At 45.8% G+C, this 72089-nt stretch overlaps 1 long non-coding RNA gene across 1 annotated transcript; it reads right to left on the bottom strand.

Annotated features, from left to right (window-relative positions):
• Positions 1–27734: 27734 nt before the first annotated feature.
• Positions 27735–40430, bottom strand: LOC115465257. Its single transcript, XR_003941372.1, has 3 exons — positions 40420–40430; positions 27866–27931; positions 27735–27757 (listed from the first exon to the last, which is right to left on the bottom strand). It is a non-coding gene; the product is annotated as an uncharacterized LOC115465257 (long non-coding RNA).
• Positions 40431–72089: the final 31659 nt, after the last annotated feature.

Here is a 72089-nt window from a genome sequence, read left to right on the forward strand (position 1 = left end):
TTAGGCAATCCATTCGCTTAGGGGACGGGTCTATAACGGCTGCTACAAATTAGATGCCCAAGATCTGCGTGCTAAGATAGTATTCAATAACGACATCTGGGTGCTCAAATTCTGTTATGAAATAGAACCTGAGTTGGCATTTGGCCACCAAATATTGAGGTGCCAATATTTACACCATGTAAAAAGCCCGTGTAAATGTTAGGAGCTAATCGTGCAATTTACAGTATTCTAGAAGTTTGTTGCTTATGTTGCTCTGCCCATCCCCTTCCCACATGCGCGCCCCCTTTGCTACAGCATTTAAGGCCTTATTGTATAACATTTATGCTCCTAAATTTACGCTACTAGAATTTATGTTCCTAAATTTACACTCCTAAATTTATGCTCCTAAGTAACGAGCCTAATCTGTTCTCCAAAATAGATTATGCTCCTAATTTAGAAGCATAACCTTTATAGAAAAAGGCCCTTAGGTCCTATAAGGTCCTAAAATTTATGCTCCCAATTTATGAGCAAATCCGGACAAACGGGCAGATTGCTAGCCTCCCCTCCCCTTACTTACTACTGCCCTGGTGGTCTAGTGACCTCTTCCGCCTTCGGGGCAGGAAAGAGCCCCCTCTTTCCTGCCCGGAGCGCTGCCCTGCATGCATCCTTCATGAGACCAACTCTCGGTGGCCATTTTGAATCGGCGCCGAGATGAGCAACAGGAAGGATGCATGCAGGGCAGCGCTCCGGGCAGGAAAGAGGGATTCTTTCCTACCCCGAAGAGGTCACTAGACCACCAGGGCAGTAGTAAGGTAAGGGGAGGGGGTGACGGGGAGGGAGAGTGACGGGGTATGTGACAGGGGGAGGGGAAAATGTGGCAGGGGCGGAGTGAGGACGTGACAGGGGGCAGGGCGGGGTGTGAAAGTGGGCGTGGTGGGTGTGTGGTGGGGGCGGGGGATGTGTCCTCCTTTTTGGGGGACAAAATATGGTAACCCTATCTCCATGGAAAGGTTCTGCTCCTTTCTGTCAGCCATGTGCACTTGTGTATCTCATAAAGCTAAATATCTTAGGCTATAAAATTCACAGTTTCAGCAAGGGAACAAGGACATGCCATTCAATTCACCTTTGCCCCTGCAAAATATTATCTTAAATGGATAGTAGGCACTCCTACTGTTTCTAAATAGAACATTTTTAAGGTTTTATGTCTTCCAGGGGCGGACTGACCATTCGGGCAACTGGACAGTGCTCGAGGGCCCAGAGGCTCTGCCCGGATGCCCGCTGCATCTCCCCGGTCCTACCAGGCCGCTGGTGATCTAGTGGCCTCTGCTAGGTGGAACATGTTCTTTCCTGCCCGCTCTGCTGTTGCTATTCTTCCTGCCCGGCACCGCTGTACTTTAAAAATGGCGGCAGAGACTCCCTGCAGAAGCCTCGCGAGACTGTCGAGACCTGTGAGACTACTGCAGAAAGTCTCAGCCGCCATTTTGAAAACGTGGTGACGCCGGCAGGTGGAGGAATAGCGGCAGCGCAGCGGGCAGGAAAGAACATGCTCCCCCTCCGCAGAGACCACTAGACCACCATGGCCCTTCAGACAGGACCGGGGCAGCGGGGGCGTTGGCTGCGGCGGTGGGAGGGTAGCCCCGCGGCGGTAGGGAGTGTGTCGGACAACGGCCGGGCGGGGGTCTCAGACCATCCTTAGTGCCCGGGAGCCCAGACCACTCTCAGTCCGCCCCTGCCTCCTTATCACAAATAGCTCTTGATCCAATCCCCTCCGTCCCACCTCCTCTCTCCTTTTGCAGATTTGTTGTTATGAGAGATCACTTCACCTCAGTTGAAATGTTCAGACAGGTCCAGCCCTGCTTTTGTTCGCGAATGAATGCTTTTCTCTTTCAGATTTTTCCGTTGATATTCTGAAAAAAAAAATGCCAAGCAAGCAATGAGATTAAAAACCAGAACTGGATCAGCAGATTTTCTCACTTGCCACCGGCCAACAGCGAAAGGAACGTGGAGACCTCACCCAGGTCTCTTACCCTTCTTCTCTGCCACCTGGAGCTCGCATAGAGTACATAAGTACATAAGTACATAAGTAGTGCCATACTGGGAAAGACCAAAGGTCCATCTAGCCCAGCATCCTGTCACCGACAGTGGCCAATCCAGGTCAAGGGCACCTGGCACGCTCCCCAAACGTAAAAACATTCCAGACAAGTTATACCTAAAAATGCGGAATTTTTCCAAGTCCATTTAATAGCGGTCTATGGACTTGTCCTTTAGGAATCTATCTAACCCCTTTTTAAACTCCGTCAAGCTAACCGCCCGTACCACGTTCTCCGGCAACGAATTCCAGAGTCTAATTACACGTTGGGTGAAGAAAAATTTTCTCCGATTCGTTTTAAATTTACCACACTGTAGCTTCAACTCATGCCCTCTAGTCCTAGTATTTTTGGATAGCGTGAACAGTCGCTTCACATCCACCCGATCCATTCCACTCATTATTTTATACACTTCTATCATATCTCCCCTCAGCCGTCTCTTCTCCAAGCTGAAAAGCCCTAGCCTTCTCAGCCTCTCTTCATAGGAAAGTCGTCCCATCCCCACTATCATTTTCGTCGCCCTTCGCTGTACCTTTTCCAATTCTACTATATCTTTTTTGAGATACGGAGACCAGTACTGAACACAATACTCCAGGTGCGGTCGCACCATGGAGCGATACAACGGCATTATAACATCCGCACACCTGGACTCCATACCCTTCCTAATAACACCCAACATTCTATTCGCTTTCCTAGCCGCAGCAGCACACTGAGCAGAAGGTTTCAGCGTATCATCGACGACGACACCCAGATCCCTTTCTTGATCCGTAACTCCTAACTGTGCACCACTGTGCACCACTTATAGCATGACTCTGACTCCGGGTGACAGACCAGAAGGAAATAATCTGTACCAGTTTCTCTTCTCCCACTGACAACTGATGAGCAAAAGAATGGGAATCAGTGCAGTGGAAGAGGGTGGGAGATGGAGAGAAGACCCCCCCCCCCCCCCCCCCCACGTGTCTGATGATGCTCTACAAATGTAGGATCAGGGAAAACTAGTTCTGGCCCCCAGGATCACTACAAAACCGAACTGTCTTTTATACACCGGTCTGCAAATATGAAACGTTCTCTTCCTCAAAATTGATTTTTTTTTAAAAATCATAAAACAAATAACTGCCTTATTGATTGATCTCGCGGCTATTTCGGAAATTAAATGTATCAACGTTGAGTAAAAACAAACCAAAAATGGTCCCCAGACCTGCCACTCGAATTTGAGAAAATGTACAAGTTGTAATTCGATTGATTTCTTTCTTTCTGAGGGCCTTTGATTTGCTATTTTTTTGTTTTCCCTTGCCTGAGCTAACAGATTTATAAAATCATCTACTCAAACAGTGAAACCATTTGGAAGAATTGGCTGGCATTTTATTTCTCTGATTCAGATTGAAGATTACCTTGATAATATTTTTCACTGGGCTCAGCGCTGTCTCATTAGCATAGAGCTTATTAACAGAGCTGAAATAGGTTTGAACTGGCAGCGTAATAGCCCACGTTTTCTGAAAGCTAACCCACCCCCACCCTCGGCAATAAAGCTAAGACGATGGGTTTTTTTTCTACAAGGCACACAGGGCTATTATAGCATTATTAGTACAATATTATATCTGTACACTGTAAAGGGTATCATTGCAAATGAGTGCCAGGCATTGTCAACCAAGGGAAACCTCCCTGATTCAGTCTTTTATTGTACGTGTTGAGACTAGGGCAGGAAGTCTGAGAGTACAAAAATCCTTAGAGGAACGGCATTCAGGATACAAAGAGGCCGGTGCGTAAAGCAGCTGTGAGCTTAGCCACAGGGTTACCGAGGGGGTTGGACACCGGTTGTATGCGCTGAGGAATGCAGAGAGGACTTGTACGCGGGTGTTCCTCATGGGGAAGACGTAGCCACAAAATATATTAAAATGTATGCTGATGAGGTCGTTTAGGTGTTCCGTGGTGTGCGGAGAGTACGCTGCCCACAAAAAAGAACAAAACGTTCAGACAAGCTTGAGTGGCCTTAGTCACATCTGGGAATGTTGTCACCTTCTGAACACACACACACATAGGCGCCGACTCCGTGGGTGCTGTGGGTGCTCAAGCACCCCCAATATTTTTATTATTATTATTACATTTGTACCCCGCGCTTTCACACACAATGCAGGCTCAATGCGACTTACATAGTAATTTGAAATACAAGGTTAATAGAATTTTAATAAAACAGTAGTAAAACAATGAAAGGTTGGGCTTAGTGTATGATAAGTTGAGCTGGATAATATATGACTAGGATAAAAGAGGGTAGACAGGATAGGATAGTGTAATTTGGGAGAAAGGGTAAGGAAGGATTCAATTAAGAAGAGATGGAAAGATAAGGATGGGAGGTTGGTATTTAAGTCAGAATAGAATTGGGAGTGGAGGTTGGCGAGATTAGGTTGGGGCATTTGGGTAGGCTTGCTTAAAGAGATGAGCTTTCCGCATTTTTCTAAAGTGCAAGAAGTCGTTTATTAATCGGATTGGTCTGGATATAGCATTCCAAAGCTGGCTGCCCAAAAAGGAGAAACTGGATGCGTAGTAGGTCTTGTATTTAATTCCTCTACAATTGGGAAGGTGTAGGTTAAGATAAGTTCGTGAAGAAATAGATCTGTTTCTAGCAGGGAGGTCGATCAATTCATTCATGTAGCCAGGGGATTCACAGTGGATGATCTTGTGGGTCATTGTGTTGATCTTAAAATGTATTCTTTCTTTGATGGGGAGCCAGTGAAGCTTTGCTCGAAGAAGTGATGCACTTTCGAATTTTGATTTGCCAAAAATAAGTCTGGCAGCCGTGTTTTAGGCAGTTTGGAGTCTCTTCAGTGTTTGGGTTTTGCATCCTAAAAAGACACCCGCCAGAACCAGAAGTTCCCTTCGCCAGCCCGACCTGCCCGGTGCCCGCCCTCTTCTCCCTCAACAGTCCTCCACTGGTCCGCCCTCGCCTTCCTGCATGCTGCCCAAAATTTTCAAAGTCATCTTACCTCATGGTCCCGGCGGCAGCAGTGAAAGGTGTGCAGGCTTGGCGCTTCAGCCTTCACTTCTCGCTCTCTCTCAGCTCTGGTCCCACCCTCATTTCCTGTTTCCGCAAGGGCGGGACCAGAGCTGAGAGAGAGAGAGAAGGGAAGGCTGAAGCGCCAAGCCTTCCATATATATTTTCCTTTAAATACTGTAGTGGTTTTTAATCCTGGCAGCAACGCAGAACAAACAATATAATTATATGGATTCAATGAGTGGATACATAAAGTAAGTGTCACCTTCTGAAAATTATAATGTATAAGAGAAGTTCCTAAACAGCCATGTAATTTTAGTACTCTGGTTGTTTGTATATTTTGGTATTTATTTACCGGTAGTTTTTTAGAGGGATTTTTTTTCTCTATATTTGCTTTTTTGGCAGTTAGCCACTGGAACGAATTGCCTATTGATCTAAGAAGGCAATCTGCTTATATGTTTTATTCAGTGCACTTTTTCTAGTGAAAAAGGTGCCGGTACTCAAATGCTAGGCCACCCTTCAGGGGTGGGGGTAACCACTGAGGGACCCTCCCCACAATAGCCAGCCCCCCTGCAACCAGTCACAGAACCTATGACAAGGCAGAATTGGTGTGTAGAGCCTGAACTCTTTCATTAAAACTTGGGGACCATGGGTCAATTTAAGCAGCCAATGGAAAAGGTGCCGGTACTCAGTACCCCCAAGTACCCCCTCAAAAAAAGCCTAGGTTTTATTGAAAACTGTTGAAAACCTACTTGTTTAATAAATTTTTAACGTGACTGTGTTATTTTTCTTGACCGTTAGTTGACCATCACGTGTAATATATTCCCGGAGTTAGTCCAGTTTACTCTTTCATGAGCCGGGGCTCACAAAACAGATTGTACTTCAGATGAGCCAGGTACAGGGTAGTTTCCCTGAAAATGCATGTGTAACTTTAAACAAGTTAGACCTGCTCTTTGTGTGTTTGCCCTTAGCATTTGATATTTGCCATTCGAAATCTGAGAAGAAGATCTTGGGTACTAAACTGCTCAGAGAAAAATAAACGTGAATGTGGAAAGATCACGCAAAGGGAAGGGGTGGATAACACAATATAGCAACGCTTGTAGACAATCTGAACAAGTCATGTAAAAAGGAGGAGAAGAAGAAGAAGAGAAAGACCACGAGTCCCAACATCCAAGGTTTCTTCAGTGACTAAAGAATCAGCCCTCAAACAGCCAGACTTTAATTCCTGTCTTACATGTACAGTAGGATCCTTCTGTGTACAAAGCTGTAGGTGATTAATTCCCAAAGGGGGGAACCAAGACAGAGAATCGAGCATGCCACGCAATGACGAGCAAATTAGCTTGTGAAGAACACAAAGATCGAAGGGGCTGATATGAATTCAGATTGGAAAACCAGAATACAAAGTGTGATGCCTCAACATGGTATGCTTTTTGTTATTATTATTATAGATCAGTTTTACACCTATTTTCTGGACTATCTTTAAGTGCTTCAATTTATATTGGATAACACCAACAAATAATGAATTACAGTAGCCCGTTGACTACTAGTTTATCGATTCACATCTTGGGCTTTAAAGTCTAAACAACGGTACAAGGTACAGAATTTTCTAATTACTAAAAAAGGGAAGCTTTTACTACCTTTGAAATATGTAGACTAAAAGAAATACTATATTCAAACGATATTCCCAACGATTGGATTTTTTCAGTTGGAATTTTGGACTTTGAGGGAGAAGGTCAATAATGGGGTAGTGGCCTATTTCTGGTGAACCATATAGCCCCTGATTATGAAGGATTCAGTTTTAATTTAAATGAATACATAAGTACATAAGCAATGCCACACTGGGAAAAGACCAAGGGTCCATCGAGCCCAGCATCCTGTCCACGACAGCGGCCAATCCAGGCCAAGGGCACCTGGCGAGCTTCCCAAACGTACAAACATTCTATACTTGTTATTCCTGGAATTGTGGATTTTTCCCAAGTCCATTTAGTAGCGGTTTATGGACTTGTCCTTTAGGAAACCATCTAACCCAGTCCAGCATGAACTAGAAAGTTGTAGCCCAGAGGCCGCTTGCTATAAAGAGCCAGATATCTTCAGAGAGGAAAGCACTCATGCCTAAGTCCTGAATGAGAGTGGCAAGCAGTGCCAGAACCATTTTAACAGGGTATGTGCCAAAACTGAGCATTGAAGAAAACTGCAAGATAGAGGATAAGAAGCAGAGAATGCCCTGCTTGTCAGAACCTTAAAAACGCTAAACGTAATAGGACTAGATTCAGATAAGAGCAGTGCCAGCTAGTCCAATGTCTCTTATAGTCTTGTCGAGAGTAATGAGTTATCCATAATATCAAAGGAAACATATCTAATTGGATCAAAATAATATTTTTCTCATATTTATAATACGTAAGAATTTAATTGAGCATAACTAGTGCAGATTTATTTATTTTCTTTATTTATTTATTCTGTAGAGTGACCTTTCCTAAAGAACTGTCGGATGGAATGTATTATTCCAGACTTGGATGTGCCCTCGAGTCGATCCGACTCCTGGCAACCACACAATGAGGGACATCCCCCTTTTATATCTCATTTATTGCAAGATCATTTATTAAAAGAACAAAAAACAAAAAGTACCAGGGGCCTTCAAAAAAAAAGGGGGGGAACGCCTTTAATCATAGATTTTGTTGAAAACAATCCTTGAATGGACCCGACACGGTCCGTGTTTCAGCGCACAGCGCCTGCATCAGGGATCACGTAGCGTAGCAGATAACGTACAACTGTATTGTAGATCTCAATACGTTTGCTGAAAAACGATGTGCTTCACTACTACTACTACTATTTAACATTTCTAGAGCACTACTAGGGTTACGCAGCGCTGTACAAAAACAAAGAAGGACAGTCCCTGCTCAAAGGAGCTTACAATCTAAAGGACAAGAAGGACAAAGGACAAGGAGTGCAGACAATCAAAAATTGGAACAGTCTAGATTACCTGGGAAGAGGTACAATGGTTAGGTTCCAAAAGCGACATTGAAGAGGTGGGCTTTGAGTAAGGATTTGAAGATGGATAGGGAGGGTGCTTGGCGTATGGGCTCGGGGAGTTTATTCCAGGCATAGGGTGAGGTGAGGAAGAAAGAGCGGAGCCTGGAGTTGGCGGTGGTGGAGAAGGGTCCTGAGAGGAGGGATTTGCCCTGTGATCGGAGGTTACGGGTAGGGGCGTAAGGGGAGATGAGAGTAGAGAGGTAGTGAGGGGCTGCAGATTGAGAGCATTTGTAGGTTAGTAGGAGAAGCTTGAATTGTAAGCGGTACCTGATCAGAAGCCAGTGAAGTGATTTGAGGAGAGGGGTGATATGAGCATATCGGTTTTGGTGGAAGATAAGACGCGCAGCCGAGTTCTGAACGGATTGAAGGGGGGATAGATGGTTAAGTGGGAGGCCATTGAGGAGTAGGTTGCAGTAGTCAAGGCGAGAGGTAATGAGAGCGTGGATGAGAGTTCGGGTGGTGTGTTCAGAGAGGAAAGGGCGAATTTTGCTTCTCCACTACTGCCAACTCCAGACTTCGCGCCTTCTGTCTCGCTGCACCCTACGCCTGGAAAAAACTTCCTGAGCCCCTACGTCTTGCCCCATCCTTGGCCAACTTTAAATCTAGACTGAAAGCCCACCTCTTTAACATTGCTTTTGACTCGTAACCACTTGTAACCACTCGCCTCCACCTACCCTCCTCTCCTCCTTCCTGTACACATTAATTGATTTGCTTACTTTATTTTTTGTCTATTAGATTGTAAGCTCTTTGAGCAGGGACTGTCTTTCTTCTATATTTGTGCAGCGCTGCGTACGCCTTGTAGCGCTATAGAAATGCTAAATAGTAGTAGTAGTAGATGTTGTAGAGAAAGAAGCGACAGGTTTTGGCTGTCTGCTGGATATGGGAAGAGAAGGAGGAGAGGGAGGAGTCGAAAATGACTCCAAGGTTGTGGGCAGATGAGACGGGGAGGATGAGGGTGCCATCGACTGAGATAGAGAGTGGAGGGAGAGGAGAGGTGGGTTTGGGTGGAAAGACAATGAGCTCAGTCTTGGCCATGTTCAGTTTCAGGTGGCAGTTGGACATCCAGGCAGCAATGTCGGATAAGCAGGCCGATACTTTGGCCTGGGTTTCCGCAGTGATGACTGGTGTGGAGAGATAAAGCTGAGTGTCGTCGGCATAAAGATGATATTGGAAACCATGAGATGAGATCAGTGAGCCCAGGGAGGAGGTGTAGATTGAGAAAAGAAGGGGTCCAAGGACCGATCCTTGAGGAACCCCAACAGAGAGCGGGATGGGGGTAGAGGAAGATCCATGAGAGTGTACTCTAAAAGGTACGGTGGGAGAGATAAGAGGATTACCAGGAGAGGACAGAGCCCTGGAACCCAAATGAGGATAGTGTATCAAGAAGTAGATTATGATTAACAGTATCAAAAGCGGTGGATAGATCAAGGAGGATGAGGATGGAGTAGTGACCTTTGGATTTGGCAAGGAGCAGGTCATTACAGACTTTAGTGAGTGCCATTTCTGTTGATTGTAGAGGGCAAAAACCGGATTGAAGCGGGTCGAGGATGGCATGAGAGGAGAGAAAATCAAGGCAGCGGCTGTGAAAGGCGCGTTCAAGTATCTTGGAGAGGAAGGGTAGGAGGGAGATGGGGCGGTAGTTGGAAGGACAGGTAGGGTCTAGTGAAGGTTTTTTGAGGAGTGGTGTGACAACAGCATGCTTGAAGGAGTCAGGGACAGTTGCAGTGGAGAGAGAGAGGTTGAGGATGTGGCAGATGGGGGGGGTGACAGTAGGAGAGATGGTGTTTAGTAAGTTGGTGGGGATGGGATCAGAGGAGCAGGTGGTGCATTTTGAGGAGGAGAGAAGTTGGGCTGTTTCCTCTTCGGTGATATCAGGAAACGAGCAGAAGGAGGCTTGGGTTGGTTTGGTTGAGGGAGTGGGTTAAAGAATGAAGAGGAGGAGGTGGCTTGGTAGCGAATTCGAGGTTGATCTTTTGCACCTTGTCGCGGAAGTAGTCATCCAGTGATTGAGGAGAGAGTGAAGGGGGGGGGGGGTGGGAGCGGAGGGCACTTTGAGGAGGGTGTTAAGGGTGGCGAAGAGACGACGAGGGTTGGAGCTGTAATATTCCTGTTTGGCAAGGAATAGGGAGGATTTCACCGCTGTGTTATCCCTTCTCATATGATTAAACACAGAATTACTCTCGTAGACGAACTCCTTGATTTGCAAGATCAGTGGAGTTCGTCTACGAGAGTAAGTCTGTGTTTAATCATATGAGAAGGGATAACACAGCGGTGAAGTACATCGTTTTTCAGCAAACGTATTGACATCTACAATACAGTTGTACATTATCTGCTACGCTACGTGAACCCTGACGCAGGTGCTGTGCGCCGAAACACAGACCGTGTCGGGTCCATTCAAGGATTGTTTTCAACAAAATATATGATTAAAGGCTTCCCTCCCCCTTTTTTGAAGGCCCCTGGTACTTTTTGTTTTTTGTTCTTTGGATTTTGTTTGTACTTTGCTCCCTCTCTTTGCTACTTTGAAGATCATTTATTAAGACATGGAAAAGACAACATATTTTTCCCCTTCTACCTTCAGTCCATAGATTTCATTATAAAAAGTAGTATGACAGATCTGGTTTCCTGTTTTCTTCCTAGGTTAAAAGACGTTTTCCTGCATGCATACTATTCTTGGCATATGATCGCTCCTTTCCTCACTGTGGACAGAGTGGCGTTCTATGACCTTCAGAGTTTTGATTGCTCCTTCCTAAGACGTTCAACACGAATAGTTAATTACCTAGCACAAAAGAATGATACATCATATGTTCCTTCACTGCTGTTTTTTTTTTGAAATGTAGTTGCCATAAGCTAAATTGAAACATATGCTATCGAGTAGATATACAGTAGAACTTGACGAGGGGGAGGGGATTCCATCACATATGTATATGAAAATGGACGCGTGCATATGTTCAGATTTCTCGGTTGATTATATGATGAATAAATATTATGTGTATATGTTCTATTCAACAACAAACCAAGCTGTTTTAATACATATTTAATTCATCAGGGATGGGGTTGCCATATGATCGAGCTCAAACCTGACAAGGGCGATCAGTTGTGAGTCTGTCCCATTAATCTATGGGCATCTACTCCTTCCTTGTTTGGAGACACTGAAACCACAAGCCCACAGTTTCTATGGGTCAAACCCAAAATTGAATTTGTTCGTCAGGGTTAAAACTAGGTCAAGTAGCAAACCTGGTGAAGGATGGCAAGCAATTCTGAAAATGTGAATGCTGGAAACTAGAAGGATAAGACAGTGGAAAGACCGCACAGCATGACATGTGACCATACTTTGCAAAGATGACATCAAGCAATACATAATACAATACATCCGTAATTGGTTTCCGGCAAGCAAGCTTCAACAAAGACCGTAATGGACATATCCTAACTAAGTTTCTCTCTAAGTTCCCCCAATGTATTCACCATACTTGAACCTCATTCTACCATATTATCACCTTGTATTTGTTCATACCGGAACTGGCAAACGCCGTTACGGTACTATGTAAGCCACATTGAGCCTGCAACTAGGTGGGAAAATATGGGATACAAATGTAACAAATAATAATAATAACAGCTGTGATGACATCACAATTGAGGTCTCAATGAGATGGTTAAAATAAAAAGAAACCAGTTTAAAGTGTTGACTTTTCAAATGCTGAAAGCAAATGCACATAGAGATAGACCAAATAGCTAGATATGGTTTAGAATGATGTCCACGTCTGTCAAATGTAGAGCTTTTCGTAAAACTGGAGCAGGACTGTACATCCTGGTCCTTCCACGTCCAGGGAGATTGCTGATTCTAGAAAGCTGCATATGGGGAAAATATCATTTATTTATTTTCTGCATATATATCCCACATTTTCCCACCTCTTTGGAGGCTCAATGTGGCTTACAAATACCGTAGTGGCGATCGCCATTTCCGGAATAAGAAATACAGAAGAATGTTCCAATCAGAGTATATAGAGTATACAGTAAATTAGAATAAAATCGGTAATCAATACATTTCAGGTGCTGAAATCAAGGGTAGTGAAAAGCGTTCAATAATGACAATGTGATAAAGTAACCAAAATAAGAATAATTCAATGTTAACTAATTCTGGTGCAGTTCTGATGTCCTGTTTTTTTTAAGAAGGGTCCTTTTGATAAGTCTCTCTGAACAGGTTAGTCTTTAATAGTTTCTGGAAGGCTGCCAAATCTTGTGTTGTTTTTATGGCATTCGGCAGTGCATTCCAACGTTGCGTACAAATGTAGGAGAAACTAGATGCCTATATTGATTTAAATTTAAGCCCTCTGCAATTGGGATAATGGAAATTCAAGAAAGTACGTGACAAACTTTTTGTATTCCTTGCTGGTAAATCATACTTTTCTCCTGCTACATAGACGTGGAAGCTGCTTTCAAAAATCACTCTTCCCTCATCAAATGGCCGTGATCAATGGTGGTACTGTTGGAAATAGGATACTGGGCTAGATGGATTGGTCTTACCCAGTATGGCTACTCTCATGTTCCTTGCATAGCATGCCCCCCCCACACACACACCTGCTATTCCCTGGGACAACCTTCTGCCTCTCAGGCTTACCCTTGACAACCGCCCACAATGGGCCCCCCAGTGGCCCCCCTGACAGCAAGCATAGCATCTCCCAATTGTAGCACCCTATGATAGAATTCCTTCAATGCCCCTGTTAGTTGTGGCCAAGAAATCCACACTCTAGGCAGACTCACCCCTGCTGCCATGTGAGGGCATGTGCCTACCATGTAGTCTTCCCTCCCCCTCACACTCACATTGGGTCAAATTCCCTTAAGAAGGTCTCATCTAGCTTCTCTCTACCACCCCCCATTCCAGCTCTGGCCTATCGTGAGTCACTGGGGTCTACTGGGTAGGTACAATGCCCACTCGCTTCCACTGCAGTGCTCCTCTAGGTTAAAAATGACCACTGGGACCACTAGTAGCCATACCATGATATTACCACTAGAGGTCCGATTTCCATAAATTATATTTTATATATAAGGGTGTTGGGTGTTTGAGCCAGTTGTGGGGTTGATATCACGGAGGTTCTATGGTTGGGAGGGTGCTCGCTGTTGGGGGTGTCAGAAAGGCCATTTGAAGGTGCTGTCATGGAGTGAGCCTAGAGGGGGCTGGAGATTGCCACAGGGAGTTTTGCTGGCATAAGGGGTAAAGACACATGGGGGAGGGGCTACTACTTTCAGGGTGGGTGGAGGGATTGGATGGCAGTGGGGATGATTATGGGACAGACAGTGGGAGAGTGGTTTTGGGGGCAGACATAAGGATTTACAGCTGCCTTCACAGCACTTAGAAGTGCCTCAGAGCAGGTGTAAATTACAACACCTTGCTTTTCCAAGATAGACATGGATTCCTTATGTAAAGTAGGGACTGAACATCTGCATTGTAGGCCCATTCATGCCACTCCATCTTCCTGCCCTCCCAATGCTCCTTTGCTATCCATATGTACTAAGTTTCCTCATGCAAGGCCAGCCCAGCCACTAGGCAGTCTAGACATCCATCTAGGGTGACAGCATTTGGGAGCAGCAGCATGGTTCCTGTACACATGAGAGCCTGCCCCTACTTTCCTTATCACTTCCAGGCCTATTGCTACTGCCATCCACCATCTCTCATGCTGGGTCAAAGATTACAGGAACGTCAATGTTGCATGGGACCTGTAAGCACAGACCTGTACTCAAGGAAGTCTGCCTCAGGGGTCAGGACACAATAGTGCTTCAGCTCTGTGTTTACAGGGCCTGTGCATCACTGAGGTTTCTTTAATTTTCTGGCCAGCCTCGGAAGTGGTAGGGGTACTTGTGACCTGGGTTGGAATTTTGCTACTAATTGGGTTTCTGTCAGGTACTTGTGACCTAGATTGGCCACTGTTGGAAACAGGATGCTGGGCTTGATGGACCTTCGCTCTGTCCCAGTACCGCAACACTTATGTACTTGGTATTCTGAATGGAATCTTGCTACTCTTGGGGTTCTACATGGAATGTTGCTACACTTTGAAATTCTGCATGGAATTATTCTTTAGAATTCTAGAATCTTGCTACTCGTTGGAGTTCTACATGGAATGTTGCTACTATTTGGGTTTCTGCCAGGTATTTGTGACCTGGATTGGCCACTGTTGGAAACAGGATGCTGGGCTTGATGGACCTTCGCTCTGTCCCAGTATGGCAACACTTACGTTCTAATGCAGCGTATATTCAGAATTCAAAAATTACTCAGTCTTTGATAATTCAATAAATCCAAAATTAGCATATTACTATATGACCCTGATATCCTCTTGTATTCCAACAATTCACTAGGGGCAAAGTCTACTTGATGGTGCTATTTCCATCCAGAAACAATAATGCATTGCCAGTGGCATTCCTAGGGGGGCTGACACCCGGGGCGGATCGCCTATGCACCCCGCCCCCCGGGTGCAGCGCCCCCCCGGAACAGCGCGACGCCCTCCCCCCGGCAAAAGAACCCCCGATCCCCCGACGAAAGAACCCCCCCGGGTGCACGCCAGGAAGTAACCTGTTCCGGGGCAAAGGGAGCATGAAAACGAAGAGCCGACAGGCGCGTGGCACCCCCACCAGCGGCGTGTACCCGGGGCGGACCGCCCCCACCGCCGCCCCCCCCCTTGGTACGCCACTGTGCATTGCCATGTGACCATGCAAAATACTTCCCAACTGCTATCACAAAAAGTTGTACAAATATTTAGAATCTCTGCATGGTGCCATGTTTTGCTTATTTGCATCTTCAGGAGATTCTAAAAATTAAAAACAAAACAAAACATAAAAATAACCTCCTCGATTAAAACTTCCGTATTATCATAACATCTACTACCTGTAATCCAAATATCAAAAGTTCTACACACAGAAGCTGCTTTAACTGGGTCATCCAAAGTTTAGGCTCCGTGGAGCTCCGCCACTGCCAGAAGACGCCAGGGCCTGCGCCGTAACATAGGACTTGCATCCATGAAATTTAAAGGGCACTCCATTCTACTTCTTTATTTACATAGAGGGGCATAATCGAACAAAAACGTCTATCTCCATGGGCGTTTATCTCCGAGAACGGGTCCGTGAAGGGGCGGACTGAACCGTATTTTCGAAAAAAATAGACGTCCATGTTTTATTTGACAATTTGTGAGCTGGGCGTTTTTGTTTTTCAGTGATAATGGAAAATGAAAGCGCCCAGCTCAAAAACGAATAAATCCAAGGCATTTGTTAGTGGGAGGGGCCAGGAGTCGTAGTGCACTGGTCCCCCTCACATGCCAGGACACCAACTGGGCACCCTAGGGGGCACTTTTACAAAAACAAAAAAAAAGGTAAAAGAGCTCCCAGGTGCATAGCACCCTTCCCTTGTGTGTTGAGCCCCCCCAAATCCCCCTCAAAACCCACTGCCCACAAGTCTACACCATTACTATAGCCCTAAGGGGTGAAGGGGGGCACCTACATGTGGGTACAGTGGGTTTGGGGGGCGGTTTGGAGGACTCCCATTTACCAGCACAAGTGTAACAGGTGGGGGGGATGGGCCTGGGTCCACCTGCCTGAAGTCCACTGCACCCCCTAATAACTGCTCCAGTGACCTGCATGCTGCTGCCAGGGAGGTGGGTATGACATTTGAGGGTGAACATAAAAAGTTGTGAAACGGCATATTTTTGTGGTGGGAGGGGTTTTGTGACCACTGGGGGAGTCAGGGGAGGTCATCCCCGATTCCCTCCAGTGGTCATCTGGTCATTTAGGGCACTTTTTGGGGCCTTATTCATGGAAAAACAGGGTCCAGGAAAAGTGCCCTAAATTCTCGCTAAAAACGCATATTTTTCTTCCATTATCGGCAAAAGGTGCCCATCTCTGATCGCCCGATAACCACGCCCCAGTTCCGCCTTCACCACACCTTCGACACGCCCCCATCAACTTTGTTCGCATCCGCGACGGAGTGCAGTTGAAAACGTCCAAATTCGGATTTCGATTAATACCGCTTTATTCGTTTTCGTGAGATAAACGTCTATCTCCCGATTTGGGTCGCAATATAGGCGTTTTTCTTTTTCAATTATAAGCTGGATAGTAACATAGTAGATGACGGCAGAAAAAGACCTGCACGGTCCATCCAGTCTGCCCAACAAGACAAACATATGTGTAAACCTTACCTTGATTTGTACCTGCCTTATTCAGGGCCCAGACCGTACAAGTCTGCCCAGCAGTACTTCCCGCCTCCCAACCACCAGTCTCGCCTCCCATCACTGGCTCTGGCACAGACCGTATAAGTCTGCCCTCCACTATCCTCGCCTCCCAACCACCAACCCCTCTTCCCACCCGGTTGAACTGCACTTCTTTGTTTGGTTTAGCATCACAAATTCTGAGCACCTATAATACATTTTTAAGGAGGTTATTATTGATTTATAGTAAGCAAACAGTGCGACAATGGTCTGTGCAGATATTTAAAGACACCTTCCAGTTTGGTGCCAGGGAATATTTGTCCTGGACTTGGTCAGCATGAGCTAACTGGGTATGACAAGAAAACTAAAACGCGTAAAGAACATAACACAGCTCTTCCGCTCTACGATTCCTAATGTGGCTCTGCCACATGAACTTTATCTTACCACAACATCACATTGTATTTGTTCACACCGGAGTTGGCAAACGCCTCTCCGGTACTCTGTAAGCCACATTGAGCCTACAAATAGGTGGGAAAATGTGGGATACAAATGTAACAAATAATAATCCTATATAATAAAAAGCACCTCCAACATTCTGAAGCTGACTCCGTGGCACTGTGGCAGTGTAGGGTTCCTAAGTCTGTAGTTCAGTGTTTCATTGGCTCTCACTGTCAACGAAGAACCAATCAGACAGAACGGAACTTGGAGGAGGGAAGTGGAGTGGATTGAATCTCTAACAAACAATCATATACAGGGAGGTACGAACATCAGTGGAGGCAAGTGCACAGAACGGAAGGGAAGACAAACATTTATTCACTTTGTCACCCACACACATCACACACACACACACACACACACACACACACACTCACACACACACACACACACAATCACTCTGTGCATCTCTCTCTTACACTGTCTGTAAAACACACTGTCACTCTCAGTCTCTCACATGGGCAACTGTATGTTGCATTCTCACGAGTAAGGAGCTCTTCTGATGTGATTGTTAAACTGATTGAAGGGCCTGAACAAGGAAACCTTTTACCACATTATAACACAGTTTACACAAAAAATATTGTATATAAAGAAATCTTACACATGTAAACAACAATTAAATTCAGAATACAACCGTGGAAACATTAATGGCAGGAACTCATTACATTGCTAGCGCCCGTTTCATTGCGTTAAGAAACCGGCCCTTTTTTACTAGTAAATAATAACTCACGCTGAATAGTGAATTTTGTGTTTTGTCTTTAAGTGGCCGTTTTACTAATCCACGTAGGCGCCTATGCACACCCAACGTGCGTTAATTTTGAGTTACTGCCCGACTACCGCGCGGCCCTTGTGGTAATTTCATTTTTGACGCGCATCCGCTATGCGTGCCAGAAAAATATTTTTATTTTCTGGCGCACGGATGGTAATCGGGCGGTAATCAGCAATTTATGCATGTAGACCATTACCGCCCGGTTACCGCATGAGACCTTACCGCTGGGTCAATGGCTGGCGGTAAAGTCTCAGACCCGAAATGCACTCGCGGCAATTTTCATTTTGCCGCACGTCCGTTCTCGGCAAACATTTTTAAAAGGCATTTTTTTTACAGGTGCGCTGAACAATGATTCTGCGCGCGTTCAAAACACGCGTCTACACTACCGTAGGCCATTTTTCTGCGTGGGCCCCTAAGTTAATAGTCTCGTATTCTGTATGTTATTTATGTAAATTGCTTTGACGTGTAATGATATTCCGACCTTGGAACTAACTGTAACTTAGCAGGGCCAATTTCAGTATGTGTTAGTGAAAAGAAGACACAATTAATTGTCTTTGCTCTTTCCTTCTAGTCTTCATTTACCATGATGTAATATGAATAGATCTTGTCCTCCAAACTAATCTCACCCCCCTAAGGTATTAATTAAAGTTGAAGAGATACCAAACTGGCACTTAACACAGTAGAAACTTCTCGTATGTCACACATGTGGGCTCTGTTTGAAAGGTCTCTACTTCAGGAAATGCCTCACAGAATTCACATGGAGGACATTTTTAAACGCCTGCTCGACTCGTAACATAATGCTTTACAGGTGGAAAAAGGCAGTTTCTAAAATTTTGCATCTGATATGCACATAAAGTTACATGTGTACATCCAATAGGTAGATAAAAATGCATGTGTTTAGCCAGGTACTTGTGATCTGGATTGGCCACTGTTGGAAACAGGATGCTGGGCTTGATGGAACTTCGGTCTGTCCCAGTATGGCAATACTTATGTACTTATGTATATGGGTACTGTACAATTGAATAGGGGTTAAGAGTTAAAAGCAGCATCAAAAAGGTGGACTTTTAGCATAGATTTGAAGGCGGCCAGCGATGGAGCTTGACGTACTGGCTCAGGAAGTCTATTCCAGGCATATGGTGCAGCAAGACAAAAGGAACAGAGTCTGGAGTTGTCAGTGGAGGGGAAGGGTACAGATAAGAGAGATTTACCCAATGAACAGAGTTCCCGGGGAGGAGTGTAGGCAGAGATAAGAGTGGAGAGGTACTGAGGAGCTGCAGAGTGAATTCACTTGTAAGTCATTAAGAGGAGTTTGAACTCTATGTGGAAAAGGACAGGGAGCCAATGAAGTGACTTGAGGAGAGGGCTAGTATGAGCATAGCGACAATGGAGGAATATAAGTCGTGCAGCAGAATTTTGAACAGATTGAAAGGGAGAGAGATGGCTTAGTGAGACGCAAGTTGCAGTAGCCTAAGCAAGAGGTGTAAAGAGTGTGGATAAGGGTTTTGGTAGTGTGCTCAGAAAGGAAAGGAAGGATTTTGATGATATTATAGAGAATGAAACAACTGGCAGACTGTTGGATATGTGCAGAGAAAGAGGGAGAGGAGTCAAAGATAACCCCAAGGTTAGAACTGATGAGACAGGGAGTATTATCTGCAGAGATAGAGAATGGAGGAAGAGGAGAGGTTGATTTAGGGGGAAAGATAAGAAGCTCAGTCTTGGTCATGTTTAGTTTCAGTTGGCACTGAGACATCCAGAACATACCAAGTGAAATCAAGCACCAACATATCGTCACCCTAGAAACCAGACTGCGGAGTACCACAAGGATCCCCATTATCACCGATCCTTTTCAACCTCATGATGGTCCCACTAGCCAAAGTCTTATCTACACATGGCCTTAATCCATTCATTTACGCTGATGACGTCACACTATACATCCCCTACAAACATGATTTAGCAGAAATTACCAATAAAATCAAGCTCATTTTAAACATCATGAACTCATGGGCAAACACATTCCAACTAAAACTCAACACAGAAAAAACACACTGTCTCATCATTTCATCCCAATACAATGCATACAAACCCACAAACATACACCCTCCCTATTTCAGACAGCCTGAAAATTCTCAGAGTAACAATCGACCGTAACCTCCAACTAGAGTCCCAAGCTAAACTCACCATAAAGAAAATGATTCCTCTCAATGTGGAAACTAAAACGTGTGAAACCATTCTTCCCGAGGGAAATATTTTGCAACCTGGTACAATCAATGGTGCTAAGCCACACAGACTATTGTAATGGAATCTATGCAGGATGCAAAGAACAAATCATAAAGAAACTTCAAACCGCCCAAAACACAGCAGCACGGCTTATATATGGAAAAACACGTTTTGACAGCGCCAAACCACTCCGAGAAAAACTGCACTGGCTTCCAATTAAGGAACGTATCGCATTCAAAATCTGTACGACAGTTCACAAAATCATCTACGGTGAGGCACCGGGATACATGACAGACCTCATCGACCTACCACTCAGAAACACCATAAAATCAGCAAGATCATACCTAAACCTCCAAGCAGCAAAGGACTCAAACACAAATCCATCTATGCTTCCAGCTTTTCCTACCTGAGTGCACAATTGTGGAACGCACTACCAAAAGTAGTAAAAACCACAGTCGACCACATGATTTTCCGGAAAGCACTAAAAACAGAACTGTTCAGAAGGGCATACCCCAACGACCCAACATAAAAAACCTGGACATCTGCGACACAACTTAACCAAAGATCGTAACGGACATATCCTAACTCTTCCATTCCCTCTCTAAGTTCTCCCCAATTGTCTTTACCATACATATATCTCACTCTACCATAATATCACCTTGCAGAGCATATACAAAAACATGGACTGATGAGACAAAGTCAGCACGGATTTAGTGAAGGGAAGTCTTGCCTCACCAATCTAATGCATTTTTTTGAGGGGGTAAGCAAACATGTGGACAATGGGGAGCCGGTTGATATTGTATATCTGGATTTTCAGAAGGCGTTTGACAAAGTGCCGCACGAAAGACTCCTGAAGAAATTGCAGAGTCATGGAATCGGAGGTAGGGTATTATTATGGATTAAGAACTGGTTGAAAGATAGGAAGCAGAGAGTAGGATTGCGTGGCCAGTATTCTCAGTGGAGGAGGGTAGTTAGTGGGGTCCCGCAGGGGTCTGTGCTGGGTCCGTTGCTTTTTAATGTATTTATAAATGACCTAGCGATGGGAATAACTAGTGAGGTAATTAAATTCGCCGATGACACAAAATTATTCAGGGTCGTCAAGTCGCAGGAGGAATGTGAACGATTACAGGAGGACCTTGCGAGACTGGGAGAATGGGCGTGCAAGTGGCAGATGAAGTTCAATGTTGACAAGTGCAAAGTGATGCATGTGGGTAAGAGGAACCCGAATTATAGCTACGTCTTGCAAGGTTCCGCGTTAGGAGTTACGGATCAAGAAAGGGATCTGGGTGTCGTCGTCGATGATACGCTGAAACCTTCTGCTCAGTGTGCTGCTGCGGCTAGGAAAGCAAATAGAATGTTGGGTGTTATTAGGAAGGGTATGGAGTCCAGGTGTGCGGATGTTATAATGCCGTTGTATCGCTCCATGGTGCGACCGCACCTGGAGTATTGTGTTCAGTACTGGTCTCCGTATCTCAAAAAAGATATAGTAGAATTGGAAAAGGTACAGCGAAGGGCGACGAAAATGATAGTGGGGATGGGACGACTTTCCTATGAAGAGAGGCTGAGAAGGCTAGGGCTTTTCAGCTTGGAGAAGAGACGGCTGAGGGGAGATATGATAGAAGTGTATAAAATAATGAGTGGAATGGATCGGGTGGATGTGAAGCGACTGTTCACGCTATCCAAAAATAATAGGACTAGAGGGCATGAGTTGAAGCTACAGTGTGGTAAATTTAAAACGAATCGGAGAAAATTTTTCTTCACCCAACGTGTAATTAGACTCTGGAATTCGTTGCCGGAGAACGTGGTACGGGCGGTTAGCTTGATGGAGTTTAAAAAGGGGTTAGATAGATTCCTAAAGGACAAGTCCATAGACCGCTATTAAATGGACTTGGAAAAATTCCGCATTTTTAGGTATAACTTGTCTGGAATGTTTTTACGTTTGGGGAGCGTGCCAGGTGCCCTTGACCTGGATTGGCCACTGTCGGTGACAGGATGCTGGGCTAGATGGACCTTTGGTCTTTCCCAGTATGGCACTACTTATGTACTTATGTACTTATTAATCGAAACTTGTATTTGTTCATACTGAAATCGGTTAACGCTGATTATGGTACCATGTAAGCCACATTGAGCCTGCAAAAAGGTGGGAAATGTGGGATACAAATGCAATAAATAATAATAATAATAATCCAGGCAGCAATGTCAGACAGGCAGGCTAATATTTGGGCCTGTATTCCTGCTGAAATTTCTGGTGTGGAGAGGTAGATCTGGGAGTTATCAGTATAACGGTGATACTGAAAACCGTTTGATGAGATGAGAGGACCAAGGGAAGAAAGTATAGATGAAGAGAAGAAGAGGTCCCGAGATTGGGTGGCAGAGCCAGCCGGTGGTGGGAGGCGAGGATAGTGCTGGGCAGACTTATACGGTCTGTGCCCTGAAGAGGACAGGTACAAATCAAAGTAGGGTATACACAAAAAGTAGCACATATGAGTTTGTCTTGTTGGGCAGACTGGATGGACCATGCAGGTCTTTTTCTGCCGTCATTTACTATGTCCCAAGACAGAGCCCTGAGGTACACCAACTGATAGTGGGATAGAAGTGGAGGAGGATCCACCAGAGTATACCCTAAAAGTGCAATGGGAGAGTTTAGAAGAAAACCAGGAAAGAACAGAGCCCTGAAATCCAAGTGATTCTTGGATTCTTTGATCCTCTCTGCCTACTCAGGTATCCAGGCACTGGCACTGATTGTGTCTGGTATTAGCAGCAAATGCTAGGGCTCGGCTGTCATTTGAAATGAATGGAGGCCGCTGGTAATAACGTGCCCTCTTCTTTTCCACCTAGGGCAGATGTGCAAACTATCACACATCTGCAAACCATTGTGCATGTGCACCAGTGGCGTAGCTATGTGGGGCCAGGGGGGCCTGGGCCCCCATAGATTTGGCCATGGACTCCCCTGCCGACAACCCTCTCGACCCCCCTCCCGCCGCCAACCCTCCCCCGCTGCCACCGTCGGCTATATTTGTTGGTGGGGGACCCCAACCCCAGCCAGCCGAGGTCCTCTTCTTCCTTCGTTCTGTTTCTGAGTCTGACGTCCGACAGAACAGAAACTGAACGAAGCCTTGCGATCTGCAAGGCTTCGCACTGTTTGTGAGTCTGACGTCCTGCACGTACAACATGCAGGACGTCAGACTCAGAATCAGAACGAAGCCTTGCAGATCAGCCAGCAACGCAGATGCTGGCTGATTTGCAAAGGCTTCGTTCTGTTTCTGTGAGTCTGATGACCTGTACGTTGTACGTGCAGGACGTCAGACTCACAGAGACAGAACGAAGCCTTGCGACGGAAGAAGAGGACCTCGGCTGGCGGGGGTTGGGGTCCCCCACCAACAAATATAGCCGACGGAGCAGCGGGGGAGGGTTGGCGGCGGGAGGGGGGTCGAGAGGTTCGGTGGCGGGGGGTCAAGGTTGGTGGTGGTGGTGGCAGTGGCGGTGGGGGTCGGCAGCTCCGGGGGGGGGGGGCTAAAATGTGCCCCCTCACCTCGGGCTCTGGACCCCCCTCCCGCCGAAGTCTGGCTACGCCCCTGATGTGCACCCTATCAGGAAATAGTGCACATGTCTTTCCTGATAGGGTGCACGTGGCAAAGGGCAAAGAGGATGCGCCATTATCGACATTGATTGGGAACAAAAAAAAAAAATTCCAAACGGAGATGACACGGTATTCATCCTTAGTAACTGCTGGCTTCTCCCTGACTCCCACCTCTAGACTGCTCTCTTCTGCTTCCTGAATTCAACATGGCTGGTTAGTGCCAAGATTCAGTGTGGTCTGCTCACTGAGCATGATTTCAGCGGGCTGGTCCATCTCCTGCCTGCTTAAATCACTTTGAATATCGACACCCCCCCCCCCCCCCGAGTGCCCGAAGAGTGTATGCTATTTTTGATATTGCCTCCAAAACAATATAACAATTTTAGCAAACACAGGAAACTAAACAAAATGTAATTTTTTGTTACATTTGTACCCTGCGCTTTCCCACTCATGGCAGGCTCAATGCGGCTTACATGGGGCAATGGAGGGTTAAGTGACTTGCCCAGAGTCACAAGGAGCTGCCTGTGCCTGAAGTGGGAATCGAACTCAGTTCCTCAAGACCAAAGTCCACCACCCTAACCACTAGGCCACTCCTCCACTGTTGTTACTATTTGAGATTCTACATGGAATGTTGCTATTCCACCAGCAACATTCCATGTAGAAGTCGGCCCTTGCAGATCACCAATGTGGCCGCGCAGGCTTCTACATGGAATGTTGCTAGTGGAATAGCAACATTCCATGTAGAATCTCCAAAAGTAGCAACATTCCATGTAGAATCTCCAATAGAATCTATTTTATTTTTGTTACATTTGTACCCTGCGCTTTCCCACTCATGGCAGGCTCAATGCGGCTTACGTGGGGCAATGGAGGGTTAAGTGACTTGTCCAGAGTCACAAGGAGCTGCCTGTGCCCGAAGTGGGAATCAAACTCAGTTCCCCAGGACCAGAGTCCACCACCCTAACCACTAGGCCACTCCTCCACTGTTAGTGCTATTTGAGATTCTACATGGAATGTTGCTATTCCAGTAGCAACATTCCATGTAGAAGTCGGCCCTTGCAGATCACCAATGTGGCCGCGCAGGCTTCTGCTTCTGTGAGTCTGACGTCCTGCACGTATGTGCAGGACGTCAGACTCACAGAAGCAGAAGCCTGCGCAGCCTTCTACATGGAATGTTGCTACTGGAATAGCAACATTCCATGTAGAATCTTCAATAGAATCTATTTTATTTTTGTTACATTTGTACCCTGCACTTTCCCACTCATGGCAGGCTCAATGCGGCTTACATGGGGCAATGGAGGGTTAAGTGACTTGCCCAGAGTCACAAGGAGCTGTTTGTGCTTGAAGTGGGAATTGATCTCAGTTCCTCAGTTCCCCACCCTAACCACTAGGCCACTCCTCCACTACCTCATATAGAGGTCTGTGCATCTAACGTAACTGGAGCGTACATTACCTGAAGCCACACGTTGTTTTCCCCGACACTGAGATGACAAGCGTGGAAAATTGCTTAGCCAGACAGAATGTTTTTTTCCAAAGAACCTTTACAGGATAGATTTACTGAGTTTGCTCTCAGACAACTGTTTAGATGAGCTAATTATCACCGCTAACATTGTTCACAACAGTGCTCCCCAGAGACTCCCCATTCTAGGAAGAGAAAGCACACTCCAGAGTTTAAATTTGCATATTGCAATTACAGTTAAAGCAGATAATGGATTAAAAAGCGTGCAAGCTTACCAAAGTTTATACATTTAGATAGTAATAACTTAACTTAGGAACCTTGAAGGGAAGCTGGATTTAGCAGTGGTTTCGCTCTTCAGCTTCATATACTGTGAAACCTGAAGCAAACCACAGGCCAGATTCACCAGGGGGGGGGGGGGAGGGGAGGGAAACATTTATTTATTGGGATTTATTAATTGCCATTATGAACAGATTCACCAAAGGCAGTGTACAGTAGGTCCAGTTTAACATAAAACTTAGATATAAATACAATAAAATGAGGTAAACTTGGAAATATGATGTCAGTACAATGGAAACATAGAGGGGCATAATCGAACAGAAACGCCTATCTCCATGGGCGTTTATCTCCGAGAACGGGTCCGTGAAGGGGCGGACCCAAGCGTATTTTCGAAACAATTAGACGTCCATGTTTTATTCGCCAAGTTGTGAGCTGGGCGTTTTTGCTTTTCAGCGATAATGGACAATGAAATCGCCCAGCTCAAAAACGAATAAATCCAAGGCATTTGTTCGTGGGAGGGGCCAGGAGTCGTAGTGCACTGGTCCCCCTAACATGCCAGGACACCAACCAGGCACCCTAGGGGGCACTTTTACAAAAACAGAACAAAAGGTAAAAGAGCTCCCAGGTGCATAGCACCCTTCCCTTGTGTGTAGAGCCCCCCAAATCCCCCTCAAAACCCACTGCCCACAAGTCTACACCATTACTATAGCCCTAAGGAGTGAAAGGGGGCACCTACATGTGGGTACAGTGGGTTCGGGGGGGGGGTTGGACGACTAAGCATTAAGCAGCACAATTGTAACAGGTAGGGGGGGGGGATGGGCCTGGGTCCACCTGCCTGAAGTCCACTGCACCCCCTAACAACTGCTCCAGGGACCTGCATACTGCTGCCAGGGAGGTGGGTATGACATTTGAGGGTCAAAATAAAAAGTTGTGAAACATCATTTTTTGTGGTGGGAGGGGGTTTATGACCACTGGGGGAGTCAGGGGAGGTCATCCCCGATTCCCTCCAGTGGTCATCTGGTCATTTAGGGCACTTTTTGGGGCCTTATTCGTGAAAAAAACAGGGTCCAGGAAAAGTGCCCTAAATTCTAGCTAAAAACGCATACTTTTGTCCCATTATCTGTGAAATGCGCCCATCTCTGTTCGGCAGATAACCACGCCCCAGTTCCGCCTTCGCCACACCTCTGACACGCCCCCATCAACTTTGTCCGCATCCGCGACGGAGTGCAGTTGAAAACGTCCAAAATCGGCTTTCGATTATACCGCTTTAATCGTTTTTGTGAGATAAACGCCCATCTCCCGATTTAGGTCGGAACTTGGGCGTTTTTCTCGTTCGATTATAAGCTGGATAGTAACATAGTAGATGACGGCAGAAAAAGACCTGCATGGTCCATCCAGTGTGCCCAACAAGATAACTCATATGTGCTACTTTTTGTGTATACCCTACTTTAATTTGTACCTGTCCTCTTCAGGGCACAGACCGTATAAGTCTGCCCAGCACTATCCCCGCCTTCCAACCACCAGCCCCGCCTCCCACCACCGGCTCTGGCACAGACCGTATAAGTCTGCCCAGCACCATCCCCGCCTCCCAACCACCAGCCCCGCCTCCCACCACCTGCTCTGGCACAGACCGTATAAGTCTGCCCAGCACTATCCCCGCCCCCAACCACCAGCCCCGCCTCCCACCCCCGGCTCTGGCACAGACCGTATAAGTCTGCCCAGCACCATCCCCACCTACCAACCACCAGCTCCGCCTCCCACCACCGGCTCTGGCACAGACCGTATAAGTCTGCCCAGCACTATCCCCGCCTCCCAACCACCAGCCCCGCCTCCCACCACCTGCTCTGGCACAGCCCGTATAAGTCTGCCCAGCACTATCCCCGCCCCCAACCACCAGCCCCGCCTCCCACCCCCGGCTCTGGCACAGACCGTATAAGTCTGCCCAGCACCATCCCCACCTCCCAACCACCAGCTCCGCCTCCCACCACCGGCTCTGGCACAGACCGTATAAGTCTGCCCAGCACTATCCCCGCCTCCCAACCACCAGTCCCGCCTCCCACCACCAGCTCTGGCACAGACCGTATAAGTCTGCCCAGCACTATCCCCGCCTCCCACTACTGGCTCTTGCCACCCAATCTTGGCTAAGCTCCTGAGGATCCATTCCTTCTGAACAGGATTCCAAACATATATGGAACACTCAAAAAAAGGAATTCTACACTCCCAAATATATATTATCACAGCAATTCAAATGAAGGGAAACAAAAGGAGAATTCGGTACAGTCTGTTCCCACAGCCGAGCCAGTTTTTTAGCGAGTCCAGCCGTAACAATGGCTCAATATCACGCTCTGTACATCACTTGTGCTCCTTATTCTGAAACCCTTCAAAACTTTATTTCTTGATATAAAATGTAAAAATGTTTAGATATTCAAAAACGAGCTTGAAAAACTTTAGTGGAAGTCTCTGTAACCCTCTCTAAAGGAACCCTTTAAGCTACTTCAAGCAAAAATGTGTTAAAATAAGTTAAACAACCAGAGAAGGTGATCTCTCCACAGGAGAAATGAAGAACACCAGGTACACACAGTGGATCCAAAAAAGAGTCCTCTCTCATGTAATGTCTTCCCAAACAATGTCTTTATTAAAATCAATAAAAGCCAGACACGAATCGTGTTTCGGCCACACCGGCCTGCATCAGGGGTCTATAAATAAACAAATATATTGACATAAATAACTAAACCTAATACAACAAATTTAAAACCAAAAAAAAGGATGAATATAATAAGTATAATGATACTGTAAAAACATACTTATCTGCTTTGGTTGGAACAGATGAAACAGCTGAATTACAATGAAATTGTAAAGAACAAGGATGTCTAAAAATAAGAAATACAAAACCAATATGAGTTTAAATCAATGAATTTCAAAAAAAAAACTTCCATCAAACCATAGGTTGAAGTGTCACACATAGATTTTAAAATAATACACATATATTTGATACATATCCAAAAGGCACATAACATATTTCCATGGAACCATAAACAAGAAATAAGATGAACTAGGCATGCTTCCACATGGATAGATACCAATACACAGACATCATAATCAAATGTGAAAAATGTATAAAGGAATGCCAAGTATCAATATCAAAGTAAAAGTGAAATAAAAATAATCAATATTGTGTAATCCCTTCTTTTCCAGAAGGTATGTAATATCCAAAAAATACATGGAACGGAGTATATAAAATAACGCTGATAATACTATCTGAGTGAGCTAAATATGTATGTAACGTCAAAAAAAGAAAAAACTCATAAAACGAAGTATATAAAATGACGCGAGTCATAAAATCTGAGTAAGCTAAATATGTGTGCGAAGTCTAAAAAGAAAATGAATCCAAAGTTGCGGCACAACCACTTTCGTTAAATGAAGCACATTCTTTAAACAGATGAGAAAACCACTTGAAAAAATGGCACACAAAATGGCCAAACTTCTTATTCGCGCCAAAACCGGAAGCTTATATCTAAAGGAATACGCTTGATTTTAAAGCTAACCACATAAGGCGCTAAACAAAAATGTTAAAATATAAATAAAACCTAGATAAAAAACAAGATAAAAAACATTTTGCCAATCTCCTGAAATGAGTATTCACTCTCCCTTAATTAAAAACTGCCCGAATGGCATACTGATAAGTTAAACAAGGTTTTAGTTGGGGGATCGGGGGGGAGAAATGATTGCAGGAAGGATCGGATGGAGGAAATGATGTTGGGGAGGGTGTTGGGCGGGCTTTGGTGGGGGGGATCGCTTTTGGTGTGGTGATCAGGGAATGAACTGGTATTGCGGGATCAGGGGGGTATATGGAGAAGAGGAGCAGCGTTTTTTTTTTTTAAAAAAAAAAGCTACTTGTGCCCAAAGTTTGCTATGGAATTTGGCTGTAAGCGCTGTTCTGTAACTGGCAGGCAACTTGGAGATTAGCGCTCTGCGTGGATTTTTTTCAGCGCCGTTTACTGAATCTAGTCCTTAGTGCTGTTTAAAAGGTTCATTGCCGTGGACTGAAAGAAATTTGACTGTCATGTATTGACAGGGTGACACCGAGGAGCCGTTGCACGCTGCAATTTCACTGGAATACGATTTGAATTAAACTTGTGCTGTTTTTTTTCTACTATGGTGTGGTTCACTTATGTCTTTTTATACCGTACTAGTAAAAAAAAAAAACGTTTCTCATTGAAATGAAACGGGCGCTAGCAAGGTAATGACCTTCTGCCATTAATGTTTTTAAGGGCTCCCCACTTGCCTCCTCCTTTGATGTCTGTACCTTGGAGTTCATTTACAGAGAGTGGAAGAGAGAGATACACGTGGAGGGGCATAATCGAACGGCGCCGGCCATCTATATGACCGGCGCTGCAAAGAGCGGTCCCGAACCGTATTATTGAAAAAGATGGCCGGCCATCTTTTGTTTCGATAATACGGCTGGGGCCGGCCAAATGTCAGAGATGGCCAGCATTGGTTTTCGCCGATAATGGAAACCGATGCCGGCCATCTCAAACCCGGCCAAATCCAAGGCATTTGGTCGTGGTAGGGGCCAGCATTTGTAGTGCACTCTCCGTACCTCGGAGTTCAACTTTCTTGAAAGTGAGAGTCCTGTCAGGCGGTTTGTGTGCTTCCCGCCACTGTGGTCCTCTGTTCTCTGGTCGTGGCGTTACTATGCAGCCTTCCCTTCCCTCCGAGGGTGGGGCAGTGAGAGCGAGTGCGATTGCCTGTGGTTGATCCCTTCTCCTTCTGACGTCGCGTTACCATGCAGCCTTCCCTGCCTTCGGAGAACGGGGCACTGACAGCGATTACGATTGCCTGTGGCTGGTCCTTTCTCCTGACGTCACGTTTGTTTCCCTGGCAACTATACAGAGTTCCCTCGAGGGCGGGGCGATTACGAACCCTACGAACACTACACGGCTTCACTGCCACGCTGCCACGGAGTCAGCTTCAGAACGTTGGAGGTGCGAATTATTATATTAGAATATTGGGATATAGCACACACCTTTTATCAAGCTTTTGGCTGTGAAGGTTATAACATAGCCCCCTGACACAGCCCTGGTGGGCGAAACACAGCCTGTGTCGGGCAACATTCTACTTTGCAATTTTTACTATTAAAGTTTGTCTATATCTACTACTGATCTGCTTCCTCTTTTTTTTCCACTTTGGCCTTGCTCTTTCTTGAGTTACTTGACTTGCCCATGATCACGAGGAGCAGCAGGAGGATTTGAACAGGGTTTGCTCTGGTTCTCAGCCAGTGCTTTAACCACTAGGCTACTCCAAGGAGCTGGTAATCTAATGCATTTAAAATAACGCGAGGGGAAGGGGGAACAAATGTCCTTCTTTCATTTATTTATTTTTGCATATATAAGGGTGAGTAGAGGGGAGGGGTGGGAGGGGGAGGGGTTGTTTAAATAAAGTGGTCATGGCAGTTAACCAAAAGTGTTTTTTGTATAAACACTCAAGCCTGCACTGATACTATTAGGTCATGTCATAGTCGGAGTAAAGCGTTGACTGGCATTCAGCAGTAGAACAACAACAACAAGAGCGGCACTCTTCAGATTGGGGGGAGGGGGCTATCAGAACATAGGCCCTAGGGCTTCTCCAAGGAGGGGGGGCGTATACAGCTCTTGTATCCAATTCTGGTTAGAGGTCTTTGACTAGGTATTTAACAAGGGGTAGGGGATGGGGGTAGGGGGGGCAATTTGTAAAAGTCTGATGACCGTTGGCATATACTTTTCTTGTTATGTAGGTTCTACTGTTGGAATTTTATATGGCAGAGTGTAACTGGATTTGTTGGCATATAAAAAAGTTGGGAAATAGAGGGTGGGTAGGAGGGAGGGAGCAGGATACGTAGGGGGAAGAAAGTGGAAAATGTTGATGACACGTTTACTGGTTGTATTGCTCTAGTAGTACCGTTAAGAGTGTGTTAGGTTACATCAGTTATGCGAACGTAATGATGTATTTCTTGATGTGCCATCAATAAAAATGTTGAAAATTAAAAAAAATAAAATAACGCAATGCTTAAAAAAAAAAAAAAAAGTGCACTGACCAAAACAAACAACCAGAGCACACCATGGCGGTAACATGACAGTTTTCTGTATAAAGCAATCTTGTTTTCCTTCTCCTTTCCTGTCAGCATAATGAACCAAAAACCTTGTTCAGGTCCTGGGACATTCTGGCTCCCAACACATGGGGTGACAAAAACTGGGTTCAATGCCCAGGTTAGGTCCCCACTCCCTTAGGATGAGCAGAATGCCACAATTATTTCTGGTTTAGAGCTGTTGTGTGTGTGTGTGTGTGCGCTTTACGGAGGACTGGAGTGTACAAAAAAAATCAGCATTAAATTGGGATGTAAACTGCTGTACTAATCTTAGCACAATTAGTATGTAAATGTATGCTAATGTGCTGCGTACAGTATTAGAGATCAGCACAGCTTACTTCTCCAAGAAGGATGAAACTTTGCTCCAAAGGTGAAGGAATCAAGGGGAAGATAATCAATCTTCACCAGATCCCTAAGTTGGGGATCTCTAGATATAGACTCCCTAGATTAGGCAAATAAAGGGCCCAGGGCATCTCTGGCCTGACACCTAAAGTAAGGTCACCTCCAAAAATGTAGATCCTCTTGTAAAATCAATCCGTCTCTCCATATCCTGTGGGAGCAGCAATTTTAAAATGCTGCACGTGGGGACAAAACATGTAGCTCTACCCCACATGTAGCATAGTAACATAGCAGATGACGGCAGAAAAAGACCTGCATGGTCCATCCAGTCTGCCCAAAAAGATAAACTCATATGTGCTACTTTTTGTGTATACCTTACTTTGATTTGTACCTGTCCTTTTCAGGGCACAGACCGTGTAAGTCTGCCCAGCACTATCCCCACCTCCCAACCACCAGCCCCGCCTCCTGCCACCGGCTCTGCCACCCAATCTCGGCTAAGCTCCTTAGGATCCATTCCTTCTGAACAGGATTCCTTTATGTTTATCCCACGCGTGCTTGAATTCCGTTACCGTTTTCATTTCCACCATCTCCCGCGGAGGGCATTCCAAGCATCCACTACTCTCTCCGTGAAAAAATACTTCCTGACATTTTTCATTGGAGTAGCTTTTTAAAAATGCTGCTCTTCTCCACACACACCCTGAACCTGCCGTATCAGTTCATTCCCTGATCACCATACCAAAAGTGATCTCCCCAATGCCCACCCAACACCCTCCCCCGACATCAGTTCCTTCTTCCGATCCTCCCTGCCATCATTTCCCCCCACCTAATCCCCCAACATCATCCTGTAGTAATATACAATTAATAAGCTGCCAGCTTTTGCCATCTCCATCTCATACAGTTTTGGAGTCGTAGACTGGCCTCTTACAGAGCTTGAAAAACTGGTTGTACTAGTAAGAAAACTCCTCCATGCCCACAAGGTCATTATAAGAATCAATATATACCAAGACTGTGCATTCCCGAGCCAAAAGAGGAATAGGCCTGATAGAAAAATATACCTATCAAACTACTATCATAGACCTTCAAGCTTACTTAACAGCATCATCGAATCCAAATATGTAAAAGGTGTTGATATATGAAATGTCCAGAATGTGTTCTCCATTATTAAACTGAGCATGCATTCCAATGAGTAGAAGGAACGAGTGAGAATCCACTGGTATACATAGGGAAAGAAGCAACAGAATTTGCAAAGGAAAAGAAAAAAAAAACTGTTAAAAAAATTAGATCAGCCAATGAGGAAAAACAAGAGGAAAATACAAAGAATTACTCTAGGAACCATTTGTTAATCAAAATTGGGCACATGAAAGAAGAGGTGAATTGAAACTTAAGGATGAGCAATTGATAGCTGCAGTCCAGGACAGTGGATTTCAGATGAGATGGTTCAGAGCAAAGAGAGAAAAACCTGCTGCAGAAGACATTTGTAGATTTTGGAACAAAGAACTGGAAATGGTCACTCATCTGCACAGTTCAGATGGCAGGAAATTTTGTATGTGTATGTGTGCTGCTTAGAAAAACATTGGGTATTATTAGGAAAGGTATGGAAAACAGGTGTGAGGATGTTATAATGCCGTTGTATCACTCCATGGTGTGACCGCACCTTGAGTATTGTGTTCAATTCTGGTCCCCGCATCTCAAGAAAGATATAGTAGAATTGGAAAAGGTGCAGTGAAGGGCGACTAAAATGATAGCAGGGATGGGACGACTTCCCTATGAGGAAAGACTAAGGAAGTTAGGGCTTTTCAGCTTGGAGAAGAGACGGCTGAGGGGAGACATGATAGAGGTACATAAAATAATGAGTGGAGTGGAACAGGTGGATGTGAAGCGTCTGTTCACGCTTTCCAAAAATACTAGGACTAGGGGGCATGCGATAAAACTACAGTGTAGTAAATTTAAAACAAATCGTAGAAACTTTTTCTTCACCCAACGCGTAATTAAACTCTGGAATTCGTTGCCAGAGAAAGTGGTGAAGGCGGTTAGCTTAGCAGAGTTTAAAAATGGGTTGGACGGTTTCCTAAAGGACAAGTCCATAAACCGCTACTAAATGGACATGGGAAAAATCCACAATTCCAGGAATAACATGTATAGAAATGTTTGTACGATTTGGAAGCTCGCCAGGTGTCCTTGGCCTGGATTGGCCGCTGTCGTGGACAGGATGCTGGGCTCGATGGACCCTTGGTCTTTTCCCAGTGTGGCATTACTTATGTACTTATGTCTTTAAAATGAGTTTCAAAAATAGTAATTTGGATGTGTCGGCATAAAAAAACAAATCCATCTGCCACTTTGTGTCGTTTTTTGGACTTTTTTTTTCTGTTTTGAAAATGAGCCCCACAGTCTTATCTAGCCCTTTTTCAAACCTGATATGTATTTTCACCAATTTTTTTTTCTGCAAGTCAAATTTGGTCCCCTTCTGTTAAACTCTTTCAGAGCGTTATGTTTCTCTAGGATGACAAATATCTTCAACCCTTTATAGATACAGTAAGTCTTTCCCACATTGGTTAGGTTAGAAAGAACAGAAAAAAGAGTACCTCATTAGCTTGATTATAAAATCAGATTTTGGAGGAAACTGTGCATCCAAAGCCTACCCCAGCTTATAAAATTAAACCAACTGGAGAAACCAGTTCTACAGCCCATAGTCACCAAAATGTGACCCCCCCCCCCCCCCACCACCACCACCACGTTGGGCTCTGGCCCCCATACACCTTAAGGTCAGAATTCGAGGAGTCCATTCATATAATAATGCTACTCCACATCTCATGCTCTTCCACGTGCTAAAGGAAACATGCAAAATAGCCGTGACACGATTGTGATGCAAACCCTCCCCTGTACATGTTTCCATACTGCTGATGACAGATGTCTTTAATTGTATAAGTGAAAATCTACACTTTTCTTTGCATTAGTCACTTTTCAGAGAATCGAAAACAAAACCCTGAAATTTTTATTTTCATTAGTTATGTTGAAATACACCGAATGGCACCTGGGTCTCAGTGACACTCGAGCATTGTTTCTTTGCCTGGAAAGAAAAAAAAAAAGCATTCATCGATGTCGGCCTAGAGATATGAGAAGTAATCTATTGTCCAACCTATTTCCCACTCTACCCTATCATCTTCATAATTGCCTGTACAACAATCTACCCTGTCTTATCCAAAATAACAGTGACGTTCCACTGTTGCTAAAATAAGGATGGAATAATTCATTCTTCTAGTTTATTTGGCTTAATTTAGCTTCTTTTCATGCTTAATGAGGTCTGTTGCTTGCCGATTGACTAGCGAGAGCCCAGCAGTGGTGATATTTGGAGTCCACAGAGGAATGTCATCGGACAGGTGTTATGCTGCAGTGTGCTGAATTCTAGCCTCCTACTGCTTCCGTTTAAATATCCTCAGGGGTATCGGACCATCTATAATTATACTGCTGTCAGAAAATTGAATGTCAGACTTCTGGTAAGGCGAGGAATTAAATAATATTATGGTGTGAGATCTCTGTTCTAAGCTTACTTTCTCCAAATGCATTACAGGCAGCTGATTAAAACGCCTCGCCGGACACCTAAGGCACTTTTGGAATAAATCGCTGGTGTAATGCGTAATCAATAGAAGCAGCACTAGAAATGCATAATTCATAAGCGGCGGTGGGCCAGTGCCACGAGCACTCATCTGATAAAGAGAGATATATTAAAACAGAAATCAAATCCCCCCCATCCCTCTGTGGATTTCAAATGATCATGATCTAGAAATGATCCAGAGTAAGTGATCACTGCACATTCCATTTCTGGAGCGCAAGGGTGGGCTGGATCATTTCAGGTTCTGATTCATTAAGGGGGTGACCTCTAGTGGTGGTTCTGCGGTATTTCAGTCTCCCAGCAGTACTGAGCAGGGTCACTCTGACCCATTCTGCCATTCACGACATCTTGTAGTAGATGATTTTGGACGATGTAACTGTGTACCTGCTAGGAGGGAGTGATGATCGAAGAAGGACTAGAGACAGACAGGGCAGTCTGGAAAGGGCAAAGTACATAAGAATAGCCATACTGAGTCAGACCAATGGTCCATCTAGACCTGCTTCCAGCAGTGACCAATCCAAGTCACAAGTACCTGGCAGAAACCCAATTAGTAGCACCATTCCATGCTATCAATCCCAAGGACAGCAGTGGTTTCCCCCATGGCCATCTCAATAACAGACTATGGACTTTTCCTCCAGGAACTTGTCCAAACCTTTTTTAAACCCAGAGAGGTTAACCGCCATTATTACCACATCCTCCGGCAATGGGTTCCAGAGGTTAACAATTTTGGGGCTTGTTTTAAAAGTATTTCCTTGCAATTTCATTGAGTGTCCCCTGGTCTTTGTACTTTCTGAATGAGTGAAAAATCAGTTCACCGCCACCTGCTCCACACCACTCAGGATTTTGTAGACTTCAATCATATCTCCCCTCGGCCACCTGGTTTCCAAGCTGAAGAGCACTAACTTCCTTATCCTTTCCTCATATGGGAGCAGTTCCATCCCCTCTGTCGTTTTGGTTGCTCTTTATTGAACCTTTTCTAATTCCGCTACATCTTTTTTGAGTTACGGCAACCAGGATTAAACACCATGGAGCGATACAAATGCATTATAATATTATTGGTCTTATTTTGCATCCCTTTTGTAATAATTCCTAGTATCCTGTTTGCTTTTTTGGCTGCCGCCACACACTGGACAGAAGATATCAGCGTATTGTCTGCGATGACATCTAGGTCTTTTTCTTGAGCGCTGAATTCTAAAGTGGAACCTAGCATCAGATAACTATGATTCGAATTATTCTTCCCAAGTGCGCACTCTTGAAGAAGAGAATACCCTCTTTCACATGGTGGGATGGATTCTATAAACTGTGCTCAAAAATTGGCATCAGAAGAGATCACTGCTAAGCGTAAATCTTTATAGAACAGTGCAAAGTGCTAATTCCCACGCCTTAACTTTAAGCCCCAGACTCAAGCCTGCTGAAACCAGGTGTAAATGCTGGTACCCAAGTTGGGCGTGCTGACCCAATATTCCATTACTACATGCACAATTTTTTGGAAATCCCCTGACATTCCCGTGGCCACTATCCAGCTTATTTTCGAAGGAGATCGCCGGCCATCTTCCGACACAAATCGGGAGATGGCCGGCGATCTCCTGAACCCGGCCAAATCGGTATAATCGAAAGCCGATTTTGGCCGGCGCCAACTGCTTTCCGTCGCGGAGCTGCCCAAACTTCAAGGGGGTGTGTCGGTAGGGTAGCGAAGGCGGGACAGGGGCGGGATGGGGGCGTACTCATGAGATGGCCAGCTTCGCCCGATAATGGAAAAAAGAAAGCAGGCCTTGACTTGCATTTCGCCGGCTTCACTCGGTCCCTTTTTTTTCAGAACCAAGCTTCAAAAAGGTGCCCCAACTGACCAAATGACCACCGGAGGGAATCGGGGATGACCTCCCCTTACTCCACCAGTGGTCACCAACCCCCTCCCACCCCCAAAAAATATATATTTTTTTTCCCAGTCTCTGTGTCAGCCTCAAATGTCATCCCCAGCTCCCTGACAGCAGTATGCAGGTCCCTGGAGCAGTATTTAGTGGGTGCAGTACACTTCAGGCAGGTGGACCCAGGCCCATCCCCCCCACCTGTTACACTTGTGGTAGTAAATGTTAAGCCCTCCAACCCCCCCACCCCCAAAAACCCACTGTACCCACATGTAGGTGTCCCCCTTCATCCCTAAGGGCTATGGTAGTGGTGTACAGTTGTGTGGAGTGGGTTTTGGTGGGGATTTGGGGGGCTTAGCACCCAAGGTAAGGGAGCTATGCACCTGGGAGCTATTTTTGAAGTTCACTGCAGTGCCCCCTAGGGTGCCCGGTTGGTGTCCTGGCATGTCAGGGGGACCAGTGCACTACAAATGCTGGCCCCTCCCACAACCAAATGCCTTGGATTTGGCCGGGTTTGAGATCGCCGGCATTAGTTTCCATTATCTGCGAAAACCAGTGCCGGCCATCTTTGACATTTGGCCGGCCCGAACCATATTATCGAAACAAAAGATGGCCGGCCATCTTTTTCAATAATACGGTTCGGGACTGCTCTTTGCGGCGCCAACCAAACAGATGGCCGGCCATCTATTTGGCTGGCGCCGTTCAATTATGCCCCGCTATAGGAGTTAGGTGCACTGGCTTATAGAATAGCATGCAGCCAGATGAGTGCACTAATTCTAATGGGTGCCAATTAGCTTCAATTATTGGTTGTTAGCATCAAATATTCATGGTTAACAGTTCGTTATCCAATTAATTTGCGCATGCATCTCCCGGTACTTCAGCAACAAGAGGCTAAGTTGCTATAAAACATTTTTTGGCGTTCATAGATTGATTTTAGTGCATTAAAAAATGTTTTTAAAATATTTTGAGGAGGTTTTTGGTCAATGATGATTAATCACCCGGTGAGTGCTATGAAGAAGGAAGCACTCGGGTTGTTTGAGATCTTTTCCTCCTTTTTGTTATTTTTTATCAAGAATTTGTATATTTGGAAGTGTTTATCCTTCACAACGTGCTATTCAATTAGGGCTGGGCAACGGTTAAAACTTTTAATCAAAATTCATGGTGGAATTACAGTTTTTAATGATATGATTAGTCGCACCTCTGGACTGGATGGCTTAGAACTGGTAAATTACCGCTGCATGGAATTTTTTTTTTTAAACCTGCTGAATATAATGAAAAGTTGCATGCACACACTTCCTTCCCACAGTACATTGCTCCCCCTCTCATCCGTACAGGTATCTACCATGATCTTTTCCTGCCGCATCCTTCTCCCCTTCTGCTGCTAAACCAGTTACCCCTGTCACACATACACCCATTTTTCTCCTCTCTTACTGCTGACGAGGGGCGTAGCCAGACCTCGGCGGGAGGGGGGCCCAGAGCCCGAGGTGGGGGGGCACTGTTTAGACACCTCCCCCTGCCGCCAACCCCCCCCCCCCCGCCACTTTGGACCCCCCCCCCACCACCGCAACTTCAAGAAACCCCCTGTCACTGCAACCGCAACCCCCCCGCCCGCCACCACCCTCCCCCTGCCCCGCATCAGGTACAGTGGGGGAAATAAGTATTTGATCCCTTGCTGATTTTGTAAGTGTGCCCACTGACAAAGACATGAGCAGCCCATAATTGAAGGGTAGGTTATTGGTAACAGTGAGAGATAGCACACCACAAATTAAATCCGGAAAATCACATTGTGGAAAGTATATGAATTTATTTGCATTCTGCAGAGGGAAATAAGTATTTGATCCCTCTGGCAAACAAGACCTAATACTTGGTGGCAAAACCCTTGTTGGCAAGCACAGCGGTCAGACGTCTTCTGTAGTTGATGATGAGGTTTGCACACATGTCAGGAGGAATTTTGGTCCACTCCTCTTTGCAGATCATCTCTAAATCATTAAGAGTTCTGGGCTGTCGCTTGGCAACTCGCAGCTTCAGCTCCCTCCATAAGTTTTCAATGGGATTAAGGTCTGGTGACTGGCTAGGCCACTCCATGACCCTAATGTGCTTCTTCCTGAGCCACTCCTTTGTTGCCTTGGCTGTATGTTTTGGGTCATTGTCGTGCTGGAAGACCCAGCCACGACCCATTTTTAAGGCCCTGGCGGAGGGAAGGAGGTTGTCACTCAGAATTGTACGGTACATGGCCCCATCCATTCTCCCATTGATGCGGTGAAGTAGTCCTGTGCCCTTAGCAGAGAAACACCCCCAAAACATAACATTTCCACCTCCATGCTTGACAGTGGGGACGGTGTTCTTTGGGTCATAGGCAGCATTTCTCTTCCTACAAACACGGCGAGTTGAGTTCATGCCAAAGAGCTCAATTTTTGTCTCATCTGACCACAGCACCTTCTCCCAATCACTCTCGGCATCATCCAGGTGTTCACTGGCAAACTTCAGACGGGCCGTCACATGTGCCTTCCGGAGCAGGGGGACCTTGCGGGCACTGCAGGATTGCAATCCGTTATGTCGTAATGTGTTACCAATGGTTTTCGTGGTGACAGTGGTCCCAGCTGCCTTGAGATCATTGACAAGTTCCCCCCTTGTAGTTGTAGGCTGATTTCTAACCTTCCTCATGATCAAGGATACCCCACGAGGTGAGATTTTGCGTGGAGCCCCAGATCTTTGTCGATTGACAGTCATTTTGTACTTCTTCCATTTTCTTACTATGGCACCAACAGTTGTCTCCTTCTCGCCCAGCGTCTTACTGATGGTTTTGTAGCCCATTCCAGCCTTGTGCAGGTGTATGATCTTGTCCCTGACATCCTTAGACAGCTCCTTGCTCTTGGCCATTTTGTAGAGGTTAGAGTCTGACTGATTCACTGAGTCTGTGGACAGGTGTCTTTCATACAGGTGACCATTGCCGACAGCTGTCTGTCATGCAGGTAACGAGTTGATTTGGAGCATCTACCTGGTCTGTAGGGGCCAGATCTCTTACTGGTTGGTGGGGGATCAAATACTTATTTCCCTCTGCAGAATGCAAATAAATTCATATACTTTCCACAATGTGATTTTCCGGATTTAATTTGTGATGTGCTATCTCTCACTGTTACCAATAACCTACCCTTCAATTATGGGCTGCTCATGTCTTTGTCAGTGGGCACACTTACAAAATCAGCAAGGGATCAAATACTTATTTCCCCCACTGTACCTTGTTTGCTGGCGGGGGTCCCCAATCCCCGCCAGCCAAAGAGTCTTCTTCAGCGCCAGTCGACTCCGGCGCCTTCGTTGTGTGATCATCCGTTTCTGACGCCTTACGTCCTGCACGGGGCTACATGCACGGTGCAGGACGTAAGGCATCAGAAACAGATGCCAAGTGCTCGTCAGGGACACCCTTCTTTTTTCCATTATCGGCTGAGGATACCCATGGTATGCAGTACATATGTTCCACAATATGATGGCACTTTGCAGTTGGGCATTCACACAGGTTTAGCTTGGGCAGAATCTGGGTAGAGCAGACACTTAAATGTATGAATAGCCATACCAGATCAGATCAATGGTCCATCTAGCCCAGTATCCTATTTCCAACAGTGGCCAATCCAGGTCAAAAGTACCTGGCAGAAACCCAAATAGTAGCAACATTCCATGTAGAATCTCAAATAAGCAACATTCCATGCAGAACCCCAAAGAATAGTAAGATTCTGGAATCCTAAAGAGCAACAAGATTCCAGAACCCCAAAGAGTAGCAACATTCCATGCTACCAATCCCAGGGCAAGCAGTGGCTTCCCCATGTCCATCTCAATAACAGACTATGGACTTTTTCCTCCAGGAACTTGTCGAAACCTTTTTTAAACCCAGATACACCAACCGCTGTTGTTACTACGTCTTCCGGCAAAGAGTTCCAGAGCTTAACTATTCTTTGAGTGAAAAAAATATTTGCTCTTATTTGTTTTAAAAGTATTTCCGTGTAACTTCATTGAGTGTCCCCTAGTCTTTGTACTTTTTTAAGAGTATAAAATCGATTCATTTCTACTTGTTTTACACCGCTCACCACTTTTACAATATACACATATTCTTGTTGCAACTCTATTGCTGGTGGAAATATCTACATCTGTTAAGTAGGCTCATCCCTTCCAAAATTGCCCTCCATATTATTATTATTTATTGCATTTGTATCCCACATTATCCCACCTCTTTGCAGGCTCAATGTGGCTTACAATTCATTGTGGATATTGGAAATAGAAAATATACATTTGGTTTATAGAGAGTTTGGGTTACATGGTGGTGAAGTACATGGTTGTATTACAGCAAAAGACGTTATGAGACATCCCTATCTATATTAGAGATTGTGCAGATACACGTGTTGAGCTTAGTGATATATCTTTTAGAAGAGATAGGTTTTCAGTAGTTTGCAGAAATTGGCCAGTTCATGGACCGTTTTCAGGTTGCGCGGTAGGGCGTTCCATAGCTGCGTGCCCATATAGGAGAAGGTAGACGCATGCAACAATTTGTATTTCAAACCTTTACAATTGGGAGGATGAAGATTGAGGAATGTGTGAGAAGATTTTATTGTGTTCCTGTGAGGTAGGTCTATTAGGTCTGACATGTAGGCTGGGGCTTCTCCATGGATAATCTCGTGGACTAGGGCATAGAATCCATCAACCATTAGAAATCACAGGAACATATAGTAGATGACGGCAGATAAAGACCTGTACGGTCCATCCAGTCTGTCCAACAAGATACAGGCCTTAGCAACAAGATTTTCTCCTGAACAATCCGTATCTAGCACCAGTTTTCCCAGAGAGCAAAATGGTAGGTGCATTCTTCTGGAAATGATGCAAAATGAATGGTTTTATTTAATGAAACAAATGTTAAATTAATGGGCCATGATCACTTGATATGCTTCGATGATTTTAGGGTGAGTTTCTAAAATACAGTAATAGGTGGTATTATTTGCAAATAATTTCAAAGGGTGGCAATTCTAATTTTTGCATAATTGGTTTCTTACTGTACAAATATTTGTCATCCACAGACAGCAGCAGTAATCAGAGAAGCTAATGAGAAGGAACAGCACTAATAATGGGGTTATTGTTGCTTTTGCTTGTCCTCTTGCTATTGATAAATTTGGCATTCTTTTGATATCATCTGCAGTCAGTTCTCCTATCCTCCATCTGGACGCCGCATCTCAGAAAAGATATAGTGGAATTAGAAAAGGTGCAGAGAAGGGCGACGGAAACGATAAAGGGGATGGGACGACTTCCCTATGAGGAAAGGCTAAAGCGGCGAGGGCTCTTCAGCTTGGAGAAAAGGCGGCTGAGGGGAGATATGATAGAGGTCTGTAAAATAATGAGTGGAGTGGAATGGGTAGATGTGAAGCGGGCATGCAATGAAGCTACAAAGTAGTAAATTTAAAACGAATCGAAGAAAAGGGTTCTTCACGCAACGTGTAATTAAACTCTGGAATTCGTTGCCAGAGAATGTGGTAAAGGCGGTTAGCTTAGCGAAGTTTTTAAAAAGTTTGGACGGCTTCCTAAAGGAAAAGTCCATAGACCGTTATTAAATGGACTTGGGGAAAATCCACTATTTCTGGGATAAGCAGTATAAAATGTTTTGTACATTTTGGGGATCTTGCCGGGTATTTGTGACCTGGATTGGCCACTGTTGGAAACAGGATGCTGGGCTCGATGGACCTTTGGTCTTTCCCAGTATGGCAATACTTATGTACTTATCCTGGCTCTTTATATGGCTAAAATGGTTATCCTCTAATTGCTTACTAGGCATGCAGGTGAAAGTATGTAACTTGTCACATACTTGGCCTCTTCTAAAAATATGTCATGCCTTAAAGTATGTACAGTGTAAGTAGATGTGCACTTCAAATAAAACGCACAAATTGCAACTTAAGGTTTGTGGCTGAACTGGCCCAGAGCTTTATTTTACATAACTTCCAATTCCACATAAACTTCAACTTATATCAGCCATCCTCAATTTGTTCATATCAATTATATGATACTAGTAAAAGAGGCCCGTTTCTGAGCAAATGAAACGGGCGCTAGCAAGGTTTTTGTCGTCAACACCCCCCCCCTCCCTCCCTGGCCAACCCCTTCATTGTTCTGCCATAGCTACGCCCCCAACGTCATGACGTTTGACGTGAGGGCGGGGCCCGGAGCGATTTCCCACCCCCCCCCCCCGCCTCCCTCCCTGCCAACCCCTTCGTTGTTCTGCCATTGCTCCGCTCTCGAGGGTTGGGCCCGGAGCGATTTTGGTGGCTTCACCACCACGAACCTTCGAACCTTTTTGAAGGAAGTCAGGGCTTGGCTTCACTGACGTCAGTGTCCTCAGAACGTTGAGGGTGAGTTTTATTATAGTAGATAATTATATCTGATAATCCTAACAAAAGGTCTAAACCCAACCCATGAAATTCTCCTACAGAAAGTACAGACCAATGAATACACAGCCAAAGATGGAGGGTGGGAGGGTCAACCATGACTCACTCCCAACTCTCCTCACACACAAAGTTTTCTTAGCCCGCCAAAATTCCTCACTTACTGAAAAGCCTACATCCCGCCAATTGGCTCACCTGTTAATCTAAATAGCCAATCAATTTCTCCATGTACCCTAGCTTTATTTATTTATTTTCCTGTCCTTTGTTCCTAATTATCCTTAACTCTCCTTCTCCCAAACTCCACCCAGAGCTGCTGCTCTTTCTACTTTAACCCTAAAACTTCCGACACGCTTTATAAACTCTGCCACGAAGCCGTTCTTATGACACCCTGTCATAATTCCAGGGTGTTCTTCCGTATTGAGATGAACTTAGGAAAATCCACTGCTTATTTCTAGGATAAGCAGCATAAAATCTGTTTTACTGTTCTGGGATCTCGTCAGGTACTTGTGACCTGGATTGGCCTCTTCTGGAAACAGGATACTGGGCTTGATGGATCTTTGTCCTGTCCCAGTATGGCAACGTTTATGTTCTTATGTGTTCACGGGGAGGAGTTTGGGCAGAGAAAGTGCAGCATTGAAGTTTACACACATATTTTTATAACATACTCAAATACGAGACTGCCGCTAGAGGTCATGTCAGCCATTTTGACTATGGAGCTCGTATAGACAGGAGCGACTAGGAAATTGCTCCTGCCCTGACTACAGCACCAGACCACTACCAAAGGTATAGTAGCCCTGGAGGTACCTACAGGTGGCTGGGAGGGAGGCACTAGTGATGGAGGTCTCAGGGAAAATGGAGGTGGGGCTGCTCTTGTGTGGGGAGGGGACCATAACTAACTTATCTAAACTTGCATCTTCCCAACTGTAAAGGAATCAAGTACAAAACATATTATGCATCCAAATTTCTCCGTTATGGGCAGCCAACTCTGGAACGCCTTACCAAGATGAATTTGAACAGTCAATGACCATTTACCCTTCCAGAAGCTGCTAAAAACGTACCTCTTCAAGCAAGCCTATACAAATGACTTGTCTTAAATTGGAGTCCTAATACGCTACCCGGATTTGACTATTTGACAGAACCTGAAATATGCTTCCCCATGTATCCTCTTGAATTAGCCCTCTTCCAACCTTCATTATTCATTCTTCCTTAATTAACAACACTTCCTAATACACACCTCTTCCCACTCCATACCTCTCCACCTTCCCCCTTACCCATTTTACTTATCCAATTTTATTGCCCACCTCTTTATTCACTATATTACAGTTGTTATCCATTATCTTGTAAACTGTTATATTATGTAAGTAGCATTGAACCTGCTAAGAAACGTTGCTGAGAGTGGTTTTTAAGCTGGTGACAGCCACAGGCTTTTAAATTAAGCTTGGAAATTCAATTCCAGGCCATGTCTGGTCTGCAGCATTGAATGTCCGGGTAAGTGAAGTCACCCTGAAGTTAACCGGTACCGACTGATATTCAGACCAGCCCTCGGTTAGCTCGGCCGATAAAGTTAGACCAGTCTTTTCGGTGTATTAACTTTATCCACTTACTTAACTGGATAGCAGACTAAGGGGCCCTTTTAGTAAGTCACGTAGGCTCCTACGAGCGCCGAACGCACGTTAAGTTGGAATTACCACCCAGCCACTGGCACGTGGGAGATAATTGGCATTTGAACGCGCACTGACCGTTACTGCTCGGTTAACGCGTGAGACCTTGCTGTTAAGTGAATGGGTGGCAGTAAGGTCTCAGACCCTAAAGTACATGCGCCAATTTTCATTTTGCAGCACGTTCTTTTTCGTGCCCCCCCCCCCCCCACCATTTTTTACAGGTGTGCTGAAAAATGGATCTGCACGCATCCAAAACATGCACCTACCCTAGCGCAGGCCACTTTTCAGTGCCACCTTAGTAAAAGGACCCCTAAGTATCGCCCCTAACCAGTTGAGTGCCAGATCTGCCCAAGCTCTGCCCCTTGACTAGGGGCGTAGCCAGACTTCAGTGAGAAGGGGGTCCAGAGCCCGAGGTGAGGGGGCACATTTTAGCCTCCCCGGCGCTGCTGACCCCCCTGCCATTGCTAACCCCCGCCACCAATTTTGACCCCCCCCCCCCGCCATTGCCAAACCCCCCTGCCGACGACTCGACGACCCCCCTCCCGCCGCCGCCTATCTTTGCTGGCGGGGAACCCCAACCCTCGCCAGCCGATCCGAGGTCCTCTTCTTCCCAATCCGCGCAAGGCTTCGTTCTAGTCTGACGTCCTGCACGTTGTATGTGCAGGACGTCAGACTCACAGAAACAGAATGAAGCCTTGCAGATCAGCCAGCAACGGATGTCAGACTCTCAGAAACAGAACGAAGCAAGACTAGAATGAAGCCTTGCGCGGGATTGGAAAGAAGAGGACCTCAGCTCGGCTGGCGGGAGTTGGGGTCCCATGCCAGCAAAGGTAGGCGGAGGCGGGGGGGGGGTCATCGTGTCATTGTCAGGGGGGTCCAGGGGCAAATGTATGGGGGCCCAGGCCCCCGTGGCCCCATACTGGCTACGCCCCTGCCCTGGACTGCCCTGGCATTAACCAGACAGTGCCTGGGGAATCACGGGCAATATTCAGCACCATTACACAAACATGTGCTGCTGAATATTAGCCAATGGTCAGCCCAGCGGGGTTTAACTCTTTCCCATATCAGGCCCATTAACTGTCATACTGGGTCAGACCAAAGGTCCATCAGACCCAGAATCTTATAGTGGCAAATCCAGGGTACAAGTATTTGGCAGGATCCCCCCCAAAAGTGCCTAGATTCAGTGCTACTTACCCCCTTAGATCATCAGTGACTTTCCTCAGGTGTAATTTGTTAATAGTTTGTGGACTTTTCTTCCAAGAACTCCCCCAGAGATCATCAGTGGCTTTCCTCAGGTGTAGTTTGTTAATAGTTTGTGGACTTTTCCTCCAAGAACTCCCCAAGAGATCATCAGTGGCTTTCCTCAGGTGTACTTTGTTAATAATAGTTTATGGACTTTTCCTCCAAGAACTCGTCCAACTTTTTAAACCCAACTCTGCTAATTGCTTTCACCAAATCCTCCAACAATGATTTCTACAGAATAATAATGTGTTGAGTAAAATATATATAGATATATTTTCAAAGGCTGCTTTTAAAAGTGCTTTAGGGACCCTTTTACTAAGCTGCATTAGATGCTACCACACCCCTAATGCAGCAAAAAAAAAATGGAGTACTGCAGGACGAGCTCAGGCATCCTGCAGTGACATTGAAATCTACACACACTAAGGAATCCTTTTACTAAGCAGCGGTAACTGCTAACGTATGCTGCATGCTAAAAGGTTCTACCTTGGAAAGTTCTCAGGCATCCCGCGATAGTTTGGGGATCAGCACACACCAATCCCACGCCTAAGAAATATTAAACATTTTTAGCGCGGGGGCATGTTTGTAGGCAGAGAGTAGGCGTGCCCTGCACTATTTGGCAAATCACTGCACACTACTGATTAGCTGTACTGCCCTGGTTTTACAGCCTGTTTTACTGACACAGACTACTCAGTAATTACTGTGGATTCTTTTGGATTCGTATTAGGAGAATGAGACTTTTATTAGAGGTTCTAAATGCACAATGATTAAGATATATACAATGATTAGCTATATATTTCAAAAGAAACAATACCTATAAACAATCATTACATTACTGGTCCCTACATCCAAGCAATGCTAGGAGTTTCTAGACCAGGAAAAGAAGCAATAATCCTATATAATAATTTGCACCTCCAACGTTCTACATCTGGATGCCTGGGTTCGTAACACAATTCCCATTGGTCCGCCCTCGCGTCGGAATGTGATGACGTCAGAAGGCGGATCAATGAGAGGGAAGAGAAACCAACACCAACCAGCCACAGAACGTTGGATGTGAGGATTCGATTGCCGGAGAATTGCTCCCTCCCTCCCCCCTGTCCTCCGAGTTCCAGGTCCCCCCTCTCCTCCCAGGCCCGCCCCCTCCCTCCCTCTCCTCCCCTCCTTCCATGCCCCCCTCTCCTCCGAGGTCCAGACCCCCGCGCCTCCCTCCCTTTCTCTCTCTCCCTTTCGAGTGGCAGCCCGACCTTCGTTGTCCGCCCTCTTCTCCCAGTCCTCCGCCTGCCCCTTGCCTTCCTGTGTGCCGGCCTGAATTGAAAAGTTCTTACCTCGGGGGTCCGCCGGCAGTAGTAAAAGGCGAGCAGGCACGGCGCTTCAGCCTGTCTTCCCTTCTGCCTCAGCTCTGCCTCTGGTCCCGCCCTTCCGGAAACAGGAAATGAGGGCGGGTATGCACATAAATTAAAGGAAGGGAAAGGAAAAGAGGCTGGGTTTTGATATACCATCTTTCAGTGGTTACAATCAGAGCAGTTTACATATTATATACAAGTACTTATTTTGTGTCTGTGGCAATGGAGGGTTTAGGGGACGCAGTAGTGTTTTTAAACCTAGGGATGCCTATAGAAATATATGGGTTTCTCTAACGTGTAGCACATGCTTATTTTTAGCGTGTTCTAAAAACGTTAGCATGCCTTTGTAAAAGGCACACTAAAGTGACTGCCCAGCGTCACAAGGAGCTGCAGTGGGAACCAAACCCAGTTCCCTGTGGTTAGGTGGGGCCACTGTAGTAACCACTAATTTACTCCTCCACTTTAGCATCTATTGGAGGATTTCCAGTGTTTGTGCTGTGGTTCAACGTCTTACATAGGGCTGGGTCATCACCAGTGGTGTTCTGTGGTTCAGTTCCACCCGGGGCGGATCGCTGCTGCATGCATCCCCCCCCCCCCTGGCTGCGGGGCTGCATGGCACCTCCCCCCCCCCCCCGGCGTGACCCCCCCCCGACTCAGGCGACACGGCACCCCCCCAGTCCCCACCTGTCTTATGAGCTCTGTCCACCTGGCGCCTCTGCGCTGCTGTAAAAGAAGAAAATCGCCTCATCGGCCCTTCCCTTACTCTCTCTCTGTCCCGCCCTCGAGGAAATAGGACGTTACATCAGCGGGCGGGACAGAGAGAGTAAGGGAAGGGCCGACGAGGCGATCTTCTTCTTTTACAGCAGTGCAGACGCGAGGCGCCGCACCACATAGCTGCCGGGTGGATGGAGCTGGACTCACCAGCAGACCACCCCCTACCCATTGACACCCGGGGCAGACCGCCCCCACCGCCCCCACCACCTTGGTACGCCACTGGTCATCACAGCCCTCCAGCAATGCAGTTCATTGAGACTTTAACAGAGAACCAGAGTGCAAAGTACAAGTAAGGAAATAAAGCTCATCTCATCTAAGCGGTTAGCTTAGCGGAGTTTAAAAAAGGTTTGGATGGCTTCCTGAAGGAAAAATCCATAGACCATTATTAAAATGGACTTGGGGAAAATCCACTCCTTATTTCTGGGATAAGCAGCATAAAATGTATTGCACTTTTTTGGGATCTTGCCAAGTATTTGTGAACTGGATTGACCAGTGTTGGAAACGAGATGCTGGGCTTGATGGACCTTTGGTCTGCCCCAGTATGGCAATATTTATGTACTTATATACTTATGTACTTATGTTCAGCATCTTACATAAGGCATTTTATCATACATAAGTGCGGACTCAAACTCTTCCACCTGCGTACGTTTAAGGTTTTAAAATTGCAGGAGTAGAGGTGGTAGTTAAACTGAAGGCTCTTTATTTTCGTGGGACTTAGACCAGCATTTATTCTTGTGTCTACGCAGGAATAAAACTGCTCAGTCTGTGTTACAACGATTGTGCCTGCATTTGTCTAGTAAAGATTTTTGAACTGTATTTTTCAGGCTTCTTAATATTTTCTCGTCTGGGCTTTTGTAAGGTTATTTTTAATGGACTGCCCTCTTATACCCTGGAACCTCTACAGCTTCTACAGAACAAAGCAAGACGGTTCGATTTTAGAACACCAGGAGTGATTCAGCTCCACTTATTCCCAGTAGAGTTTTGAATTCAATACAAAGCTTTAGTTAAGGACCCCACACGTATCTTCAACATATTGTCTCTTTTACAAGAGTATTTCTGTCATCCTTCCCATTAGAGCTTGTCCCCAAAATACATTTGTAATCCTATCATTAAGCAGTGGCATAGCCAGACCCAGTATTTTGGATGGACCCAGAGTTAACTTAGATGGGCCTTTCCACACCCGAGATCTAAAAAAATATATAGTTTTTTTTCTCCTACCTCATCGACATCTCTTCTCCTCTGTGGCATCTCAGCATCTGCCTGCCTGTTGCTGAACCCTTTCTTCAGTGTTGTCAGGTACTTGGCCCTGAAACCCGCCCAAAAAGTTCACCCCCCCACCCCCGCCGTCATCAACCCCGCCCCCGCCGCCATCGACTCTGCCTCCGCCGTCATCGACCCCGCCTCTTCTGTCATCAGCCCCGGCTCCTTCGGCATCGGCCCCGCCTCCTCTGCCACTGGCCCCACCCAAAATGTCACTAGCCCCGCCCAAAACATCACTAGTCCCGCCCAAAACATCACTAGCCCCGCTCCCAGCAGCCCGAAAAACCGCACAAAAACCACCGAAAAAAAACAAAAACCAGCTCAAAAAACCGCGACCCGCAGCGGGCAAAAAATTCCCGTAGCGGGTCGCGGAAAACCGCCCAATTGGGCGGGAAAAACGCCCAATTGGCAACCTTGCCTTTCCTTCCCTGGTGTACCTTACAGGCATCCCCGGTGCCTGCAGTGATCCATTATTGCTGCCTGTGCCGGCCTCGCAGTGTTTCAGCATCTGCCTGCCTGTCGCTGAACCATGTCCCTCCCTAGTGTAGCCATGTCCCTCCCTGGCGCCTGCAGTGATCCATTATTGCTGCCTGCGCCGGGGTTTGTTTTTTTTTTTTTGCTCTGATAGTTTGTGTCCAGCATATTCTGTTTGGTGCTACGTGATCAGTGAGTTGACAACACATATACAAGTAGGACTCTTCGTTTTGCATTCATTACTTGGTGTATTTATTGACCCCTGATGCAGACGCTTTTTAACGTCGAAACACGGCCTGTGTCGGGTCGTTATCTCTGATATAATAAAGACTGTTGGACTCACGTCCTCTGATATAATAAAGACTGTTGGACTCACGTCTCCAGTGGTGAATCGTCTATTAGTCTCTACTTTTGCCTTCTGTGATTTGTCATCGTAGAGAACTTTTCCTGTTCTATATTTAGGATTACCCGCGACCCAGCCAGCAGCAAACAGCGACCAAGGAAGGGGGAGGAGTAGGGAAACACGTGGAGCGTGTTTCCCTACTCCTTCCCTGCCCAGGAATCGCTAGAGACTGGCTGCCAAACTAACGAAACAACCGCATACCGACGCACCACCTCCATCATTCGAAAGGCATCCACTCTTTCTTCAACAGAAATGCAAACTAATAATACAAAACAAACAAAGAATACATGGTTTCTCAGGCGGCTGCAGGTAACTCCCCACCCCCTTCCTCTTCCTCTTTTGCCAAAGCAGCCAAGGACGTGCCCAACCATCCCCAGCCTCAGGCAAGCTGTCTCCCACCTCGGGGATTCCCCGAGCACCCGGAAAAAGACGGCGCTGATTCCTGCAGCGCATAAATGTTCCAGCATTCCCCTGCAGCCGGCCTGAAATGGACCAAACATATCGGATCACCCCCCCCCCCCCCGACGGCCTGAGACTGTGCTCTTCTCCCTTCCGCCAACTTAAAACAACCATCCCTGTCCTCAGGCAAGCCGTCACCCACCTCCAGGATGCCCAGAACCCAATGGAAAAAGATGGTGCTGCTTCCAACAGCACATTTCTCTTCCAGCGTTCCCCTACAGCAGCCCTGAAACGGCCAAAAAATAACGACAGACAAAGAACGTGCTCCTCTACCTTCCGCCCATCTAAAACAACACTGCTGCCTCAGCACAACACAAAAAAAAAACCTGGGAAAAAAAACACTCAGCAAAGGCTGACCCCCCTACAACCATATTTACATTTCACCAACAGAAAGACCCCCCTCCACAAACCTCCTTGACAGACAAAACCACACACACACAATACAACAGAAACACACCCTCAAAGCCACACACCAATCCATCCCACTTTGCCAGCACAGCACATCCCCCAACCCCCAAGCAAAAAACAAAATAAAACAAAAAAAGACACACATCAACAACCTGCACACACACCGCACCCTCACACACTCACACACACACACACACACACACACAAAATAACTCCGTGACACATACACACACACACACAAAAAAACACATGCTAGCGCCCGTTTCATTGGTTTCGGAAACGGACCTTTTTTACTAGTCTTTACATATTAACTATAAGGGTGTACACTTCTCTTTACTGGTGGTGTATGTGCTTAATAATTAAGTTCATGATTATTTTGTAGAACTGGCTACTTTGTGGGGCATGTGATCTGTACCGATCGATGGTCCTGGCTGGTGACTTGAATTGGGTATTGGGTACTGGATCATCATCTGGACAGATCTTGCTGGAAGGCGGCTTCAGCAGAGCAGAATCTGGCTGAGGGGGGCCCTTATTTATGCTCTGCCTTAGGAATGGTTGACCCATGGTGCCTCCTAGTGGCATTATTCCCACCTTTCCCGGGTACATCACACATGGTACGGCATAGATTACCTTTTAGTGTTCTAATCCTTGTTTGATAAGGTGCAGAGAGCAGAAATTAGTGCAATGGAGGTACTAGGGGAAACTTCTGTGCACTTCATAGAAAAGCTCCCAGGTACACATCTCACCTTTGCTCCCTTGTCTTGTCTGCTGAGCCCTCCAAAACCAAGCCAAAATCCACTGCCCCCAACTATACACCACTACAATAGCCCCTATGAGAGAATGGGACACCTATATGTGGGTATAGTGGGTTTCTGGTGAGTTTTGGAGGGTTCACATTTTCCACCACAAGTGTAACAGGTACAGGGAGGTATGGGCCTGTGTCCACCTGTCTACAGTGCACTGCATCCACCATTACACTACTCCAGGGGCCTGCATGCTGTTCTAATGGACCTGAGTACAACATCTGAGGCTGGCGAATACTATTTTTATTCACATTTTTGGGGGTGGGAGGGGGTCATTGACCACGGGGGATTAATGGGGCTCATCCCTAAATCCCTCCAGTGGTCATCTGGTCATTTAGGGCACCTTTTTGTGCCTTATCCCGCGGGAGGTGGTGGAGATGAAAACGGTAACGGAATTCAAACATGCGTGGGACAGGCATAAAGGAATCCTGTGCAGAAGGAATGGATCCACAGAAGCTTAGCTGAAATTGGGTGGCGGGGGGAAAAGGGGTTGATGGTTGAGAGGCTAGGATGGGGGAGGGCAGACTTATACGGGGTCTGTGCCGGAGCCAGTGATGGGAGGCGGGACTGGTGGTTGGGAGGCGGGAAATACTGCTGGACAGACTTATACGGTCTGTGCCCTGAAAAAGACAGGTGCAAATCAAGGTAAGGTATACACATATGAGTTTATCGTGGGCAGACTAGATGGACCGTGCAGGTCTTTTTCTGCCGTCATCTACTATGTTACTATGTTATCCATTCTGAAAACAGGTCTAGACCAAAACATCGAAGTTTTCGCCCTAGACATTTTGATTTTGTTCCATTATGGCTGTAGAACATCCAAGTGTTAGGCATGCCCTAATCCCACCTTCAAAACACCCCAACAGACCCCCATGTGACTTGGATGCAGGGCTAGTTTTAGACATGGTGGGGCCCATTGCTACTATGCGGTCCAGGCATCTCTTCGTATTCTCCCCACTACCGTCCATCTCCCTGCCTTCCTCTCACCTTGCGGTGTTTAAAATGTTTAACTCCTTTCTCATCCATCCAGCTGGAAGCAGGAAATTGTGTCAGAGGCAGTGGCGTAGCCATGGGTGGGCCAGGGCCCACCCTATTTGGACTCTGGCCCACCCAAAATTGTGCATTCTTGCTATGGCTTGCAGAGGTCCTCAAACCCCGTCAGCTGAAGATTTCCTCCTTCTCAGGCAGCCAGTGCTCTTTCAAACGGCAGCTGGCAGCGCTTGCCTTGAGTTGAAATCAACACTAGCCCCTCTTCACATGCTTAGTTTTCATGCATGCACAGCCTGCTGGCCATGGTATCAGCTCAAGAAAAGTGCTGCTGGCTTCTTTGGAAGAGCGCTGACTGTCTGAGCAGGAGGAAATCTTCAGCTGGCGGGGTTTGTAGATCCCCTCCTGCTCAGGTATTTAATATTGTGGGCTTGCAGATGGAGGGAGGGATGAAGAGCAGAGAAGAGGGGGGCTAGGGACAGGGGGAGGGCATGAATTCCATGCCCACCCACCTTGGACTCAGGCCCACCCAAAATTGGCTGTCTGGCTACGCCCCTGGTCAGAGGTGGGTGGATTGCGGTTAAGAGAGAAAGCTTCGGGACTTCACAGGCAGGTTGTGTGAATGGCTGCTGCACCGAAGCCCCTCTGAGAAGGGAAATACATTTTCAAAGAAGATTGGGAAGGGAGGATCAGATGAACTGTAGTGGGGAGAAGGGAAAAATGCATGGACCATGGGGTCCCTTGGAGTTGTGGGCCCCCCCCCCCCCCTCCAATGCTGGCCCTGTTTGGATGCACTGAAGATAAAATAGATAGATAGATGTCTGCAAAACAGGTTTCAAAAAATTCATACCTTCCCTTCTGAGCACACTGCCAAAACCCTTATCCACTCTCTTATCACTTCACGCTTAGATTACTGTAACTTGCTTCTCATAGGTCTCCTATTAAACCATTTCTCTCACCTTCAATCTATTCAAAATTCTGCAGCACGACTTATATTCCACCAGTGCCACTACGATCACATTAGTCCTTTTGTCAAGTCACTTAATTGGCTCCCTATCCATTTCCGCATACAATTCAAACTCCTCTTATTGAAGGCGGTTAGCTTGGCAGAGTTTAAAAAGGGATTGGACAGTTTCCTAAAGGACAAGTCCATAGACCGCTACTAAATGGACTTGGGAAAAATCCACAATTTTGGGAATAACTTGTATAGAATGTTTGTACGTTTGGGAAGCTTGCCAGGTGCCCTTGACCTGGATTGGCCGCTGTCGGGGACAGGATGCTGGGCTCGATGGACCCTTGGTCTTTTCCCAGTATGGCATTACTTATGTACTTATGACTTACAAGTGCAGTATCTCTTCATTCTTAACTCTCCCTCTCCCCTACACTCCTCCACTGTTCATCCGGTAAATCTATCTTATCTGTACCTTTCTCCTCCACTGCCAACTCTAGACTCCGTTCCTTTTATTTGGCTAAACCATATGCCTGGAATAAACTTCCTGAGTCAGTACGTCAAACTCCATCTCTGGCCATATTCAAATCTAGGCTAAAAACCCAACTTTTTGAGGCTGGTTTTAAATGCTAACTCCTATTCACTTGTTCAGTACCCATGTCTGTTTTAATCATAAGTAACTCCTTAATCCTTTATGTGTCCTGTTTGTCTGTCTTGATTAGATTGTGAGCTCTGTCAAGCAGGGACTGTCACTAGCCTAATGGTTAGTGCAGCAGGCTTTGATCCTGGAAACCTGGGTTTAATTCCTACTGCAGCTCCTTGTCACCTTGGTCAAGTCATTTAACCCTCCATTGCCCCAGGTACAAAACAAAAAACAGATTGTGAGCCCCCTAGGGACAGAGAAAGTACCTGTTGTAACCAGGCGCCTCTCTTGTGCAGCCAAGGATAGAACAATCTCCTCCAGCCACAGGCTCCCAGCACAATGAAGAAACAGATGTCCACCAGTAACTTCACTCTTAAGGACTTTTATTCCATGCAGGTTTCTAGTACACAGTTCCAACAGCAGCATAGCACATACCAGGATTCAATACAGGCTTACAGGCTCCAGTCTGGGCTCTTTATCCAGTGCACAATAAACAGTAATTCAATTCCCAAGACAAACAGTTCTTTCAGTTCATCATCACAGTTCAGTCACCAAGCAGCAGTTTCTACCTTCTATCCTCTTTACCTTCAGGAGAGTTCAATATTTTAGGGACTCCTTCTACCCAAGGGTTTTCCCCTGCATCAGGTTCACAATGAATTCAATACTTTTGGGACTTCCTCTCACCCAAGGAATCTCAGCCTGCTTCAGTACTTTAGGGACCTCCCTGCCCAAGGGTTTTCAGCCTGCCACTGCTTCTCCCCGTTCTTGCTGCTCTCCCTGAACTGAACTAATGAGACTCCTTCCCACCTGCCTAATCAATCCCTGGCTTCTGCCTTCGCAACCAATCATTCTCCATTCATTAGCTTCTCTACACACCCATATCAGCTGAGTTGAGCATGAGCCTAATGAGGAGCTCCTGCACACAGGGTTTCCTAGCTTTTCCCCCTAGTGGCAGCCAATCTACACATCCTGTCAGCTTATTCCCTTGTCTTCCCCTATTGCAGCTAGAAGTCCAGTCTGGGTTCCTCATCTCCCCCACTGGCTCCTTGCCTGCAATGCCTTCTGGGACTTGTAGTTCAGACTAAAACTGCCTTAATCCAACTATCCTGGCTGTGACTTTATCACACTGTATATAATCTGAACAGCACTGCATACATCTAGTAGCACTATAGAAATGATTAGTAGTAGTGATCAGGGCTTTTTTTGAGGGGGTACTTGGGGGTACTGAGTACCGGCACCTTTTCCATTCTCTGCTAAAATTGACCCACGGACCCTAAGTCTTAATGAAAGAGCTCAGGCTCTACACACCAATTCTGCCTTGTCATAGATTCTGTGACTGGTTGCAGGGGACCTGGCTATCGTGGGGTGGGTCCCTCAGTGATCACCCCACCCTGGAAGGCTGGCCTAGCATTTGAGTTCCGGCACCTCTTTTGCTAGACAAAATGCACCGATTAATACTTGCATGTTAAGTGTACAGTGCTGTGTAAATCTAGTAGCACTATAGAAATGATTAGTAGTAGTACAGGCAGCTCTGGTCCCTGACTATCACAGACCGATGTGGATTTTCAGGAGAGCCACACGGAATGAAGTCTCATAAACATTTGCATACTTTTGTCAACAAGCCAATCTAATTTGCATATTTTTTTTATTATGCTGAGAATTGGATTTCTTGTGCCTCTCGAGGACTACAATAACTCCTCCGAGGCCAAGAAATTAAACAATGTTAGAGAAATAACTGTAATATGCTAATACAAGCAAAAAAAAAGAGTCCATTGTTCTCATGACATGAGTAGCATTTCAATTCCCTTGTCAACGTTACTTTTAAGGAGGGTCATTTTTACAGCTCCAAGTCGTTGCAATTTAAGAACGCATTACATAGGCACTAGAGACTATTGTTCAATTAATCAATTGAAAAGAATCAGAAAAAGCTGATTCTTTCTAAAAAGGTAGTCATTAATGATTATTGACTAGCAGCCTGAAAAGCCTTCCCCGAAGCCCCATTTAATATCAGCAGACTGCCGGATCCCCTTGCAGTCATTTGCAAGAAGGGTTTTCATCTGCATCAGCATGGAAAAAGGTATCATTATATGACAAATAAACTTGTTTTGCTATGACAAGCTTTTTACTGTTATAAGATCAGAGCAGTGGCGTTCCTGGGGGGGGGGGGGCGGTCCGCCCCGGGTGCACTCCGCTGGGGGGGTGCACCTGGGCGGGGGGTTGTTTCACGGAGGTGTCCTTTCACCGGGGGGGGGGGGGGCGCTGCACCCGGGGGGCGGGGCGCTTCGGCGATCTGCCCCGGGTGTCAGCCACCCAAGGAACGCCACTGGATCAGAGCAAGACATGCTATTGTCAAGCTCTGGTCAACATGATGGGACTGTTTGCAGCTTGAAATACAAAGTTGGCAAGATAACCAGTTTTCCCCGAGGTCGATATTTATTTATTTTTTTATTAGGATTTATTTGCCGCCTTTTTGAAGGAATTCACTCAAGGCGGTGTACAGCAAGAATAAGTCAAACATAAGCAATATTTATTGATTTTATTTATTTATTTATTTGCATTTGTATCCCACATTTTCCCACCTATTTGCGGGCTCAGTGTGGCTTACAATACATCGTAAAAATGGAAGTGCAGTTGGTTGCAGTACAATTATGGGTTACATTGTGAAGAATTATATAAGACAGAGTAAGTTCAAGATATTCTTAGGGGATCGAATAGTGGATTATAACAGGGGTGAGTTGAGAGGGGGGAAACATAGTCGAGGGAATAGGGAGGTCTGACAAATTTGGTCAGTAGGTAGGGTTTAAGAGTGGTGAGAGCGCGGGAGTAGAGGTTCAGAGAGTGTATTGGTGCGTGTCTATGAGATTGCATGGGCTTTATGTGTTTTGATCCTTGCCGTAGATTTTCTTGAAGAGATAAGTCTTTAGTAGTTTGTGGAAGTCGGTTAGTTCGTAGACAATAGACAATTACAGCAGCAAAAATATTCAAACAGCAATACAAAGTATGGCATAGTATGGTACATTACAAAGCCAACACAATACACAATAAAATATTTGAATAGACAGTATATGGTGTAAGCAAAGATGGAATGTATAGATAGATAAGATAGAGTAGCAGGTGTAAGAAAATAAGGGACCCTTTTACTAAGCTGCGTAAGCGTCTACGCACGCCCAACGTGTGCTAAAATGGAATTACCGCACGGCTACCGCGTGGCCCTTGCGGTAATTTCATTTTTAGCACGCGTCCGCTACACCGACCTGAAAAATGTTTTTTTTTAATTTTCTGGCACGCGTAGGTCATTACCACCCGGTTACCGCATGAGACTTTACCGCTAGGTCAATGGCTGGCAGTAAGGTCTCAGACACAAAATGGACGCGTGGCAATTTTAATTTTGTCGCACATCCATTTTTGGCAAGCTAGTGAGAAGCAAGCTGTCAACAGAGACCCACAAAGAAGAGAATGGCACACATCTGGCAATATATCCAGCTGCATACTATGCTAAAACGTTTCACAAGACCCCACGGTCATCCACAAAGGAAAAATATTCAACATAAAGGAATCCTTCACACACTCATCTTCCAATGTTAATTCACTGTTAACTGTACTCCGCTTTGAGCCTATTTTTTGTTTGTTTTTCATACCGGACGTTATAACCAACTTCTATGTGCTGAATCATGTTTCCTGTATATGGTTGATAGTTTAAATGGTAATTTATTCCACTTAGAACTTGTCAATCAAGTGGACCATAAGTGCAAAATTAAATTAAACAAGGGAAAGACACAGATACCAGACCTGTGTGGATGGGGGGGGGGGGGGGGGGGGAGGGGCGGGGGGGGGGGGGGAACGGAAAGGATAAAAAAAAATGCCGGACTTGTGCCGGAGAAGGAAAACGATACTTAGTGCCTACCAAGTTAACTCTGAGCCCATCCGAAATGTCAGCTCTGGCTGTGCTACCGTATTAAACAGAAGTAACAGGTGCCAATCTGCATTTATAAAATGGAGGCCCAGAGTCAGCCCCAGACGTTCAAATATTTGAAAGGTATTAATCCGCAAACGAACCTTTTCTGGAGATGCGAAGGCGGTAGAACGAGAGGACATGAAATGAGATTGAAGGGGGGCAGACTCAGGAAAGATGTCAGGAAGTATTTCTTCACGGAGAGGGTGGTGAACGCTTGGAATGCCCTTCCGCGGGAGGTGGTGGAGATGAAAACAGTAACGGAATTCAAACATGCGTGGGATAAGCATAAAGGAATCCTGTTCAGAAGGAATGGATCCTAAGGAGCTTAGCCGAGATTGGGTGCCAGAGCCGGTGGTGGGAGGCAGGACTGGTGGTTGGGAGGTGAGGATAGTGCTGGGCAGACTTATACGGTCTGTGCCCTGAAGAGGACAGGTACAAATCAAGGTAGGGTATACACAAAAAGTAGCACATATGAGTTTATCTTGTTGGGCAGACTGGATGGACCGTGCGGGTCTTTTTCTGCCATCATCTACTATGTTACTATGTTAGTAGCACATGAACACTGTCGCATACATTTGTACCTACTCAGGAGAAGCAGGTGTAAATATGAGTGTGTTAGCTATCAAATAATGACATGTTTTATTAAATAGACATAGAGTAGGGATGTTGTAACATATATCTACACAAAACCCATGGGAAACCTATTCATTGTTCCTTTGTGTGATGTTGTCAGCGCGCATAGAACAAACAGCAGAGTCAGCTTGAGTCGTACTGGATTAATTTTTGGGAGATTTGTGCTATAGGTGAAAGAGAAGTTTAAAGAGGTACAGCCTCTGGGTGGCTAAGAGTTCACTAGAACAGGATGGAAAGGGCAGAGACAAACCTGAGAAACCTTTAGGATGCAGGGCCGCCGAGAGACTGAGCCGGGCCCGGGGCAGGGCCGCCGCCTCTGGGCCCAAGGCAGAATCGTCATCACCACCGCTGCTGCCGCCGTCCCCCTCCCGCCCACCTGCCCGAAGTACCTTGCAGGCAGCACGGCTCCTTCCTCTGCCCTGCATTGCCTGCCCCTGTGGCTGCTTTCCTCAGCCTCAAAACTGAGCATGTGCAGCCTGAGGGCCCAGCAGCTGCTAGGCAGACAATGCAAGGGGGGCCCGGCGCCAGAGTTCTCTCTCCTGCTCCTGTCGGGACGCGATCACCCGGTTCTCGTCAGGAGGAGGAGAGAGAGAGACCCCTGCGCCAGGCCCCCCCCCCCCACATGGAGGCTTGGGTGAATTTTGCCCCCCCCCCCTCCCTCTCCCCCTCTCGACGGCTATGTTAGGATGCATTTTCTGCTCCAACAGTTAAAACCATGCAGGTCGTTCGTTAATACCTATGAACTTTTGCCTGGCACTGCCTTTGATGAGAACCTGCCCATACCTGTTATTTAGTTATTTTGCTGACGAGGTTGATATCTGGACTGTAATTAAGCTTTGTTTTTCAAATTAGAAATTCAGTGCCTGCCTTACCCCTGCTTCAACATAGGGCTCAGGCCATCCATTGACTCATCAATGATCAAATCTGTGGGCTAGAAAGCTAATCGTGTGATTTATTTTTGTTGTTTTTGCATTTGCAAGTTTATTGTTAGTATATGTAAGTCATATTTGTGTAAACAGGAAAAAATGTTGACCTAAGAGCATTACGGTTTCCCCACTGGGATGAAAGTTATCCTTTACATCAGTGTTGCCGACAGCCATTTCCCACATTGAATCTGCAGGAGATATCAACATCAATAATAACTACAATGAATGCAACTATTGTTGACTTTACTGCTCTAGAATTCAATCCACTTTGCTTTTAGTAAAACTACATTTTTGAAAATGACTGACACTCATGCGAGTGTGCTTGTGAGTCATTAAAATAGGAAGTGGGAAGTGGCCCAATGACTCCAGGGAAACGGGACTACGGTGATAAAAGGAAACAACTTTATTCACAGACTCGACACAGTACTGTGTTTCGGCCACAGGCCTGCCTCAGGAGTCTTGAATGATTCAAGTTGTATGAATGAGTGGATATAATTCGTGTGGAGGGGCATAATCGAACGAAAACGTCTATCTCCATGGGCGTTTATCTCCGAGAACGGGTCCGTGAAGGGGCAGACCGAACCGTATTTTCGAAAAAAATAGACGTCCATGTTTTATTCGACAATTTGTGAGCTGGGCGTTTTTGTTTTTCAGTGATAATGGAAAATGAAAGCGCCCAGCTCAAAAACAAATAAATCAAAGGCATTTGTTCGTGGGAGGGGCCAGGATTCGTAGTGCACTGGTCCCCCTCACATGCCAGGACACCAACCTGGCACCCTAGGGGGCACTTTTACAAAAAAAAAAAAAAAACAAGGTAAAAGAGCTCCCAGGTGCATAGCACCCTTCCCTTGTGTGTTGAGCCCCCCAAATCCCCCTCAAAACCCACTGCCCACAAGTCTACACCATTACTATAGCCCTAAGGGGTGAAGGGGGGTACCTACATGTGGGTACAGTGGGTTTGGGGGGGCGGTTTGGAGGGCTCCCATTTACCAGCACAAGTGTAACAGGTGGGGGGGGGGGGATGGGCCTGGGTCCACCTGCCTGAAGTCCACTGCACGCCCTAACAACTGCTCCAGGGACCTGCATACTGCTGCCAGGGAGGTGGGTATGACATTTGAGGGTGAAAATAAAAAGTTGTGAAACATCATTTTTTGTGGTGGGAGGGGGTTAGTGACCACTGGGGGAGTCAGGGGAGGTCATCCCCGATTCCCTCTGTGGGTAATCTGGTCATTTAGGGCACTTTTTGGGGCCTTATTCATGAAAAAACAGGGTCCAGGAAAAGTGCCCTAAATTCTAGCTACAAACGCATACTTTTTTTCCATTATCGGCGAAAGGCGCCCATCTCTGTTCGGGTGATAACCATGCCCCAGTCCCGCCTTCACCACGCCTCCGACACGCCCCTGTCAACTTTGTATGCTTCCGCAATGGAGTGCAGTTGAAAACGTCCAAGTTCGGCTTTCGATTATACCGCATTATTCGTTTTTGTGAGATAAACGTCCATCTCCCGATTTAGGTCGGAACTTGGGCGTTTTTCTCGTTCGATTATAAGCAGGAAAGTCTGATATTGTTTTTTGAAATGTTGAAATGATTATAAACTGTTCTTGAATGATATGTTGGTATCTTCCGAGAGATCTTTCCTGCTGGGGTCTGAGCAAAACCTGAGACCTCTATGCACTCAGCAGGAAAGATCTCTCGGAAGATACCAACATATCATTCAAGAACAGTTTATAATCATTTCAACACTTCAAAAAACAATATCAGACTATGCGAATTATATCCACTCATTCATACAACTTGAATCATTCAAGACTCCTGAGGCAGGCCTGTGGCCGAAACACAGTACCGAGTCGAGTCTGTGAATAAACCTGTTTCCTTTTATCACCGTAGTCCCGTTTCCCTGGAGTCATTGGTCCACTTCCCATTTTGATAGTTTATGTTCGTCATTAATCCAGCACATTAAAAAGGCCCAATAACTGCACTAGCAGAAAAATGGATCGTTCAGTCTGATAGAAAGTTCCTTCAGATCAGGCCAGGTTGTAATATTACCGATGTCTTCTGAGTGGGTCTTCAGGTTATGATCAAGGGAATCTCTAAAGCACTTGACTTCCATATAGCAAAGAGTCCTTTATCATCATTATTGTCATTATCCTCTGCATTCGACATAGTTGCTGCCTAATTCATCACCTGCCTTTCCAATTACAAAGAAGACTTTCCCAACGCCTGTTGTTGTTCTAACAATTTTTCAGCTAATGGCAAACTCTGGGGCCCTTTTATGAAGGCGCGTTAGGCTCTAAGCAAGAGCAGTGCATGCTAAAATGAGACTACCACCAGGCTACCGGCCCCCTTGCTGGTAATTTCAGATTTGGCATGCGTCCATACTACCTGGGTGATTTATTTATTTTCTCCCATGCGCGTCATTTCTGGCGGTAATTGGCACTTGGTGCACGCTGACCAGTCACCGCCAGGGCCACCGAGATGGGGGGCGGCAGAGGGGACAAAATTCCCCGGGGTCAGGCCACCAGCGCTGCAGTCCCTGATCTCACTTGCCTGCCTTCTCAGCTCCAGGCCCCCTGCATTCGAAGCGGCAGTCACAGATCGCCTCCCTTTGGGCCTTCCCTCCCTGTGTCCCGCCCTCGCTTAAACTGGAAGTTACATCAGACGAGGGCAGGACACAGGGACGGAAGGCCAGAAGAGAGGCGATCTGCGACTGCTGCTTCGAATGCAGGGGGCCCAGAGCCGTGGAGGCAGGCAGGTGAGACCGGGGACTGCAGCGGCGGGGGGAGCGACAGGGGACGGCAGCGGCGGGAGAAGCAACAGGAGGCAGCAGCGGCAGGGGGAGCGACGGGGGGCGGCAGCGGCGGGGGGGGGGGCAGAGGCGGGGTGGCCTTGCCCCAGGCCCAGCCTAGTCTCTTGGCGGCCCTGGTCACCGCGAGTTTAGCACATGAGCCCTTACCGCTAGATCAATGGGTGGTGTTAAGGGCTTAGGCCGGATTTGGTTGCTCACTGGTTTCAGGTTTACTGCAGGCCCTTTTCCAGCCCCAATTTAAAAAGCCCTTTTTTGCAGACGCGGTAAAAACTGGCCTGGAGTGCGCCCAATACACACACCTACACTACCGCAGAGGTCACTTTTTACTGCGGCTTAATAAAAGGACCTCTCTGTTTGAATATCTTCAAGAATTGATGCAAGATATCAAATGTGTGGAAACCCTTCAGTCTTAAGGCCAGACAAGTGGACATCCTCCCTAAAGGCTCATCAATCCAGTGGATGGCTGCCTGAATGCAAAATTTCCCATTGCTACCAGCTTCAGCTTCATCTCCACTTTAAAGTGACCTAACTCATCATTGTTCTGTTTGGCTGGAGGCCGCTAACCAGTTCAACAAACAAAGGCAACTTAATGTTCTTATAGTTTATATTCATTGATGAGATGATCCATTGTTTACGTGACAAGTTTGGCAATAGCAAAATCCTGTTCCCAGTTTTGCTATTTCATTTGGGGATCCTTTTACTAAGGTGTGCTGAAAAATGGCCTACGGTAGTGTAGACTCATGTTTTGGACACGCGCAAAATTATTTTTTAGCACACCTACAAAAAATGATTTTTTATTTTGTTGTTGTTGCCAAAAACGGACGTTTGGCAAAATGAAAACCACTGCGTGACCATTTTCGGTCTGATACCTTACCGCAAGCCATTGACCTAGTGGTAAGGTCTCATGTGGTAACTGGACGGTAATGATTTACGCGCATAGCTGCCGTGTGCCAGAAAATAAAAAATATTTTTCAGATGCACGTAGCGGATGTTCATCAAAATTGAAATTACCGCAAGGGCCAGGCAGTAACCAGATGGTAACTCCAATTTGGCGCACGTTGGGCGCGCATAGGCACCTACGCGGCTTAGTAAAAGGGCCCCTTGGTTTGCTGAGGAATCATCATTTACATCTTTCTACCACTTTTACTTTTAACTACAAGCATCAGATATAACTGAGTAAAAGTAGTAAAAATTGGCAAAATGATTACTTTACTAAAAGTAAAAGTGTCAAATGTTATCCTGTACTTCTTTACAAGTAAAAGTAACAAAACTTATACTTAAGTGTAGTAACAAGTTATAGTCACATAATTACTATACAACACTGCTCTTTGTTATCCCCTTTCTTGTGTGGTATGCGTAAAAATAACTCATTTGGAGAAACTGCCCCCGAGACATCTGAGATTCATCATTGAGTATGATTACTTCCGCTGTCACTCTTCTGATGGAGACAACATGAGAAGCCACCTCATTTAGAAAATATAATTATTCCTACGGTTTGCCAAGTGCTTTAGCTCTATGTATATATAATTGTAAAGTACAGGCTGCAAAAGGCATTATATATACAAGCAATATAATTGTATAGTAAGTAAAATGTTTTTGATATACACTTTGCTCAACTGAACTGTACAATTTGCTTCTAAAGTGCTTTAGCTATACATATAATTGTATAGCTCAGTTTGAAAGTGCTCAGTTTGAACGTGCTTTAAGAAGAAAGGGCAGATTGTGTGAGTCTACCAAAATTAATTTAGTTCCTAAAAAAACAATTATATTTGGGTTGAGGTGATGCTTTTGTAAGACCAGGAGCTGAGAAGCATGACTAAGTGCTTTGATGTGAAAAAGGAAGAATCTAGAATCATCGGAGCTCAGGGCTCGTATCTCACTGATACTAAGGGTCTGTGTTGTTCTTGTTTTTGTTTTTCAGTACAGCGGATGAATTTTGGATTACATAGGAATAATTTTCTAACTGTACATAAGTATTGCCATACTGGGAAAGAACAAAAGGTCCATCGAGCCCAGCATCCTGTTTCCAACAGTGACCAATCCAGGTCGCAAATACCTGGCAAGATCACAAAAAAGTACAAAACATTTTATCCTGCTTATCCCAGAAATAAGCAGTGGATTTTCCCCAACTCCATTTTAGTAAAGGTCTATGGACTTTTCATTTAGGAAGCCGTCCAAACCTTTTTAAAACCCTGCTAAGCTAACTGCCTTTACCACATTCTCTGGCAACGAATTCCAGAGTTAAATTACACGTTGAGTGAAGAAAAAGTTTTTCTGATTTGTTTTAAATCTACTACTTTGCAGCTTCATCGCATCCCCCCATGTCCTAGTATTTTTGGAAAAACGATTCACGTCTACTCATTCCACTCCACTCATTATTTTATAGACTCTCAATTTTGTACAATGCGGACTTAGACATTTATGAAAGATAAATGTGTAAGTGCTAGTTTATGCATGTAGCAAAAGCAAATAGGGCTTGTAAAATGAGGGCCATTTTGCTTGTATGTATGTATGTAAACTAGCAGGGGCATTTTTGAAAGAGAAGGGCGCCCATCTTCCGACACAAATCGGGAGATGGGCATCCTTCTCTCAGGGTCACCCAAATCGGCATAATTGAAAGCTGATTTTGGACGCCCTCAACTGCAGTCCATCGTGGGGACGACCAAAGTTCATGGGGGCGTGTCGGAGGCATAGCGAAGGCGGGACTGAGGCGTGCCTAAGAGATGGGCGTCCTCGACCGATAATGATAAAAGAAGGGCGTCCCTGACGAGCATTTGGTCGACTTTACTTGGTCCATTTTTTTTCATGACCAAGCCTCAAAAAGGTGCCAAAACTGACCAGATGACCACTGGAGTGAATCGGGGATGACCTCCCCTTACTCCCCAGTGGTCACCAACCCTCCTCCCACCCTAAAATTTTTTTTTTTAATTTTTTTGCCAGCCTCTATGCAAGTCTCAAATGTCATACCCAGCTCCATGACAGCAGTATGCAGGTCCCTGGAACAGATTTAGTGGGTGCAGTGCACTTCAGGCAGGTGGACCCAGGTCCATCCCTCCCTACCTGTTACACTTCTGCTGGTAAATGTGAGCCCTTCAAAACCCACCCGAAACCCACTGTACCCACATGTAGGGCATGGGAACAGGAAGAATTAGGGGTTACAGAGGATGGGCAGACTGGATGGGTCATATGGAGGAGTAGAGGAGTAGCCTAGTGGTTAGTGCAGTGGCCTTTGATCCTGGGAGACTGAGTTCAGTTCCCACTGCAGCTCCTTGTGACTCTGGGCAAGTCACTTAACCCTCCATTTCCCCAGGTACAGAATAAGTACCTGAATATATGTAAACCGCTTTGAGTCTAGTTGCAAAAACCTCAGAAAGGCGGTATATCAAGTCCCATTTCCCTTTCCCCGTTATCTGCCATCATGTTTCTGTGTTTCTACTTTCAGTAAAACTACTACTACTACTACTATTTATCATTTCTATAGCGCTACAAGGCATACGCAGCGCTGTACACCATACACAAAAAGACAGACCCTGCTCAAAGAGCTTACAATCTAGATAAGACAGGTAAACAGACAGAACAATTAATGGTAAGGGAATAAAAAGGTGAGGTTAAAGGAAAGGGCAAGTGAGCAGTGGTTAGGAGTCAAAAGCAGTGGTAAAGAGGTGGGCATTAAGTCTGGACTTGAAAACGGCCAAAGACGGGGCTAGACGCACAGGCTCGGGAAGTCTATTCCATGCGTGAGGTGCAGCAAGACAAAAGGAACGGAGTCTGGAATTAGCAGTAGAGGAGAAGGGGACAGACAAGAGAGATTTATCCACAGAACGAAGTACCTGACGGGGGGCGTAGGGAGAGACAAGAGTGGAGAGGTACTGGGGAGCGGCAGAGTGAATATACTTATAGGTCAATAAGAGAAGTTTGAATTGAATGCGGAAACGGATAGGGAGCCAGTGAAGTGACTTGAGGAGAGGGCTAATGTGAGCATAGCGACTCTGGCGGAAAATGAGTCACGCAGCAGAGTTTTGGACCGATTGAAAAGGAGAGAGATGGCTAAGTGGGAGGCCGGTGAGAAGCAGGTTGCAGTAATCAAGACGAGAGGTGATAAGAGTGTGGATAAGGGTTCTGGTAGAGTGCTCAGAGATGAAGGGACGGATTTTGCTAATGTAAAACAACACTTATTCTGTTGTAACTAAAATCGCCTACTGGGTGTTCAATGTATCAGCTTCCTATCTGGTCTAGAAGTTGGTTAGAATCTGCTTCAGATTTAGCTGGCAAGTTATCCTCTATTTCCATATTAGCAAGAAGCAGATACATTTTGCAAGGTCACGGAAGATGTTTTTATGCCCTCTGCTACTTGAAAGAGTCAGTGGTGTTCTGCCCAAGGCGGAGTCTACTGAGACCCGGAGCATGGAAAGCACGCCCTGTGAATACATGTGGCGTTGGCTCTTTTTTTTTTTTTCTTTTTCAAATTCTGCTTTTGTTTGCATTTTTCTACCATGCCTGTGAAGGATGCCAGCATTCAGGAAGGAGGGCACTTTAATTGGTATCATCAGACATGCTGCCAAATAAATTGCTTTATTGTGGCAGAGAAAATGATATCCACATTTAATGTGTGGAGGAAGCTCCTGGAGATGACATTGCACACCGCCGAGATCAATATGTTTACATAATCCTGTTACATCTGCCATCTGTGGTTAGAGTGTTGCTGACACTCTGGCTGTACGAAAATACTCTGTAAGCAAAAGCAGCAGGGAAACGAGGTCCGTGCTCACATTTCAGAGAAAGCACAAGTCACGCGTGTCGAAGAAACTGCAGGATTTTAGAATTCAGGGCGGGTCCAATGATAGGTTCCTTTGCTTGCCTGCATCGCTATTAAACATTAACCCCCCTGGATTCTTGCCTAGAGATCCGCGCTACAATCGGCGCGGATTCAGCTTAAGAGGCTTAACAAGCTATTGAGCGGTGATAACAGCACTTAATAAGCAATAATGATCCGAGTGGTTAGTTAGTGCGGTGGACTTTGATCCTGGGGAACTGAGTTTGATTCCCACTGCAGATCTTTGTGACTGTGGGCAAGTCACTTAACCCTCCATTGCCCCAGGTACAAAATAAGTGCCTGAATATATGTAAACCGCTTTGAATGTAGTTGCAAAAAGCCTCAGAAAGCCAGTGTATCATTTCCCTTTCCCCTTTCCCTTATGACATCACAATATCAGAAGTGAGCCCCAATCAAGCCATTATGACATCACTGATGAGGTTGGCTCTTATTGGTGGAATGAGTTGAGGAGTAGCCTAGTGGTTAGTACAGTGGACTTTGATCCTGGGGAACTGAGTTTGATTCCCACTGCAGCTCATTGGGCAAGTCACTTAACCCACCCATTGCCCCAGGTACAAAATAAGTGCCTGAATATATGTAAACCGCTTTGAATGTAGTTGCAAAAACCTCAGAAAGGCAGTATATCAAATCCCATTAACAAGATTCCATGGACAATCTCAAAGAGTAGCAACATTCCATGTAGAACCCCAAAGAATAGCAAGATTCCGGAATCCCAAGGAGTGGAAGAGTAGCCTAGTGGTTGCTACTATTTGAGATTTGACATGGAATGTTGCTAGTGAAGGAGTGGCCCAGTGGTTAGTGCAGCAGACTTTGATCCTGGGGAACTGAGCTTGATTCCCACTGCAGCTCCTTGTGACTCTGGGCAAGTCACTTAACCCTCCATTGCCCATGGTACAAAATAAGTACCTGAATATATGTAAACCGCTTTGAATGTAGTTGCAAAAACCCTCAGGAAGGCGGTATATCAAGTCGCATTTCCCTTTCCCACTGATTAGAATTTATGCACACAACTTGCTAAGTGCATTCTGTAACAAAGTGCGCTGAACTTCTAAAGTGCGCAGGCAAAAAGAGGCGGGAAAATGGGCGTTTCATGGGCATTCCAAAATGTAGGCGCCCAGTGTTCGTAAATCTATGCGCCGGGTTTTGTGTGCTACATTTTCGTTGGTGTAAATGGATGTGCATATTTTTAGATGCAGAGATATCAACTATGCTTATTCGATAATCGGCACCTGAGTCTAGGCGCCGATTATAGAATACACTTAGCACTGATTTCAACGCCGATTTTTTTTAGGTGCCATATATAGATCTGGCCCTAATCTACTAAGGGGTCCTTTTACAAAGCTGCCGTAAAAAGTGGCCTGCGATAGTGTGGGCGCATTTTGGCTGCACGCCGGGCCACTTTTTACCGTGGCTGCGAAATAGGCATGCGCAAAAATTTAAACTAGCGTGCCCCTATTTACAGCCTGAGCCCTTACCACCAGCCATTGACACAGCGATAAGGGCTCATATGCTATCCGCACGGTAACCATGCAGCGCACATGCCAAAGTGGCCGCACTGTGATTACGGCCGGGAACACCTCCCGTGGTAGAAAACAGAAAAATATTTTCTACTGCGGGATTCAGCATGTGGCAGACTTGGAATTACCGGCACACACACTGCCCTGGCGGTGGTGCCGATTTCGCGTGCGATACCCAGGCGTTAGCCCTCCCACGGCTTTGTAAAAGGGCCCCTAACATAGGAATTACCAAAGTGGGAGAGATCAAAAGCCAGTTTAGCTCAGAATACTGTCTCCAACAGCAATAAACGCAGGGAACGGCAGAGGAAGTTACCAGAAATAGAACATCTATATCGTTGTCCATCTGCTGTCATACCCTGTGAGGTATCCTGGTTTAGACACTATAGGCAAAACTAGAAATACATGAACAAATCCCCAAAGGAACACATATCTAATATTCAGTCAGCGTTTTTTTTCAAATGTTTACCATTGCCGGCTGAATTAGCCCTCAATATTCAGTGCCGGGCCATATCCGGGCACCGGCACTGAATATTGGGGGCTAAGTGTGAGTGGGCCCGGCCGATATTCAGCTGGGCCTGCATAAAAGAGTTATGCGGGCCCCGGCTGAATGTTGGCTGGGACCCGCGTAACTATTTTTTCTTAATAAAACCCTCCCATTCCCCCTCCTACCCCTCCACCACAATTTTCTAAGTCTCTCCCCTCCCTCCCGAACAACCCCCCCACCCCTTCCCGATGTCTAGGTAGGCTCCCCCTCACCCAGGCCTACCTGTTTCCCTGCTTGTCCAGCACAGGTTTGGGGGAGGCAGGACTTCAGCCCCCTTGCTCCTGCCCCCTCTTGGCTGACTTATGTCTTGTGGACGCTGTTTTGAAAGGAGGGATATTCAGTGGCACTCCCTGGTTAACTGCTGCTGAATATCCTCACATAGGAAGTGGGCAGGAGAGGCACCTGTCCGCTTAACTCGCTTTGAATATCAGCTCAAAAGTGTCCAGTGACAGGAAGTCACTGTGGTATATACAGGTACTTTTTTGTACCTCGGACAATGAAGGGTTAAGTGACTTGCCCAGAGTTACAAGGAGCCGCAGTGGGAATTGAACCCAGTTCCCCAGGATCAAAGTCCATTGAACTAACCACTAGGCTACTCCTCCACTAACAACAGTCCATATAGAATCTCAAATAGTAGCAACATTCCATGTAGAATCTCAACTAGGGAAAGGGAATTGGGGCTTGATATACCGCCTTTCTATGGGTTTCCATAGTATATACAGGTACTTATTTGTACCTGGGACAATGGAGGGTTAAGTGACTTGCCCAGAGTCACAAGGAGCTGCAGGGGGAATTGAACCCTGTTCCCCGGGCCACTGCATTAACCATCAGGCTACTCTCCACTTGGGGCTAGTGGAAGGCTGAAATATAACCCATTCCCAAAACCAATCCCCTCCTCCAAGCAACTTCCCTTTAAATAAACCCCTCTAAGAACATTGTACCCATGAAAATCTACACCAGAGAACCATCAGCCAAGCACCCCCCCCCCCCCCGCCCCCCGTTAGAATGCAACCAATGGACTGCTCTTCTTGGAGCACACTGTTTCTGTAGCTCAGGGATGTCCAACCTTGGTCCTGGAGGGCTGCAACCCAGTCCAGTTTTCAGGGTTTTCCCACTTAATATGCATGAGATCTCTTTGCAAACAGTGCCTCTATTATATGCAAATAGATCTCATGCATATTCATTGTGGAAGTCTCTACCAGGCGAGAGCTAAGTTTGGATCCCCTACTCTAGTTCTCCAGTTGTATACCCCTGACACAGCACTGGCGAAACTAGGGGCCCTTTGTTGGGTTGAAGCTGTGGTACACCATAAGTACATAAGTAATGCCACACTGGGGAAAGACCAAGGTCCATCGAGCCCAGCAGGCCAAGGGCACCTGGCGAGCTTCCCAAACGTACAAACATTCTATACATGTTATTCCTGGAATTGTGGATTTTTCCCGTCCATTTAGTAGTGGTTTATGGACTTGTCCTTTAGGAAACCGTCTAACCCCTTTTTAAACTCTGCCAAGCTAACTGCCTTCACCACGTTCTCCGGCAACGAATTCCAGAGTTGTGTTTTTTTTTATTTTATTTTATGAATTTTCATTTTACATTCATGCCTAAACATAAACATATAGTAATCCAGAAATATTCCAAAAACAAATATTATTAAAGAAGAAAAATAAAATCATTCACATTTAGTCCACAATATGATCCAAGTACAAAGAAATTCAACAATAAACAAAGAAAAATAAATAAATAAAAAAATAATAGAATTCCAGAGTTTAATTACGTGTTGGGTGAAGAAACATTTTCTCCGATTTGTTTTAAATTTACTACACTGTAGTTTCATCGCATGCCCCCTAGTCCTAGTATTTTTGGAAAGCGTGAACATCCACCTGTTCCACTCCACTCAATATTTTATAGACCTCTATCGTGTCTCCCCTCAGCCGTCTCTTCTCCAAGCTGAAAAGCCCTAGCCTCCTTAGTCTTTCTTCATAGGGATGTCGTCCCATCCCCGCTATCATTTTTGTCGCTCTTCGCGACATGAGGAACTAGGACTGGTTTTTGAGACTTCAAC

The sequence above is a fragment of the Microcaecilia unicolor genome, chromosome 3 (assembly GCF_901765095.1).
Source record: "Microcaecilia unicolor chromosome 3, aMicUni1.1, whole genome shotgun sequence".
NCBI classification, from domain to species: Eukaryota; Metazoa; Chordata; class Amphibia; order Gymnophiona; family Siphonopidae; genus Microcaecilia; species Microcaecilia unicolor.